Source organism: Nymphaea colorata, chromosome 7 (assembly GCF_008831285.2).
Source record: "Nymphaea colorata isolate Beijing-Zhang1983 chromosome 7, ASM883128v2, whole genome shotgun sequence".
NCBI lineage: Eukaryota > Viridiplantae > Streptophyta > Magnoliopsida > Nymphaeales > Nymphaeaceae > Nymphaea > Nymphaea colorata.
Genome location: NC_045144.1, coordinates 9473385 through 9545473, shown reverse-complemented (window position 1 = coordinate 9545473; position 72089 = coordinate 9473385). Strand labels below are relative to the sequence as shown.

At 40.9% G+C, this 72089-nt stretch overlaps 2 protein-coding genes across 5 annotated transcripts in view; one reads left to right on the top strand and one right to left on the bottom strand.

Annotated features, from left to right (window-relative positions):
• The window catches only part of LOC116258040 (cyclic nucleotide-gated ion channel 2), a 12596-nt gene extending 10731 nt beyond the window's left edge, over positions 1-1865 (bottom strand). Inside the window, exons 1-2 of one of the 2 annotated variants that reach the window (XM_031635110.2) lie at positions 1617-1865; positions 829-1507 (exon numbers count right to left, since the gene is read on the bottom strand). In XM_031635110.2, coding sequence (XP_031490970.1) covers positions 829-1507; positions 1617-1657 — 720 coding nt within the window. In that variant the 5' untranslated portion in view covers positions 1658-1865. The remainder of the gene's footprint in view (positions 1-828; positions 1508-1616) is intronic. The other variant, XM_031635112.2, reaches the window with a different exon arrangement.
• Positions 1866-37435: 35570 nt separating this feature from the next.
• On the top strand, positions 37436-41206 carry LOC116258104 (uncharacterized). 3 transcript variants are annotated; one of them, XM_031635223.2, is made up of 4 exons: positions 37436-37632; positions 37790-37845; positions 38576-38680; positions 39290-41206. In XM_031635223.2, exon 4 carries the CDS (start codon positions 39328-39330, stop codon positions 40915-40917), a length of 1590 nt encoding a protein of 529 aa, XP_031491083.1. In that variant the 5' UTR covers positions 37436-37632; positions 37790-37845; positions 38576-38680; positions 39290-39327; the 3' UTR covers positions 40918-41206. The 3 variants fall into 3 exon arrangements, with proteins under 3 accessions (XP_031491083.1, XP_031491084.1, XP_031491085.1); XM_031635224.2 differs by having other exon boundaries at positions 39287-41206; XM_031635225.2 differs by having other exon boundaries at positions 37716-37845.
• Positions 41207-72089: the final 30883 nt, after the last annotated feature.

Sequence of the window (72089 nt, the reverse complement as noted above, 5' to 3'; positions counted from 1 at the left end):
TTACATCCTAAACTTAGTGTTTGGCTACCATTAAGACTAGGTTTGAGGAGAACCCAGTTTTGAGAAAACTTGGTTTCCATTAAAACTAGGTTTGAGGAGAACCCAGTTTTGAGAAAACTTGGTTTCCTAAGAGAGAGTCAAAAGTGTGTCAACCAAACAAGTGAATGGAGTTTTAAAAACTCATTAGAAAACTTAGATTTCATAAAACTATGTATAGATGAATGTGTCATCTAAACGCTCCTGAAGAAAATCGCTGCTGTTGCATGAATGAGAGTTTGTTTGAAGGTACACTAATATACATTAAACAAGATTTATTTTTTAAATTGAAAAAGTAAAATCAAAAGGTTTTACCATCGCTCCGAAGAAGATTTTCCCAGGATCTTACCAAAAAGTAAAATCGTTTACACCGCCACAATTATGGATGAAGGGAGAGAAGAGAAGGGTGGTCTAGAGAGGCCAGTGTCTTGTGAATTGAGGGTGGTAGAAGTGATCAACCCCCCCAACCTGAGATTCAAGCAGAAATCTCCGGCAACGGAGTGCCGTACAATGTCGAAAGCTTCGTTTGCGGTTTGTCGATCCTGGAACTATGTCATTTTATCAAGGAAAAGCGGGGTATTAGCTGATATCCATAACTTATTTTTTTGTTAAAAACTTTGTAACTAATATTTAACGGAAATTGATAATCAGAGTATTAGCCGAGTATAAATAGCATATTTCTTCGTTCAAAGACATTAAAAAACAAAGAGGCAAAAAATTCAACAGCCACAAACAAGGATTCCGGCACTGATCAGGTCGCTTCAATATATGGACGGGGAGAGAGGGAGATACCTGGGGGAGGGGGAGGACGACGAAGAGGTCAAGCCAAAATCCCCTTGCGGAGCGGAGGTAGTGGGAGGCGATAGCCCTTGGGTCCCACACCAGCTTCCCGCAGCCCACCACCATGCTCTCCTTCGACACATACGCCAGCCTGAGCTGCATCCACATGTGGCTCGCCACATGCGTCGCGTCGGCGCAGGTCCGCAGCGCCGTCACCACCGCCGCCAGCCCCCCGTCCAGGTACAGGCACCCCGCATGTCCCCTCCCCACCGAAATTGCGTAGAAGAAGAGCGGGTCCAGCGCCACCGCTGTCGCCCGCAGCAGCAGGAGCGTCCGGTTCCGCCTCTGCACTGCCCGGCTCCGGGGGTCCAGCGGCCGGCCCAGCAGCCGGGCCCAGCCAGCCCTCCGGGGCGAACGATCACTCGGAGGATCATGGCGGGGCTCGTCGGAGGTCGTGATGACGGTGGCCTCTGGACGGTGAACCGGGGCGAGGGAGGAGCCGGCGTTGGCCTCCCATAGGAGGGAGTGGGAGCTGTGGAGGCAGCTGACGGAGTGGAAGGCTGGGGTGCCCTGCTGGGTGCACGCATAGCATTCACCAGTCGCCATGCTGCTGCAGCTGGAGATGGAGATGTCGCCTGCGTCTTCGCCCACGCCGCTGCACTTCAGGCGTTCTTTCCCAAATAATAGGCATCTGCACATAGAAAATCATAGAGAACCATGTCCCGTAACTATCCTCCTAGCCGGAGTTGCAGGAGTTGCAGAAGAGAGAGAGAGAGAGAGAGAGAGAGAGATTGTTTCACCTCCGTGAGAGAAAATGCTGGATTTCCGAAATAAAAGGCATCTGTAACTAGAGTGAGAGAGGGAGATCAGCCCCGTGATATAGAGGTGGGAAGTGGGAAGCGATTGTAACTAGGAGAAGGCTGTGGATGTATGACAAAGAAGAGCGAAAAGATACAATGCGGAAAGAAAAAGGGAGGGAGGAAAAGAGAAGAAGGAAAGAAAGGCATACGTGTAAGCTGGGCGAGAGAAAGGACGGGGGGACGGGGCGTATTGATTTTGGCGTTTCCTGTGGTTTCTAGTTATAAGGACGGCAAGGGTACAATTTCCGTTTGTCTGTCCATCTTTTCGACATGCTACACTTGGCAGACGGCGTGCCTACAGATTGCCGTTCATCTATACGATCAACGGCCGACAAAACTGGGCCTCGTTTTGTGAGTGCATGTGGCTTATAGAAGTGAAGAAAACGAGGGTTTACCAGGACCCGTGGTCTTTGGCTTTGCAGGTGTCATAGGGGTCGATCACCATGCTATACCCCGAGTACAGTATATGAATTAACAAACGAATTTATATATAGCTTATGCCGACATATGGTGGCATGCAGCTTGTACTCGGTAGTGTTCAACTTTTTCCCATCTTCTCAAAGTAAAGAAATACACTTACTTTTTTTTTTTCTGAAGGCAGCTTTATCTAATTTTACGATTCGCAACAACTGACTTTTCGGATGGGTTTTGTGTTCTTTAATATAGCTTCAGTATTATTACTAGAGCTTCGTTTGACTGTCACACATCGTTCATTCATTGTACAGGTAGTAACGCTCATAATATTCTTCGAGTGCAGGAGGGGTGCAAAACCACATGTAGAAATGCTTATAATGTTCATTCTTGTTTGATTTGTCACATGCATGTTCATTCTTATTGCCGATTGTAGTTCAAATTTTATTTGTTTTTTCTCATAATTTATGTACCAAGATGATACTTTACTTCCGAATTTTAAATAGTATTTTTTATATATCTTGAATCCTAGCAGTTGATGTGGTATCCTAAATAATCAATATCCAAAAATCAGGTTTGCATTTTACATATCTGAATTCAAAGCAGATCTACATAATCAATATCTAAAATTCAGTAGTTAGTCACTTATGGGCTTTATATATAGAATAGAAAAGCTCAATAACTATGAGATTTACATAACCAAATTAAAAACTTAGTACAAAATAACTGCATTTAGCAACGTTGAGATTATGGTACAAAATATATTCAGTAACATTGAATTGCAGACTGCAACAAAATGCGACGTTACTAAATGTGCCATACCATTACCGTAATGCCTGCTGCTACACGAAATATACCATTAGTAACATGAAAGAGCACATTGCGCATGACATTTTCAGGCATATTGTATCTTCCATTAGCATGTTGTATCTTCCATTATGTAACATAATTATTCTTTACAAATGTTATTAACACTGACGTTTTCCTCGCATTGCTTAATACCAGTCTAGAACATCAAAAAACATAATAAATATTGTAACATTGGAAAACATTACAAATTTTGGCAGTGACATTGTTTTTGCGCCACAAATGTTTTTCTTTCTTAAAAAAAATATCATCCAAACGAGGGATATGGACTTGGTATACATTATACACCTTTTGTTCATTGATAACATTTACAAATATGCTATATAAGCACATATAGAAAGACATTTTGTACATCGTTTAGAAGTTCACATCGATAAAACAAAATTAAATCAACTAAATTTACAAAGACAATGGTACTATCATGGGTTGACTCCTTTAGTTCGTGCAGCACGATAAGAACCTAATTGCCGTCGGCCTTCAAACCATCGAAAGGGGCGCAAAGATCATTTGAGAAAACAAAGTGCATAAAGAAAACAAAGTGTGAATAAAAAAAGCTCGCAATGTATTCATTTTGGAAAACTTGTACATCATGAGAAAGGTAAGAAAGGAGAATAATCTCAGCTTGCTTATATAAAATGACCGAAGCCACATACAAGGATTCTAATGCTTACCACTCAAAACACAGAATCCTCAAACATGACACTTAAACCGGTAGGAGGGTACTCCCTTACAAGCGAACAAGCATAAGCAAAAACTCAACATAAACAAAGAAAGTACATAGCAAAACAAATGACTGTACAGACTCTAGACATAGGGGAACAAACTCCCTCCTTCAAATCATATGCCGTCCTCGGTGCTAGCTGCTTCATGATAGACTTTGACTTCTAATGGGTAGCGCTGCTTCATACAGAATGCATACTCCCAGGTTGGGTTTTGCTCACATATCCATTTCACTTGGTATTTCTTCAGCTCGCCTACATAGTTTGTTTTGTGCCGAAGAATTTCTTCCATCTATCGGTCCACCACTCGCTTGATCGGTGGGGCTCGATGCATGATCGGGTCTCTTGTGAGACGCTTCTATCGGGGTCATCCTCATCAAAGTAAAAAGGTTTCAGGTTACAAACATGGAACACTAAATGCACCTTAAAGTCTGGCAGCAAGTCTAACTTGTAGGCTAGCTTCTTGATTTTTTTTAACACTGTAAAGGGTCCTTCATGCTTGCAGATTAATGACCTGTGTCGACCACAAATGATACCCGTGCAATCATGATAAAGCTTCACAAGGACTTGATCACCCACTCGAAATTTCATTGGCCTTCGATTCCGATCTGCAAATTTTTTCATCTTTTTAGCGGCCTTATGTAAGAACGTCTTAGCCAACTTCGTTTGTTCCTACCTGTCGTAGACAAACTGGTAGGCAAAAGTAGGCCGTCCCTTTTCTTAGGCTGCAAGGGTATGAGACATTAACGTCTGTTGCCCAGTGGCTATCTCGAACGGACTATGTCTAGAAGACTCGTTCTTTTGTAAATTGTAGCAAAATTGAACTACATCCAACAATTTCACCAAATTCTTTTTATTGGCACTGATATTTGTCGACGGTATTGTTCCAACAAGCTGTTGATCAGTCCAGTTTGGCCATCAGTTTGCAGGTAGAAACTTGTTGAGAATAATAAATCTGAACCTAGCGAACAAAATAGTTCGCGCAAAAACTTTCCTGTGAAGCGGGCGTCACTGTCATGCTCACTTACAATGCTTTTCGGCACACCCCAGTGCTTCACGAATAACTGTGTTGTTTTCTTTGCGGGACATTTCTTGGAGGCTGGGATGAAGGTGACATACTTCAAGAATCTATCCACAACCACAAAGATGTAGCTGAAGCCGTCAACTTTAGGTAAGCTGACGATGAAGTCCATAGAGAGGCATTCCCATGGACGTTCTGGAATAGTCTCCAAGAGGCCAACAGTCTTATGATTTGTTCCCTTATCCTGTTGGCAAATCAAGAAATTTTTTACATATGCCTCAACATCATCGCGCATCTGTGGTCAGTAATAACAATGTTCAGAGACGCCAATGTCTGCTCTTGGCCAGGATGGCCTGAAGACATTCCTTAAGCAACTCTCACCGAAGGTTGCCCCACTTGGGTATGAACACGTGTCCACCCTTTGCTATCAGAAGTCCATCACGCAACCAGAATCGTCACATTTTTTCCTCGTCTTAGCTGCCTCGACCAAGTGCTTGGCCATAGGGTCTTACTTCATGCCTTCTCGAATCCGTCTGAGAAGAGCACTTTCAAGCTGTGCTTCAGATGACACCGTCCGAGTAGCTGCTAGCTCTGCCTTCCGACTTAGCGCGTTGGCTACGATGTTCATCCTCCTTGCCTTGTGCTCCAAGGCAAAAACAAATTTCGCAAGGAATTCCTGCCATTGGGTCTGCTTCGGGATCAACTTCTTTTGGGTTTGGAAGTAGCTTGTGGCTACATTATTCTTCTTCACCACAAACTGAGCTCCCAACAAGTAATGCTTCAATGTGCGAAGACAGTGGATAATGGTCGTTGTTTCTCTTTCATGCACGAAATACTGACGTTCCGAGTCTTTAAGCTTTCTGTTTTCATAGGCCACTGGTGACCTTCCTGCATCAATGTTCTACCAACAGCAAAATTTGAAGCATCCGTGTGGACTTCAAATTTCTTGGTGTAGTCAGGTAACCTGAGCACAGGTTCCTGCATCAGGGCTCTCTTCAATCGATCAAAGGCCTCTTCTTCAAGTTTTTCCCAAACCAAGTTCGGTTCTTCTTCAACAAATCAGTGAGAGGCACAACTATCAAAGAATACCCTTCAATGAATCGCCGATAATAGTTCACCAAACCGAGAAAAGAACGCAACTCCTGTACATTGGCTGGCTATTTCCAGTCTTGAATAGCCCTCACCTTTTCTGTGTCTATCTGCAACTGACCTTTTCCTACAATATGACCGAGAAAACTGATTTTTTGTTGGCCAAATAGGCACTTCTCATGGTTCACATATAGTCCATTTTTTTTCAACACCTTGAACATTGTCCCTAAGTGTCCCACTTGATCATCTATTGAGCTGTTGTACACCACAATATCATCAAAATATACCACCACAAACTTATCTAAGTACAGGTAGAATATCTTGTTCATTAGAGTTGAAAAAGTTGCAGGAGCATTCATCAACCCGAACGACATTACCAAGAATTCAAAGGCACCGTAGCGAGTGACACAAGTTGTCTTCGGCTCGTCACCATCAACAATCTGAACTTGCCAATACCTTGGCCGAAGGTCTAACTTGGAAAAGACCTGAGCTCCACTGAGCTGATCGAAGAGATCCGCAATCAAAGGTAAGAGATATTTATTCTTTACTGTTACCTTGTTTAGTGCCCTATAATCCACACATAGCTTTTTGGAGCCATCATGTTTTGTTTGGAATAATACTGGTGCACAAGAAGAAGCTTTAGAGGGTCTGATTATACCTCTAGTTAGCATCTCATCCAACTGTCGTCGAAGTTCCTTCAATTCTGTAGGGGCCATCCGATAAGGTGCCATCGCTAGGGGTTTGGCACCAAGAATGAGTTCTATGGCATGATCCACCTCACATCGATGTGGCAGCCATCTAAGGAGCTCTGTAGGCATTGTTCATGTGAATTGCTCTAAGATAGATACAAACACTATGTGACCAAATCAGGGGAATCATTAGTCACTTCTCTGATTGCTACCAAGTACATATCTTCGCCGTGCTTTAAGCCTTTCTTCAATTAAAGAGCGGATAACATCGCGGCCTTGCCCTTATCCTTCTTTAATATTATTGCGGGGACCATGCAATGGGACCTCTCATCCATAATACTGATATTGCGCAAGTGCGACATCAGGACCATCTTTGTTGTACTAAGGAGCTTCATGCCTAAAATTATCTAGAAATCATCCATCAAGACCATTGATAAGTTGGCTTTACGTGGCCAACTCTCAATCTTCATGACCACATGTCGGGCTACTCCGTCGATGGGCTTTGCTTCTGAGTTAACCGCATTCATGCATAACTCCCCCTTCTCAAGGGTAAGACCTAATCTCCTCATCTCCTCATTTGAGATGAAGTTGTGCGTGACACCCATGTTTACTATAGCCATTGTAGACTTTCCATTCACCAGAATTTCTAGATACTTGAGTCCATTCAAAGGTGTCGTTGTTACCATCGTTTTTTCCTTCCTTTTTAAAGTATTTACAAGTTAAAGTGTACCCATCTTTGGTTATTCTTCTTCACCTTGTGCCGCATTAGCAGATTGTCTTGAAGTACTTGCTTGGTTTTCTTTTATTAGATGTTTTGGACATTGTCTGGCTAAATGCCTCTCTCTGCAGAACCAACAAGTTAGCACTTTATATTGGTAACTATTGTTCTTATGAAAAAAAGGTTTGTTCTCGACTTCATGCTGGGTCGATGATTCACTTTTATATTCTCGTCGATCATTCCTCTTTCCTCCATGGTCAGGCTTCTTTGAAGGCTTGAAGGTCTTAGTGTAGCTCTTACACTGGGTATCGACTAAGCACTCTGCTATCACATAAGCATCCTCCAAGGTCTCTGGATTACATATTTTCACTTCAGATTGTGCCCACGATTGAAGTCCCAAAATAAACTAGTCAAGTTTATCACGTTCTGACATATCTGGTACATCCAACATGAGCCTTTGATAGGTTCTCACATAGTCACACAAAGATCCTATATGTTTCAATTCACCGACCATTCGATAAGCATGTCGTCTTGCATTTGGGGACATGAAGTAATTCCTCAACTCTCACTTAAAATGATCGAAAGTGTCTATTGTACAGATCCCCTTTTAAATGTCAAGTTGTTTCCTTTTCCACCATGTAACAACATCTCCCTTGAGTAACATGGCGGCGGTCTTGACCTGAAAAGTCATCTCCCACAACACCCTGAAGGTCCAAGTAATATTCCACTTGGAACAAAAAGTTGTCAATCACTTGACTATCACAATTTCCATTATATTTTGCTGACCTTTGAACGTCGACTCTTGATGATCGATTGTCACCTCCACCTACATAAACTTGTCGTTGTAGCGTGCGGTTCATCGCCTGAAGTTTATTAACTTCAACTTGTAATGCGGTCACTGTGTCAGTAAGTGATCGATTCATGGCCATAAGGTTGGCCATCTGTTCCCGCATAGTCTTCATTTTGTCCCTCATTTCCTCGAAAGACTCAACTGCATTGCCTAACGCTTCTTTTTGAGTAGCTACATCGGCAACCGGCTTGTTCACAACTTCGGCTAGGTCTTCCTGGACCCTGGGATGTGCCCATCTCGTCAGATAGGGCCACTCCCTTGCCCTGGTGCTTCACAGATTGTATTGAGTCGCCAGGACATCCTCTTTGATCAACGATCGCCAGCATGTTGTTCTACACTGACTCTCCAGCCGCTTTCTCAGATTGAGCCGAATGTGGCTCTGATACCAACTGTCACGGGCTGACTCTTTCAGTCCGTGCAGCACGACAAAAACCTAATTGTCGTCAGCCTTCAAACCATCAAAAGGGGTGCAAATATTGTTTGAATAAACAAAGTGCATAAAGAAATTAGAGTGTGAATAAAAAAAGCTTGCAATGTATTCGTCTTGGAAAACTTATACATCACGAGAGAGTAAGAAAGGAGAATAATCTCAACTTGCTTACATAGGATGGCCGAAGGCACATACAATGATTCCAATGCCGACCACCCAAAACACAGAATCCTCAAACATAACACTTAGATCGGTGGGAGGGTACTCCCTTACAAGCGAACAAGCATAAACAAAGATTCAACATAAGCAAAGGAAGTACATAGCAAAGTAAAGGACTGTACAAACTCTAGACACAGGAAAATAAATACACTCCTGTATATTATTGATGCCAAAGCCTACTCCTTGAGTTGAGGCTCTCTTCCTATGGTATATCAGTTTTGGATTCACAAGATTGGGGTTGGGTCGAGGCACCCTTCCTGTTGCATATCAGTTGTGGATTAACAAGGTTGGGGTCCAAAACCCAATCCTCCTAAGCTATACAGGCAAAAAAAGGTTTCCTCTGCCTCAAGAGCAACAGATTTCAAGTTTTAGAAAATTAAATAGATGTAGCCATGACAATGTAATGTAGAAATTCATAAGGAGCACGCCAGAATGCTTGCAATAGACTCAAATAATCATTTGGAACTCAAAAATATAAAACAATAAGGACAATCGATTGTAGGAAAAAATTGAATGATTGAGAAAGCCCATGCCCCATAAACATTTTCATAAACATTAATCTTGCTTCAAATAATTTTACCTTTCCTGTCAGTTGCTTCCACAGTACATCATCGCAGTCATCATAAGGCTCATGCTCTATAACCTTAAGTAAGCCCAAAAGAAGAGGGTAAATGCTCTACCACCACATGATGAAAGCAAAAAGATGGAAAGAAAAGTGTGTAAAAGTATGTTTGTTATGGAGAGAGAAAGAGAGAGAGAGCAAAAGGAAAAACAAAAATTGCATATAGCGCTACCAATAGTTGCTTCCGTGTTTACCATGTGGTCTTTCCATTTGTATTTCTCGTCACTTAAAAAGAACGCACTAGGTCAAGTTAGTTCACCACTAAATCTAGATTTTGCAAATATTGAAATTCGAGTGCATGCAAGGTACTTATTTCGTTTATTATTAGCAAAAGGATTTCTAGTTACCTACTGCGACCTTCGACAAATGAATAACGGGCATGTAAATCTTGACGATGAAGGAAAGACTGTCAAATGCCAAATCTGGTGCAACTATTCCTAAATGCAAGGAACAAATCATATCTGGTGTAATTGGTGCCTATAATAAAAATTATAAAGAGACACTCTCTACTCACAACATAATTTGAGCGAGAGAAATTTTCTTCATCACTTTCTCGTTCTTCTTAAAATGTGTTTCCATAATAAAGATATATTATGAACCCATTCCATCCTGTCATCTGCCTTGGGCTTTTGAAAACCATGCGCAGGGAGAGGGAGAATGGCTGTATTCTAACTAGAGAAAGAAAGATATGTCATTTTCATGCCTGATCCAACGATATTAGGCTGTGTCTATATCATGTACGTGCATATGAGTTGCAGGTCCACAACCCGCCCCTCTCCCCCAAAGCAACGAGTTCCAGTACCGTGCAGAAATGTGAATGCACACTCACCCCTCAAAATAAGTGTCGTCAGTATCGCTTGCAGTTATATGGTCACCAGGTGGTGCATAAATATGCACGGAAGGAAAAAAAAAAAAAGGAGGGGGGTGGGGTGGTGAGTGTGGTCATTAGCCACCCATGTGCAGGTAACAGGTTTTGACACTTACATAGAGGTTGAAAAAGTAAACCTTGTTCTCTTATATAAAGACGTTTGGAAAAGTAAACATTGCTATGTTATATTTGAACATCTAAGATATTCATGCTTAATCGATAAATGAAAAGTAGCATGATACGAGCCGATTCAGGAATTAGATACAGTACTGACATAGACAGCACTGCAGCAATCACATATATGTATATTACCCGTTTAAGATGTATTCCCAACACCTAGATGCATTTTATGAAAGTGCTAAAAAAAATGTATCTTTAGAGGTTGTTTGGGAGAAAGGACATTTAGTGAGTACTCCATGAATCTGTTCAAAGATTGAGACAAATTCATAAACACTATAGCTAATGTTATATAAATGCAATACAATCTTTTTGGAACTCATGAGACTTACAAGCGTCTATGTTGCCAAATAACAAACAATGGAGTACTCAACTCAATCAAGGATACCACTCCAACTTCCCCCTCCCTTTCTTTGGTGTTTGGTCGCAGCCAAAGAGCTGCACAAAAAGCGAGGGCAACAAACTGGTGGTGCTGCCTCTCTACAAGTACCTTTCTTTCATGTGGGTGGCATGCTTAGGGTCAAATATTAGCCATGTGGACTCCAATGTCCCGCCCTCCCAACTTCCGTTTGGTTCCTACACATGTCCTCCCTCACAGCCAGTCTTCTTCACTTCCACATCTCTTTTTCTGCTCAGACATGCCAAATATATGTGCGGAAGTCTTGTGACAGCGATACTAAGATTCCACATAGCGTGGTCCTGGTTCTATAGCACCATGTACATCATCACATGTGGGTCCTCCGTGTGAGGTTGACCATACATGGGCTGTGTCATGGAACGTCGTCGTCTTTCGCCGGCTTACCCTGGGGAGGTGATATTGCCGAGCTGCTCGACTATTAAACTCTAACAGTCCCATTCTTATGTAAGCTCTGCCTTTGCGTGTATAAATTAAAGACTGTTGTTTGCTTTGTGTGAAGGGCGAGTGCCACCATCGTTTGCCTCTCTGCAGCTTGGGATTCCTCTACGAATAGTGTATACATAGTAATGTTACTCTTCATGCGCTGTCTTCGTATGACCTTAAACTAACTCCTGTCCATAGCTGCACATTATTTCGCTGAGATGGATACTGTAAACAAAATAATCCAGCAGAAGTTCTTTCTTATGAACTGAGCTTTCAATCATATTTGTTGAATTAAAAATAGTCCTTTCGCATTTATAGGAAACTGTAGGTAGATCAAGTTTTATTTGTATGAAAACTAATTCTGAATTCATGAACTATCCATAATTTATCCATCTATTCGATTGGATTGGGGCGATTCACAAGTATGGCATTTTAAGTGTATGCAAACTAAGGATGTGAAGATAGAGAATAGAGGATGCAAGAAATGTGCTCATGGAGACATTGGTGATATAATCTCTCTCTCTCCTGTCTAGGTTGTTGGTTAAAGCAAGTTATATTGGAGAGGTAGTTGTGTGTACAGGCCTGCGGTGATGCTGCCACGTGATATTCAAAGTTTTGGGATTGGATAATGGAATGATGCATAAGTGGGGCCCAAAAATCATGTTCAAATATTGTCCTCAATCAAAAGAATAATGTATTGAGATAGCATAAATGTCTTTTTAGTATGCAGACACAATAAAAAAGAACTTATCATTTTGGCCTAAATGGCCTTTTAATGTACATATGTACAGAAAATATACTTTTCTATCTTACCATCCATATTAAAAAACGTAACTGCTTCACCCTCTTCAATGCGCAGGAAAATAATACCGAATGTTGTACATTAGGAAAATCTAAATTGTCCTCCATTACCCAAAAATACATGTTCTGTGTGCCTATGCATAGGAAACACGCCATATTCAAAAAAATGAGAGAAAAATGTTTAAAATGAGTGAGTTGTTAAACACGAAAAAAATGTGTTTTCCTATAAGAACATCAAATAAATAAAATGCATCTTATTTGGGTTTTATTCCCATGTTGTGGTTTTTATGTTTTTCCTTTCTTTCATTTTTTCACTTATTATATTTTTGAATACCGGATTTTTGCTTTCACACTTTTCATATTTTATTTTTAGTTTTCTAGTTTTTTTAAAAATTTATCTAGATATTTTTGAAAAAAAAAACAACTTAACCGTATGAAACTGAAAAAAGTCGCCATTTTATACCCAAACAATCTCATGTGTCTCAGGTGAAAGGGTGCTAAAAAAATAGTGTCATATTAGGGATCGCTCTTTATTGAACTCAATCGGACACCAAATCGTCATTCACCATTGCAAAACGACATGTTTCGAACAACAACTTAAGGTATAAGAGCTGGACCATTTGATCGAAATTTGAGCGTACAATTAGAGTCCGTCATCTATTGGCTTGAGCAGTGCTCAACTAAAACATGATCAATCATACAATCGCACTTCATCGGCTTCAATCGAACACACAATCACTCCTAAACTTTTTTTGGAACATGCAATCATAAGGTTTTGTTGTGTGAGACTATGCATGATCAACAATAAGGAAAACAACCGACAAGCGTTTGCACAACAAAACCTTATGGTTGCATGTTCTGAGAAAATGTTAGAGGCGATTGTATGTTTGATTGAAGCTGATAAAGTATGATTGTATGATCCATCGTGCTTACGTGTGCGCGCTCTTCAAGCCAGCTGATGGATGAACTCCAATTGCATGCTCAAATGTCAATCAAATGGTGAAAGGTCTTATATCTTGAAATGTCAGTCAAAACTTGTTGTTTAACAAAGGCAAACCACAATCTTGTGCCCGATTGAAACTGAAAAGGAGCGATTTCAAATATGACACTGTTTTTTGGCGTCTTTCCCTTTAGGGACGCACCATACTAAAGGGCACACGTTGTTCCTAGACCAAATTTTTGTCTAATAATGACATGGAATACAACCAGTTAGTGTGAGAAACATGCTCGTTGTTATGTTATAGATGAAACCTGTAACAACCCGACCCACTCCTGGGCTTGGGCCCCTAGTTTGGTGGATCCCAACCCACCTCCTAGCAATTTCGGTTCCAGCCTCAAAAAGGTTAGGAACTAGGACAATCATCCAATTAATGACCCCCTTTATAAGCCCTTGAAGATCTCTCACAATCTTCAATATGAGACTAAACTTTTTGGGGTGTTACAATCCACCCTCCTTAAGGTACATGCATCTGTGCATGGACCCTAGGTCCGAGTGTTGAAACTGTTATGATATCACTATAACAACCAAACCCACTCCTGGGCTCAGTGATCCCAACCCGCTCCCTAGCAATTTCGGCTTCAACGTAAAAAAGGTTAGGAAGCAGGACAATCATCTCATTAATGACCTCCTTTATATGCCCTTGAAGATCTCTCACAATTTTCAATATGGGACTAAATTTTTTAGGGTGTTACAAAACCAGTCAATGGCCGATGGTGAGCACCAATAAAATTATAACAGTGTACATGTAGGTCGAGCAGTTAACCTTACTTGCGCTCATGAGTAGAAAAGTGTAAAGGACAGCAACCGACAAGCAATTGTGCACAACTTTGAATAGCAAAACCTTACAGTTGAATGTTCTGAGAAAATGTTAGGGGTGATTGCATGTTTGATTGAGGCCAATGACGTGCGATTGTATGATTGTTTGTACTTTGGTGTGCGCACTCTTTAAACTGACAGATGGAGGGACTCCAATTGCCCCTCAAATGCTGATCAAATGGTGGAAGGTCTTATACCTTGTGTTGTTGTTTAGCAAAGGCAAAGCATGATTTTGTGTCAGATTGAAGCCGATGAAGAGTGATGTCAAGTCCAACACTATTTTCCAACATTCTTCCCTCTGGGGATGTATCGTACTAAAGGGCATACAATGTTTGTAGACAACTTTGTTTTCCAACAGTGACATGGAAGACAACTAATTAGTGTGGAAAATATCTTCATTGTTATGTTGCAGATGAAACCAGTCAATAGCTCATGCTAAGCACCATATAAAACTCAAATGGTGTACTAAAACTCGAGCAGATGACCTTGTGCTCATGAGCAGGAAACTGTTAAAGAAAGCAACCGAGAAGTGATCGCTTACAGCTTCCCACTACAAAACCTTGTGGTTGCATGTTTCGAAAAAATGCTTTTGGTGATTTGTTTATTCGATTGAGGCCGATGAAGTGTAATTGTATGATCAATCATACTTTCATGTGCGCAATCCTCAGCCAGCAAACGGAGGGACTCCAATTGTGCAATCATGCACAACATAGCAAAATAAAACATTATGGTTGCATATTTCAAGAAAATTTTAGAGGCGATTGTATGTTTGATTGAGGCCGATGAAGTGCGATTATATGATCAATTGTGCTTTCGTATGCATGCTCCTCAAGCTAACAGATGGGATGGACTTCAATTGCACGTTCGAATGTTGATCAAAGGGTGGAAGGTCTTATACCTTGAGATGTCAGTTGAAACACGTCGTTCAGCAAAGGGAAAAACACAAATTCGTGTCCAATTATAACAAATAAGAGTGATCTCAAGTTTGATAGTATTTTTCAGTGTCCTTCCCTTTGTGGACACACCATACTAAAGGATAGACAATGTTTGTAGACCAGGTTCTTGTCCAACAGTGACATGAAGTACTGATGGTTAATGTGGGGAACATCATTGTTGTTATGCTATAGGCGAAATCAGTAAGTGGCTCATCGTGGGTGCCATATTTGAGTCTGATGAAGAGCGATTGTATGATCAATTGTACTTTCATGTATGCACTCCCCAGCCGACAAATGGAGGGGCTCCAATTGTGCAATCACACACATCTTTGCACAACAAAACATTATGGTTATATGTTTCATGAAAATGTTGAGAGTGATCGTATGTCCGATTGTGATTGATGAAGTGCGAACGTATGATCAATCAAACTTTCATATGCGCACTCCTTAAGTTGGCAGGTGGAGGGACTTCAATTGTGTGCTCAAATGTCAATCAAATGGTAGAAGGTTTTATATCTTGAGCTGCCAGTTGAAGCATTTTTTTACTAAAGGCAAAACATGATTTTGTGTCCAATTGAAGCTGATGAAGAGCGATCTCAAGTCAGACACTATTTTTCGGCATACTTCCCTTTGGAGTTGAACCATACTAAAGGGCAGGTAGTGTGAGTTCTTGTCTAACCCTGACATGGAATGCAACCTACTAATCTAAGAAACATCCTCGTTGTTATGTTGTAGATGAAACCAGTCAATGGATCATCATGAGTGCCATGTAGAATTCGAACGGTATATATGAAACTTGAGCATATGACATTACTTGTGCTCATAAGAAAGAAAGCGTGAAGGAAAGCAATCAACAAGCGACTGTAGACAGTTTCAGTTGCATGTTTCGAGAAATTGTTAGGGGTGATTGTGTGTTTGATTGAGGCCAATGAAGTGCGATTATATGTTTGATCATGCTTTTGTGTGCGCGCTCCTTAGCCAGCAGATGAAAGGACTGCAATTGTGTGATCGTGCACAGCTTTGCATAGCAAAACATTATGATTGCATGTTTCAAGAAAATGTTAGGGGCGATTTTGATTAGGCTTATGAAATGTGATTGTATAATCAATCGTGCTTTTGTGTGTGCACTCGAATGTTGATCAAATGGTGGAAGGTTTTATATCTCAAGTTGTCGGTTGAAACTCGTTGTTTAGAAAAGCCGAAACATGATTTTCTATCTAATTGAAGCTAATGAAGAGCAATCTCAAGTCTAACATTATTTTTTGGTGCCTTTTCCTCTTTGGACGCACCATGGTAAAGGGCAGACGGTGTTTGTAGGCAGGGTTCTTGTCTAACAGTGATATGGAATACAATCGGTTAGTGTGGAAAACCTTCTCATTGTTACGCTAATGATGAAACCAGTCAATGGCTCCATATATAACTCAAACGGTGTACATGAAAGTCGAGCAGGTGGCCTTACTTGCACTCATTAGTAGGAAAGTGTGAAAGAAAGTAGCTGACAAGCGATCACACACAACTTCACCTAACAAAAACTTTACGGTTGTTTGTCCGAGACAATGTTAGGGTTGATTGTATGTTCAATTGACACTGATGAAGTGCGATTGTATGATCGATCATGTTATGTGCAGACTCAGCAGATGGATAGAATCCAATTTTGTGGTCATGCATACAACAAAATCTTATGGCTGTAGATCTCAAGAAAATGTTAGAGGTGATTGCATGTCTGATTGAGGCTGATGAAGCGCGATTGTATGACCAATCATGTTTTTATGTACACCGCTTTCAAATTGCCAGATAGAGGGGCTTCAATTGTGTGCACGAACATTGATGAAATGGTGGAAACTTGTCATTGTTGGTCGAAACTTGTCGTTTAGCAAAAGTGAACTACGATTTCATGTCCGGTTGAAGCATATGAAGAGCGGTATCAAGTCTGACACTATTTTCTAGCATCGTTTCCTCTAGGGATGCACCATACTGAAGGGCAGACTGTGTTCATAAACCAGGTTCTTGTCCAATAGTGACATGAAATACAGATGGTTAGTGTGGGAACATCTTTGTTATTATGCTGTAAATGAAATTTGTCAATGGTTCATTGCCAGTGCCATATAGAACTCAAATGGTATACATAAAATTCGAGCAGGTGGCCTTACTTGTGGTGTTTGAGTAAGAAATAAGGAAAGCAACCGACAAGTGATCGTGCACAACTTTGAACAGCCATATCTTAAGCTTGCATGTTTAAGGAAAATGTTAAGGGAAATTGTATGTTCGATTGAGGTCGATGTTTGCACTCCGCAGGCCGGCAAATGAAGGAACTCCAATCATGCGATCGCGCACAGCTTTAGATAGCAAAATTTTATGTTGCATGTCTTAGAATAATGTTAGGGGTGATTGCATGTCCAATTGAGGCAAATTAAGTGCGATTGTGTGACTGATCGTGCTTTTGTGTGCATGCTTTTCAAGCCGATGGAGGTGCTCCAATTATGTTTTTGAATGTTGATCAAATGATTGCAGGTTTTATACTTAAAGATGTTGGTCGAAACACGTCATTTAGCAAGGACAAAGCACGTCATTTAGGAAGGACGAAGCACGATGTCGTGTTTGATTGAAGCTGATGAAGAGTGATCTCAAGTAAGATATTGTTTTCTGGCACCCTTCTCACCCTTCTTATGCGACCCACCAAACTACTTTTTCAGACATAAAAACGACGAGTTTTTTCCGAGTCTAATACGACAAGATTGTTTTTTCACAAAAAAAAATCTCGTTAAATTTTAAAAAGTTAAAAAAATTAAAAATAAATTGTGAAAACAAAAATCTGGCAATGAAAATATATATAAAAAAATGAAAACAAAAATCTGGTAATGAAAGAATATCAAAAATGTGAAAATACGTGAAAAATGCCAGAAAAATTGAAAAAAACATGAAAATAACGTGAAAAAACATAAAAAAAACACAAAGAAGGAGGAATAAAACCTAAATGAAATGCGTTTTGTAATTTTGACAGCTTCATAAAAACATATTTTTTCGTGTTTAATGGCTGACTTGTTTTTGACAAATTTTTCACGTGTTTTTAAATAAAGCACATTTTTTATCACAGTGGGTGGCTGGCTACTCAAGGGTGCAATATAAAACTCAATCTGTGTGCTTAAAGCTCGAGCATGTGGCCTTACTTGAAGTCATTCTATTTTACTAGTGCATGGATGCACAAAACATGTACTTTCGGGTAATGATGTGGCAGTTGCATCTTTTATGTTGTAAGTTGATTTAGCGGCTGATTCGATTTCATTTGCAATGGATTAAAGACTTTGGACAGTAATGTCTTTTAAGTTATAAACTGATTGAAAAAATAGTGGGGCAGTAAAGCTTTTTAAGAGATAAGTCAATTCATTGGCTACCAATCTTAATTCCATTATACAATCCCAAAACATTATGTCAGCATGTGGCAGTATGACAGCCCATGCACAAAAAATTCGTGCAGAGGCCTATGCATATAACTAACTTTAGTTACATTGGATAGCAATTTATGCTAGGACGGGTACATGGCACTTTGTAGATTAACAACATTTTACCAAAAGCACCATGCTATGCTTTTAGTGAAATAACAAAACAGTACTCCACTTCCGAAACATTTCACTTAACTGCCTATGTTCTATGGGCATGCCTCATGATTCCTTCAAAAGTTCAACGTGCTTTTTTAAGAATGCTTTCACAACTTTAAAAAATGAAATGAACTTCCCTGCAGCACTTTTCAAAATATACCTCTCCAAGAGGATCTTGAAGTTCTGTTATTATGATTCTTATAGCTAACTACCATTGGACGCATGCCAAGTTATCCTCTGCGTTAACTTCTCTAGTATATTATATAATATTGCATGTTTATGTAAATAATTATCAACTATAGTTAATTCTATTTCTTGAGAGGACGATTGAATTCAAATGTTCAAGTAGTCTTTAAAATTGAGCACACAATTTGAGACCAATCATTAAACAAATTTGTACATGAAACAAAATAGTAGACTAAGGGCATGCATAGATGGTGTAGAAGACAATTTGTACATGAAATCCATTTGTACATCCTTCCACAAATTAAAACTAATATGCCCTTCACATGGTGACGTGGTGACTTGTGAATGGTTGAAATCAAAGGCTCATCATGCTCTATAATGACGTTCGTAGGGAAGGCAACAACAAAGCCTCAACAGTTTTGTCTTCACAATAAGACAATTCTTTACGCCAGTGAACAACTCTGGTGCTACTTTAGCACCACTACTACTGTCAGAGGTCTGATCGACACTAGCCTTTTGAATGGCAAAAGAGCACTCGCGCCATTGATAATGGTAGCTCTGGCGCTTTCCTAGCACCAGATGTACGATGCTAATTGGCATCCCGTTAACGCCACTATTCATTTTCAGCCGAAGATCATTTAGTGATGCTCTGTCTGTTGATGCCAGAATCACATGAATTGCTTCTTACTTAAACACCAGTAATTAAAGAATGATAATAACAATAGTAATAAAGTCTAGAATCTACGTATTTTTACATGTCTGACAACATTACTAAGCTTAAAGAATAGTTATCATTTGGAATCGATAGCTTAGAATCTACATAAAAAATCTATTGGGCACAAGAACCATTTTGTAGATACGAGGACACATCCAAATTCACGTGGTTCATACCATAAACAAGGGAAAAAATTAATTAAAAGCAAGTAGTCTGTACTTACCATATGGAAGACAACTGGTCCATGTATAAAAATGGGCCTGTAACATCACAAATTTGAGATAGACAATCACAACTATCTGGAACAGTAATAATGCTTCTAAATAATGGCTGGATCATAGCATTTCTCAATTTTTTTGGTTGTAATAGGCAATAAATTTAGCATAAATTTTCTTTAAAATTCAAACCACCTCTTGAAAAGAGTCAATAATACTGAAACTGTGTAAATAGCCGCCACTCTCCCACCCTTTCAAGCACAAACGTGCATACGTGGATGTACATGTCAATCATGTTCCCCATAGGAAAATCTAGTAGTGCCTCGGAAGGGGCTCAAGTACTATTAACCTTTGTAGAATTGTAAGACAAACATGTTGAACATGGTTTTGCATTCCCTAACATATTAAAATTCCCTAACATACTAAAAGAACTTGGAAAATGCCAAGTGAGAAAATGAACGGGTGCTCCTTTCTTAGCATGGTAATTTATGCGGTTTGCTTATGTACTTAGGGGACTTCTTGTCCCCAAATTTTGCTATATATTTCCATTTTATCGACTTTCTTAGCATGGTAATTGACATTGTAAGACAGCCAAATTATGAAAGCTAACGTTATATCTGCATAGAACATGCTAATAATGTGATGTGCAAGAAGACTAAAAAGGCTGCCAAATCTCTAGATAGAATCTTTTCTTAGTCCAAAAATAGGACAAGATAGTGTTTGTTCTTGCCCAGGACAAGACATAACTACTCACTGCAAGGAATCTGGTAACATTGATTTGGGAGAGTTAAATATCAGCAATTAAACGTTCCAATGATGAAATTAAATGAAGTATGCCTCAAGGATATCAGGCATGTGGGTGCCAGGAACGAGCGTGCTGGCAGACCTGCAAGGATATTTGGATGGGTCAGAAGTGGAGCTCAGCTGATAGAAGAAACCTGTTATACTGGGAAGTAACAGGCATCATTTGGGGGGATTGGCACTGGGATAAGAATAATCCTATTAGCATCCATATTTCCACAAGTATAATTAAACACACGAAAGGCGTGGCAGGAGTAGTCAAAATGAAAGCAGGCAGCTACTTTTATGGACAGGAGGCTGCCGGGCAACATCTTAATTCAGTCCAACGACGTGCTTTGGAGGAAGTAAATGTGCAGCAGCAACCAAGAATCTCATCTTCCCGAGGCTGCAGAAATGCAGTTCTGGAAAGGTAGAATATTGGTGGACTGCAGGTCACCTGCAGCTGAAGGGTCACACATCATATCTGTTTTTGCGAGATATTTAGTGAACAAGGAATGGAGGATTCGAAGGGGAAACTGGACCCCATTTGAAGTCATTTTGTAGGAGGCTTCCTAGATTGGAACTCTGTGTCTCTCATGTTAAGGCTTTATGAAGCCCCAGTTTTTTGCTGTATATACCGCTCATTTTTGGTTAATAAATGGTAGGGGGCCTACCCCCAGGAGGCCTTTTCCTGAAATGAGGTATGCATCACATATGTTAGAAAAAATTTTAAAACAGTCTATAATATCTTACACAAGTTGGCTCATAGATACTTGAGATGCAGTACTCAATTAACATATCAGCATAGTAGCAAATACGTTGGATTAGCATTAGAACTTCAACCTTAGATGTCTATTCATAAAGCTTCACGTTATCCCATGTTTCATCTTCTTGCTAGCTCATCATTGTGATTTTCAAGCAGATCAGAAAATTAGTGAAGTAAGTTTGACCTTTACTAGAAAAAAGGCCGGACTTTTTAGAACAAATGACTCTAATACTTGAACAGAACACGTGAAATACTTGAATAGCCTGTTACCGGAAAAATACTCAGAGCAGGATTTTTCAGAACAAATGATTATAATGCTTAGACAAATGTAAAAAATCTGATAAGATATTCAGAAAATTTCAAAACCTCAAATAGCAGAATTTCTATTAGAGTTCATTGTTCCATTAATCATTACCTAGTCCTATAGTCATCAGAATGATCAAGCAGCATGGTGAAAGATAAACCCTACATGGTAGTAAGATTGCTCTTAGAGATATAACCCTGTTTTTCCTTTTTCCTTCATGAAAGTGGGTCAGCATCTTAATAACATAACATAATCTGGATTCTTCTACACAGATCATCTAGTTATCAGTGTAGAAAGGGGATGTGAGAAATGATATTCTGAAACATGGAATTGGAGGATCAACTAGAGCAAAGGCATGAAGGTTTAGACAAGAAGATGAAGACGATTAAGAGATATAACATTCATGCTTCTTTGCAAAGCCTAACGTAAATGGGCAGAACTGCGAAAATTAGTGAAATTTACCTCTTCAGGCATTCAATCAAGAGTCCTCGTTAACTGAATTACTCTCCAAAGCACATTCATATCAAGGTATAAGTGTTAAGGAAAGAGGGGAAACAATCAGAAAATATTTTTCAGTTGAGAGAAATTTGGAGAGATCAACGCCATCGCAAGATTCTCTCGATAAAGATCAAGTTGCCATCTCATATTGATTCTCTTGTTATCCTTATCCCCTGTTCTTCCCTGCCTATATAAAGGCGTGATTGTGTTTCAACAACATGTAACAAAGTGTAGAGAAGTATAATGAAGCTTGTCCCTCTTTCCTCGTGGATATAGGCAGTAAAGCCAAACCACGTAATCTTGTTCTTGCTCTTTGTCCCTCTAAACTCTCGTTGCTCTGTTTTTAGTCCATCTTGATGATTCTTAACATGGTATCAGAGCACCAGGGTCAAGAGGCCACCTCCTCACTGTAAACATAACATCTTCTGCTGGTCGTCAATCTTCTTGCCCTTTAGCGCCACATCTTGTATCGACGACAGCAACGTCTTGGAGCTGCTTCTCCAGCAAATTCAAGGGCTTGAGTTCATACCCGCTGAGGAAGGTGACCCAATGAACAGAATCGTTGAGAACGATTCCTGGTGACATGAGAAGCTCCGCTGCACATCCACCCATTGTTGATGCCGCTCTGTGCGCCATGGGCCTGAAGCAGCATCCTCACCGTGATAGAACGGAACGTCTGGTGGCATCTCTCTATGGCTGGCTGTTTTCCTCTTCCCTTGGCTACGTCTGTAACTAGCGACGGGAGAGAGATCTTGTGATAAGAGCAGGTGCGAGTACTATTCATTTTTCTATTCTTTAAACTATGGCAACAACGCACCAAGAAGGGAGCATTTGCAATTTTAAGAGTGGATCATCTGATCAAGGCAATAACACTCTTAAGATTACCTCACAACCTCTCACAGGCCCGAACTATCTAAGTTGGGCAAAGGCGGCCAGATTGTTTCTGAGCAGTCGTTCAAAGTTGGGATACATCAATGGTGACATCAAGCCACCTGAAAAGAACGATCCAAAATATCGTGAGTGGGAGAGTGAGAATGACATGGTTATGTCATGGCTCATTAATTCCATGGATTCATCTATTGCTAATCTTCTTCTCTATGTGGAAACGGCAAAGGACATTTGGGACAACTTGAAAGAAATGTTTGGTGAGCAGAACAATCTTGCTCGCGTTTATGAAATTCAAAATGAGATCGCACAACTTACTATGGGAGATAAAGCCATTACTCTCTACCTCAGTCAAATACGCAGCCTATATGATGAATTACTTCAGTATCGCCCAGCCACTTCTGATCCAGAAGTATATAAAAAAAGATTTGATGAAGACAACATTTTTAAGGTTTTGGCAGGCCTCGAGAGAGAATATGAAACTCTACGCAGCCAGGTACTTAATTCCAACCCTCTGCCATCTTTTAATAGTGTGTGTCAAATGATACAACGTGAAGTGGCTTGAAGGAAAGTCATGAATGTCCCTCCAAAACTTGACACCACTGACAGCAACAGTGACAAGACGGTATGTTATTCAAAAGGCAAAAACAGACAAAGCGACTTCAAATCAGGTGCTGAGAGCTTTAGTGGCCAAAGGAGTCGATCCCATCTAAAATGCACCCACTGCAAGAAAACAGGGCATACCCGGGAACGCTGCTGGGAGCTGGTTGGACGTCCTAGCAGAGAAAAATCTTCAAGGCCACCGGAACTTGCGAACTTTGTGACTAAAGACGATCTGGAGGATTTTTTTCAGAAATTTGCAAAGACTACTAATCTCATTACATCTCAACCCGTCGAGAACTCGAATGAAGGTAAGAACTATGCCTTAATGACAACTTCTAAATGTTCATCTTGGATGATTGATTCTGGAGCCACCGATCATGTAACCGGTGACTCAACAAACTTAGATGAGATTGATAAAGGGCAAAAGCAACGTATTTTTACTGCTGATGGGAGTCCGATTAGTGTTGATGGCATTGGCAAAACTAGTTTCTTTGACAAAGGAATCAAGTCTACTGTCTTATATGTTCCAAAAATAACTACAAACTTGATATCTGTTAGCAAATTAACCAAATCTCATGATTGCTTGGTTATTTTCTCGTCAAAGGAGGTGATCTTTCAGGAACAGGCTACGAAGAAAGTGATTGGTAGAGGTCGAGAACATGGTGGTCTCTATGTCATGGATTCATGCGACGTCAGTCTTCTCACTAGCAGGAAAAATTTGAATGAGTCAAACTACAAGAAGTGGCATGCCTGGCTTGGACACATATCAGATAACAATTTGCAACGGTTTGTTCCTAACCTTGTCACCGAAAATTGGGCTTGTGATGCGTGTGAATTTGCAAAATCTACAAGGTTACCATTCCAGACTTCTAGTGAAATGTGCTCTAATTTTTTTGATCTTGTCTTCTCTGATGTTTGGGGACCTGCTCCTGAAGTCTCCTATTTAGGATTCAAATATTATGTTTCCTTCATTGATGATAAATCTAGAATGACATGGATATACTTTCTTCAGAATAAAAGTGAAGTTCCTAAGGTTTTTGAAGAATACTATAGCATGATTTTAACTCAGTATGGCAGGAAAATAAAAAAAGTTCGGTCAGACAATGGTGGGGAGTATGTCAATGACACTCTAAAGTCGTTCCTGGCAAAGAAAGGCATTGAGCCTCAGTATACTTGCTCAGAAAAGCCTCAGCAAAATGGCGTCGCTGAAAGAAAAAACCGACAATTACTTAATATTGCCCGTGCAGTTATGATGGATATGAATGTTCCTGCTTATTTTTGGACTGATGCTATTGCCACTGCATGTTACCTGTCTAATAGAATTCCAAATTCTAGTATAAACTTCGAAATCCCGATTCAGCTTCTTCTTGGTAGAAAGTGCTCTGTTCAACATCTGAAAGTGTTTGGTTGCAAATGTTATGTTCATATTCAAGACCATCTTAGAAATAAATTTGAGAAAAAGGCTGTTAAGTGCATTTTTTTGGGGTATTCTAGCAAAAAGAGAGGGTATAAGTGCTATGATCCTATGACTGGAAAACTTTTTGTCTCTCGTGATGTTAAATTTTTTGAGTAGGAACCATTCTTTGAGTCACCAAATCAGGGGGAGAGAACCAATAATAGCTCCATGAACTCATCAATTTTTACCACTGAACCTATTCAACCCATCATAGATCCTTTCCTGGAACCAAAATTACCTACCACTCATGACACTACATCCAGTTCACCTATTGAAACTCCTCAACCTATCACTGACCCTGCCATCCTTGAAGAACCTATCACTTTACCCCAAGAGATACCCTTAGAAGACCAACATGTGCGTCGATCATCCTGCATTACAAGACCACCTATAAAACTTAGTGATTATTACACCTACCTCTCTACAGACCGGATCCATTCCATTGACCAATACCTAACCCTTGAACATCTCTCACCAACCTATAGGAACTATGTCCTCAATACTTATCTCCACACCGAACCAAACAACTTCGAAGAAGCTATCAAACATGTTCAGTGGAAGGAAGCTATGAAAGAAGAACTGAATGCTTTAGAGAAAAATCAGACTTGGGATTTGATGCCTCTTCCAAAAGGAAAGAAATTAATTGGCTGCAAGTGGATATACAAAGTCAAATACAAAAGTGATGGAACCATTGAACGGTTCAAGGCGCGACTCGTCGCAAAGGGGTTCACTCAAACTGAAGGTATTGACTACTCGGAAACATTTGCTCCAGTTGCTAAAATGAATACTGTCAGAACCTTGTTGTCAATTGCAGCAAATAAAAACTGGAATTTGATGCAACTGGATGTAAAAAATGTCTTCCTCAATGGAGAACTTACTGAAGAAGTGTACATGAAAATTCCTCCTGGTGTAAGTAGTAAGAGTGGGTATGCATGCAAACTGAAAAAGGCTCTTTATGGTCTGAAGCAATCTCCTCGAGCATGGTTTGCTCGCCTTAGTGATGCTCTTGTTCAATGTGGTTTTAAACGAAGTTCGGCAGATTACACCATGTTTACTCGTATTCATGAATCTAAAACTACTATCCTTCTGGTATATGTTGATGACATTATTTTGACAGGAGATGATGATCTTTTTATGCTTCGCGTAAAGACATTTCTTAACAAGCAGTTTGAGATCAAGGAACTTGGAGTCTTGCGATATTTCTTAGGTATTGAAGTGGCACACTCGGATAAAGGTATTTTCATGTGCCAGAGAAAATATACTCTAGATCTGCTTAAAGAGACAGGTAACATTGGAGCAAAAGCCGCCGACACACCACTTGAAATGAATTGCAAATTGAAAACTAATGAGGGTGATCTTGTAGAGAATGTCCAAAGTTTTCAAAAACTCGTTGGAAAACTCATTTATCTTACTGTCACCAGACCAGATATCATGTATGCTGTCAGTCTTATAAGCCAATTCATGCACAAGCCCAGGTCTTCACACGTTGATGCTGCTCATAGAATCCTTCGGTATCTTAAAGGCACTCCCGGGAAAGGCGTTTTAATGAAGCGGGATCAGACATTAGATGTCATTAGATATTGTGATGCTGATTGGGCAGGTGACCCAAATGATAGGAGATCAACTTCTGGATACTGCACCCTCGTTGGAGGTAATCTCGTCACATGGAAGAGTAAAAAACAATCCGTAGTTGCCAGGTCTAGTGCAGAAGCCGAATACAGAGCCATGGCAGCATGCACATGTGAACTGATATGGATTAAAGCATTACTAAAGGATATGAATATTGAAACCAATGGACCCATGAACTTGATGTGCGACAACATGACTGCTATCTATATTGGAGCTAATCTGGTGTTTCATGAACGTACCAAGCATATAGAAGTTGATTGTCATTTCATAAGGGAGAAGATCCAAGATAACACCATTCAAACTCTTCATGTCAAAAGCGACAAACAACTGGCCGACATATTTACGAAAAGTTTGGCAAAGGAAAAATACCAAACTATAATTCACAAGTTGGGACAGATAGATATCTGTGCACCAACTTGAGGGGGAGATTGTTAAGGAAAGAGGGGAAACAATCAGAAAATATTTTTCAGTTGAGAGAAATTTGGAGAGATCAACGCCATCGCAAGATTCTCTCGATAAAGATCAAGTTGCCATCTCATATTGATTCTCTTGTTAGGATGAGATACCATCTCGAGAATCTCTCTCGATGGCTCTCATCTATCCTTATCCCCTGTTCTTCCCTGCCTATATAAAGGCGTGATTGTGTTTCAACAACATGTAACAAAGTGTAGAGAAGTATAATGAAGCTTGTCCCTCTTTCCTCGTGGATGTAGCAAGTAAAGCCAAACCACGTAATCGTGTTCTTGCTCTTTGTCCCTCTAAACTCTCTTGCTCTGTTTTTAGTCCATCTTGATGATTCTTAACAATAAGAAGGTACACTACAAGAAATGTCACTTACTGTAGCGCATGACAAGCACGTGTCACAGATTTGAGAGGGCTGCGTTACACAATGTTTTCGCCACACTGTCTCTCCCTTTCCCGTGGATTCCCCCTTTTTTCCCGCGATTTCACTGTTCAGGCGTGTGATTTTTCTCTCTTCCAGGCGACTTCAGGAGATCATCGACCATGGCGTTTCTCATCTGCTGACCTCTTCCACACTTGATTTCAGCATCTCAATGGACGATATTGCTCTTCGTTTTACGGTATGGCGTTTCTCTTTTGGTAACCTCCTCCAACTTTTCTCCGTTTTCTTTTCTGTTTCTACCATGGCTGACCACGGAGACCCTAAACCTCATCGCCATCGCCCTGCTCTAGCAGGGCCATTGCCATTGCCGTAACCAGCTTCTCCACGGCCGTGTTGCAAGGCCTCTGTTTGCCCCATTAGCGGCCCAACCTACGACCTGCTACCGTCACCCGTTCTACCCCAAGCCCTTGCTCCATCCGCCATCGCTCTTCGTCCCCTGTTTGTGCTCAACCTATTGTCCACCGCCTTCCCCACTATCAAGCTTGCGTTTAAATTTCTTTTTGATAGCAAATGTCTGTTTCAGATGTTGAAGATGCATATTCACTGAAAACAAGTGAAAGAAGTACGCGGTGATCATCTACTGCTGCTTAGTTGCAAACAGAGAGAGGCACAACTCTTGATTCTCCTCTACTGTGCTCTTGAAAACAATATGTTCGTGTAAGCTCTCTCTCTTTCTCTTTCTATCGCTCTCATTCTTGCTTGAAGCAGAGACCTCTCTTTCTTGTTATATATGGATGCGATCATTCTGCTCAAGAGAGAACTTGTCGGAATGTCATCAAACACTCACTAAAAGCACTAATGGCAACTGAAAGCAGGCGGGGCCAGTTGTATCCGGTGTTTTCAGAGACACGAAAACTATGAAGTTAGGCAGGCGGGGCTAGTCTCCAAGACCCCAGTCAACAACGTTAGATAAAATATATTGCAGGACAGTAGGTAACTATTAGAAAAGAGCCAAAAGCTGCAGCAACAGTAAGAGATTATTTTATTTGGAGATTATTCCTGTCACTGCATCTACAACATAAGATTATGATGTCTCTCAATCTTCATCAGGTGTAGAGGAGGAAGAGCTACAACTGAAAAGTAACTGTCTATGCTTAACTAGTTAATATACTTGCTTACGATTCCTATCTTTTTCTTTCTTTTCTTGTTTTACTCAGCTGCTTGCTTTTCTTACTCCATGTTGGTACGACAGTTTGAGATCGAACTTCAAGAAACGCACCAAATATTGCTAGTCTCTCTAAGCAGCAGCAGATGATTGGCATGCTCAGAGTTGCTACTGAGTTTCCCATGCCACCACATTCTCCTTAGTGCTTTCTAAAACTCAAAAGGTTCACAAGGTAAGAGAATTTATACTCTTTCACGCCATGCTTGTTCAAATACCCAATTTTGATTATAGTTGTACCAAAAAAAAAAAAATTATGATTAGATTTTTTCTGAATTTAGCTTTTTGAAATATCTGTGTGGATTTAGAGCATCATGGGATTGAGCAACAGACCTTAGTTTTTGGAGATCAATTAGTGTTTTGGTAGACAGCATGAGGCGCAGTGGAAATTCAAGTGCATGACTAGGCCCACATGCCGGACTTCTGCTTATTTAAGGCATGCAATATCTCATTGTCAAGTGAGATGTGCCAGTGATATATGTAAACAATTTCAAAACCCTAGATTTAAGGACATATGATGGATTAATTGAAGACAATTTATAACTCATATAATTAGAATAGCTACCTCGATAAAAAGTAGATTTTGAAAATGTGACTGCAGCAGTCACTCAATAAGCATGCAGCAGAATGAGGCACTAAGGCCGAGTAAAAAGACAATCTTCATTCAAATGAATTGAGAAAGGCTGTTCACAACAGCTCAGTTTGTACAAGGAATAGTTTAGGTGTTTATACAAGAGAAGAGAGGGAAGGGTGGACTGAACTAGCCGTTCGGCTAGTTCCAACGGCTCATAAAAGAGCCATTGGGACTAGCCAACGGCTAGGTCAAAAAGTAAAAAAAAAATAAAAAAATAAAAACCTAAAAAAGGCAATGGATGTAAAAGAAACTTTCCTAAATGGTGATTTGAATGAAGTGGTTTATATGGAACAACCTCAAGGTTTCTCTAAAGGAGAGTCAGACAGATTGGTTTGCAAATTAAATAAATCAATACATGGGCTTAATCTGGCTTCCTGGCAATGGTACATCAAGTTTGCAAAAGTCATCTTGACTTTTGATTTTATTGAGAACATCGTTGATTGATGTGTGTACTTTAAGATAAGTGGGAGTAAGTTCATAATTCTGGTACTATATGTAGATGATATGCTATTTACAACCAACAATAAAGATATGCTAACAGAGATTAAAGATTTTTTTTATTCTCGTTTTGAAATGAAAGACATAAGTAAAGCTGCTTATGTTTTTGGTATTGAGATTCATCGATAAAGAAATAGAGGTACATTAGGCATCTCTCAAACAACTTATATTGATAAGATCCTCAAAAGATATGGGATGGAGAATTGTTCTCCTACTACAGCACTTATAGAGAAAGGAGATACATTGAGCTTGAAAGATTGTCCATATATTGAAGATGAAAAAATATAAATGCATACAATATCATATGCATCAGCAGTTGGCAGCTTGCCGTATACGCATACCTGTACACAACCTGGCATATCATATGCAGTTGGGTTCCTTTGTATATTTCAGTTGAATTTAGGGATTGTTCATTAGAAGACTGCCAAGAAGATCATGTGGTGCTTGTAGGGAACAAAAGATTACTCGTTAACATATAGAAAGATAGATGACCTAGAGGTTGTTAGCTATTTAGATGCAGATCTGGATGGATGTCCTGATAGTAGAAAATTTACTACTGGATTTTTCCTACTAGCAAGTAGTATATCTCTTGGAGGGGTGGGAAGCAGTTCATTACTGCTGCCCACACCATGGAAGCAGAATCCATTGCTCTTTTCGCGACCACGTCACGGCTATTTGGTTGCGGAACTTCATATCAGGACTGAGGGTGGTTCAATCTATTGGAAAGCCACTCAAATTATTTTGTGACAATGAAACCATTGTGTCTTTCTCCAACAACAACAAAAATACTACATCATGTAAGCATATCGAATTGAAGTATTTTATTGTCAAGGACAAGACAGATAATCATTTAGTTTGTGTTGATAACATTGGAACTAAAACTATAGTTGTTGATCCTTTTACTAAAGGTTTGGCCCTAGGGTTGTATTCTGAACATGTTAAGATGATGGGTCTTGTGAATTCCTTGTAATTAAATACACACTCATATTTATGTGATCACATTTTCTAATACAGCTGGTACTCTTTTGTTCAAGTATACTCATTATGTTAAGAGTATTGCGTAACAAATTATGGACTGAAAGTATAGACTTAAGGCTAGTCTATTGATGCTATATCAGTTGCCCATCACTTGAGTCAAGTGGGTGAATGTTGGAGAACGTGTGCTGAAGGGTTCAATGGTTGTGACCCTTCATTCGATCACCTCTTCACCATACACCTTTCACTTCACACCCTTTCAAGGTGACTCTTGGTTTCCTATTTATACGGCATGATGAGAGCGGCTTATAGTAGTTGTAAAACTTTTTGAGGATCGGTCCCTACTCACCATCGGCATTTTTGTGTCTCTGCTCATTGACAGTGGTTGTGATGAGAGCGGCTTATAGTAGTGAATAGTTGTATAACTTTTTGAGGATCGGTCCCTACTCACCATCGGCATTTTTGTGTCTTTGCTCATTGACGGTGGTCGTGGCTGAGAAGATTATCTCTCTTCATTCTTCTCATTGTGCATCATGGCAGAACCAGTAAGTGCCTTATTTGTTTATTTCTATGCATGAACTCGTGCATGGTAAGTCTTGCATTACTCTAAAAAGTCCAACACAGGATCCCCTGCGTTGGTCCTTGAATGTCCACATGCCTCGCCTTTACAAAGGTATCTTTTTTACAACTAATTCACATTTTAGAGTTAGCTTTAATTCAGTAACATGCTTTGCTTGCCAGGATAGCTTTATCCCATTCTCCAATTGGTAGAAGACCTACTCCACCTTCGTTTGTGGGTCTACAGAGTTGCTTCCATGAAATCAAATGTTGCTTCGTCTGTCTCAAAGTGGTCTCTGCCCAAAGGGATCTATTCATGCTTCTTTCAATAGCTTTAATAACGTTTCTGGACCGAGCTTGGCAGAAAATATTGACATTGCAGAGCTTGTTGATATTAATTAGTATTAGATCCAACTAGATCTGTTAAACAGATTAGTAAATCGTAGAGTCAGGGATGGGCTGGATTCTATGGATGGACTGTACAAATACATAACGTACAGTCAGATGAACAAGTACATTTAAGATCACCTTTTTAACATTTCTACATTCACGATGGAAGGACTTAACTGCGTTGGTTAAGTTCCTTTTATCGCAATGAACATCTACTTGTATCTGCTTCATCTAAGCGAATCACGGACATAAGAAATCATGTGTTGTAACTTAACTACTACCATATGATAAAACTATGTTTTAGAAGTTTTATTTATCTAGCTTTAGCCACCTCTATTTAAATCTTTAACCAAATTATTAACTTGTTCTAATACATTTGGGACAGTGATACAGGTTGAATTTCTCGACAACATGATGCAAGAATGTGCTGACCTTGAGGTGTGACGGTACAAAAATGGTTCTTGACCTTTCCTGTGCGATAGGAACAATTGGGCTCAGTACTATGGCCAATTTATTGAGCTATGTACACTTTGATAATACGATGTTCAACATGATAACTAAGCTACTAGCTGCATATGATGTTAATTGTTGTATGTCTATTGATGTTATTATGGCTTCGGCTATAGGTCATTTAATAGCAGACTTTTTATTGAAGCTTCCAAGAAAAAGAGGAACTGGCGATGTTCCCAAAGCATTACATGACAAAGTTCCCGCCGGACACATATGGTTGTCAAAGCACTTCAGGCCAACGCTAAAAACACATAGCGGTCATTACTTTGTGACCTTAGTGGCGATAAGACCGCTGTGTAACATTAGGCCAATGGGATATCATCCCAATTACAACGATGGTGGCTCAGTGCGCCTATTCCCAGCGGTCCTTTTACTATAATTTTCTTCATTGCTTGCCCTATCGCATTTTTATAGGTTTTACTGGCAAAATAAAAAAGAAATAAAAATGTAATTAAATTGGCCAACATAAGCAACATATCAGTGGAGCACATCTTGAAAGAACTGTTTTGGGGCGCTTCTTGTATATGTCACTTTCCCGTCGACACAATTTGTTACTTATAGATGATTATTACACCGGCCAAGTGAGAGCAACTGTTTGGTGCTTTGTGTTGATTCTTGATGTGGAATTAGCTTTCATTGCACATCAGCTAGTACACTGGTTTCATTTTCGGTAAAGGAAGGTTGACGCCCATGCAACTCGAACCAGAAACCTCTTACCAGCCACTAACCCGTGTGAGGTTTGTCAAACCCTTACAGAGTGAAAGTGACATATTTCAGTCTCTTTTCACTCATGACTTGTGGCCCTCCATATAACTCCAAAGAAACTATACAATATGTGTTATCGCTAACCACATTCAATCAGTATTGTTCGTCTTCTGTATATATATATGTATTAGGAAGTGAATCATATTCTTGACTTGGCCGGGCCTACGTGAAAGTCTATAAAACATAGTAGGTACCACATAAAATGCACTTTTAACTTGTTTTGTTCTACCTTTGAACACGATTACAGCATAGTGATTATCTACCTTTTCCCCTAAAGCCCCAAAGGAGTTGTTTGGTAGAAGGGGCAAGTTGTGATTTTCTCATGAATCTGCCTCAAAAGTTGGGGTAGGTTCATGAGACATTAGTTATAGTATTTTATGAATATACTCAATTTTTTGGGACAGATTCATGAAACACTCGAAGATTGTCGTTGCTACCAAACAACCCTTAAAACACTCAACTTCGAATTCTTTCATTTCTAACTCAGTGATCATTTGAAAATATTCATTGTCGGATAGGTTTTGTAATTACAAACTCACATAGATTAAAAGCAGTCACTCTCCGTTTCAGAGCGTCAACTTCCTATGCTACAACAAAGAGGGACACTAATGTGCAAGTAAAAGTATAAAGGGGGCTACAAAAGGAAAGGTCAATGATAAAAGGGGCATAATTTTGAGGAACTAAAAGCAAATCTGATATCTTGTGAGAATGTGGGAATGGTGGAAGCTTCAACTCTGATGTTGAGAGGTAAAAATGAAATATACATAATTTAATTCATTTAGAGGAAAGGATAATCCGTAAACACTATAATCTCCAGGCATTTAATATCAAGAGCGACTTGGTTAAATTTTCAGACGTCTGCATCTAGTTAATTGATTGGTAGAAGTATCAACTGTCATCTTTGTGTGAAAAAGATAAAGGAATCTTATTATAATTTTTTAGTCAGTATTTATGGTCTGATAGGTATATCAACATGATTATTACACTTATGCCGTTGCGAATGACAAGCCAGTTCAAATATCCTTGTTGTAAAGATGTTACCTTGCACGTCATTCTTTTTCTTTTCCAATTTAAGCCATGCTTATGGTGTGCTTCCGATTATATAGTGGATAATTTCAGTAACCGAGGACAAATATGGAACCAACATACCTACTGAAATTTAAGAAATCTCCTTTTTCTTTTTTCAAAAAATCTCTTTGTTTTCTATGAAATACTGCACGACCTTATTGAGCGTAGAACAATTTGGAAAACTATGGACTGTCGCTTTCTAGGCTTTCACAAAACTCACATATATGTCCGCGGAAACCAAATAACTAGAGTTGACTCTTAAGAAATCAGCCATGTGCACCGTGTTTATACGATTACTTTTGTGAAAAGGTAAATAAAATTTACTGTAAAATTTTACAGAGTGGATAATTTTGTGAAGAATAGATAGAATTTTGGTGGATTTGGGTCGGCATATTTCAGAACTTTTTCTTTTTCACATTTATTTCATCCTCTACGTATGGCTTTCTTTTTTACGAGCATCTCTCTAGTAAAAAGAATTTGAACTATGCGAGTTGTTAACTCTTTTCTCGTCAAAAAAAACTCTCAAAAGAAGTTATTAGAAGGTAGATACATATGAACTGATTTTCTTTGTGGGGTAAGGGGTGGGAAAATTAAGAGGGAAGGACGTATACCAGCTGGCAGGACTGCATTCAAGTCAAGTCAGAAACAGCTTTCGCCCGCTAACTAGATTTGCCAATAATGAAAATGACAAAATTCCCCACCAGACCTAACTCATTGGCCAACCAATATTTTTATGCTGCTTATTTTATTTTATTATATTAATAAGAAAAGGTTTTTTTTTAATTTTATTTTATTATATTAATAAGAAAAAGTTTTTTTTTCTTTCTTGTTGCCACACGATGGGCCAATTAGAGGGCGAAGTGGAACCCGTCGTTCTGCTCGCATGTTCTTTCCATGCTTAATTTGAGAACATGTGGTGGATTCCAAAAAGGCTTGAGATACTCCATTATTAGTTAAAAGGATATACCAACGAACAAATTATAATATATATAAGAAACATTAAAATAGATCTCCATGGTGATATAAAACTGAACACGTGGTTTTTTTAATACATATAGCTTTTACAATATGATGCCAAAGTCATCATGCTTTAAAAAATATATGTCTACGGCACCGGAAAATAAATATGCAAAAATAATATATATATATATATATATATATATATATATATATATATATATATATATATACTCCTGTTCGAACTTTCGGTACTTTCTTAGTAAATTGTGTTTTCAAAGTACCGTCTACATCAAAAAATTGCGAACTGATAAATTTGTTATGATGCCAATGTAATACGGACGCATATATACGTCTATATCGACCAGGAAATAGACTCTAAACTTTACAAGACGCACTGATCAAATTTCTCAGCCATGCATGTGTTTTTCTAACTGTAGCATGTAATCTCCATGACTCAAAACCTAAAAAGTGAATATGTGTTTTACAATGCGTAAATCTTATTTTTTAAATTAATATTTGAACGTGAATGATTTTGCATTTTGTGATTTATATATATTATCTTATACATGCATATATCCAAAGCATGCACTCATTTTTATCCATAGATTTAGCATGAGCGCCCGTCTTTATGATTAGTTTTATAAAAAAAAATGTAAACTCACCATAAAAATATTTAACCGGAGTGCATATTGCATTCGAAGTGCAAGGTAGGATCTCGATGATCTTTAGAAGGTGAACCATATTTAAATGCATTATGTTACATATCTAATTTTAAATGTGAATTTGAAAAAAAAAAACACTTGACTTTAAAAAATGATTCTTTTCCAATTGACAGCTTGGAAGTACGGGTGGGCACCGGTCCGGATATTTGAGTTGAGCCCCGAGCCGGCTTCTTGGCTGAGCTGACCCAATGCTTAGTCCTAAATTATCATTTAGACTAGGTGATGGGCAGCCCTCCTATGAGGACCTAAGCGGCATTTACGACGCAGAAAGAACGGAAAAAAGGGGTAACAAAAAAGACACAGAAAAGTTTGCGTTAAAAGGTTATAATGGAAAACCAGAAAAATTTTACTTAACTCGTATGGCCTAAGTGCGGATTCGATCTTTGGGCGCTTATAATCTGGGCTAAGACCGGCATCCTAGTGGATGATTGGCCAGTCAAAGATGAGGATGAAACCTGTATTCTGAGTGGTGTGAGATGCATTCAAGAATACAAGTTTGCTGCTGCAGGAATTAGTGTGCAGGGTCGATTCCAATTTGTTTCTGGTTTACAAATGTTGAACACATGGGGAAAGATTTGGAGCAGATTTTAAATAGAGTCAAGGTCTCTGCGATTGTTTCCAACCATTGTAAATGGCCCAGCCACGGTGGCTAGGTGCTTGTCAGGTGTGGCCACAGTGTAGGCAATTGCCCATGCAAAGCTAAAAAAAAAAATACTTCTTTTTATATTTGACACTTTACAGCATTTTTTCTTTATTTATATATTGATGCTCTTTAAAAATTTAAAATTTGTTACTAGTGTCCAGCTAAGAATTTCAACTCTGCCCCTATGTATTAGGGAAGTAGAGTATGCTATTGCCTGCCTCAGCAACTTCGCCCCATTCGTTTGGTAGCTGACCTTATGGATTGTTGATTGGAATAATACGATGGAGGCATAACCTCCGGCAGGATGGATTTAGACTACTGTTTCGGTTTCATTTATACAGCCAACCAATACTAGGAGAGAGAGAGTGCATATGTGTGTTGTTTTGGGCCCACTTTTCTTCTTTTGGAAGAAGATAATCTTTCTTGGATTCTCACTTTTTTGGGAGGGAGTTCTTCCTTTTTAACACCACCTCAAAGGGCCCACCGGGAGCACTTCCGTTTCCACCGTGGAATTGCACAAAACATCTACCGACATGCAGCAAGTTTTGTCGTATGTCGTTATTTGCCTTCTACATTCCGCTTACCATGGTGAAATGACATAACCCTAACATGCATCACCACTTGAACCTAGACCGTTGCACTTGTTACCACCACCCACTGCATATGGATGGGAGGTCATCGTGCCTATGGAGCAGTTTCATAATCTTAACTAAGATGTAACCAACTCCTATTAGTTCCGGTGTGGCCCAACAAGAGAGTTTTTTATTTATCACTTATCAGGTACTCATTCATAATTTCCAAAATTTCGGACGCCATTTTGTAAATCAACAAAACAATGAACATGTTTTCCATGAGAAAAAAAAAAAATATATATATATATATATATGTATATATATATATATATATATATATATATATAGAGAGAGAGAGAGAGAGAGAGAGAGAGAGAGAGGAGAAGAGAGAGAATTACGAGGGTAGTAATTTCAAAATTCTGACCTCGATATAATTAGTTAATTACGTCTGCCAGCGTCATTCCATTCAACAAGCCGAGAAGAATTCCATTCCGAGAAAAACAAAAACGCATGGTGGGGTCATGAGTCCTATAATTATCAAAGCTGTCTGTCACAATTTTGTCTTTGGCTATGCAAGGTCTTTCTCTCTCTCAGCTAAGGGCGACAATCTACGTAAAGAAGCATAATTATAGTAAATGAATGGGATTTCAATATTATTTAACAAATAAACATAGAAAAAGGAAGTTATTCTTAGTAAACTTCTCGCGGCACGGCCACCTATTGTTCCTCCAACTAACGCGGCGGTGGCGCCACAGCGCAGCCGATCAACCAAAGAGTTGGAATTACCTTTGTGAGCCTTCCGCTGACGTTCTTGACGTCGCCCCTTCGAGAAAGAAAATCCAGAATCCGGTTTTTCCATCTGCGAATTCTCTGATAGATTTCTGCCAAGGTATGGTCTCCCGCAGCTGTTCTTGGTCGTTGTTGGCCAGACACTTCTATCTGCGTTGTCTTATTTCTTCCATTATTTTGCAGTCGGTTGCGATCGTGGGATGATAATGGGTCATGGGTTTCTTTAACCTTGATGTGTACCTATCTGTTTCTTGCAGATTTGTTCAAGGAAAAGTCTGAACTTGGTGCGACATTTTTGGAAGGTGGATAGAGGGTAAGCAGAAGGATTTGTGAGTTTTGTGTCAGTCGATTTAGAATTGATTGGAGTTTTTGATCTGGTTGGAGTTTCCTTCATTTGATTCATTGGTTGTATGGTTGTTTTTGTTTCAGTAGGCTTTGGTACTTTTAATTCCATCGTCCTGTTATCCTTCCGATCTTCAATCCTTGATATGGATTTTCTCGTTCTGATTTTTTCCTTTATGTTGTTGGTTAATGTCTACGAGAAAGATGGAACTCATACCCAACTTCTGTTTTCTTTTTATGATTTTTGCAGTATTTTATTTCTTGATTTGCGGGCGGTGCTCTCCGTATTTCACTGTCATCGTGAAAGCTATTGGTTCCAAAAGAGATTCATTTTTCTAGATTGAAATTCTTTTTTTTTTTTTGTGATTCATGAATGGAAGATCCTTTATAAGGTTAATCGTTGGCAAGATAATATATTCCTTCCGAAGGGCAACCAGCAAAGTCTTTATCTTAGAAATTTGTTGGCCTTCTTGTTGCGTGTTTAATGGAGAAAAGATACGGGATAAAAAGGAAAGATGAAATCATTTGCCGTGATTGCCTGATGGTTTTTTATCAGTGAACGGTTTGATCCTTGATAAGTACATTTCTGGTTGCCATTTCCGTTTTCTCAGCACGTTGCAATTTTTAAGAGGCTGAAAAGATTCGTGCATTAAATGTCCATGGAATTTACTTATCTGACATCTATCGTTACTCTTTGGCAGATCGTTGCGAGGTGCTTCTTCTCCTTTCTTCCTTCGCTTGGAAGTCCCGTAGAAAAAGACATATCACACATACAGGGGATTGGAAGAAGAAATTTCGAACAGAAGGCACGCAAGCTTTTCGTTAATTTCTTTTGTGATCTTCATCGTACTTCCATCCTTTTTACAAGAGTCCTATTGTTTTCTCATCCATTTGACTGCTATTCTGATTGAAATTCCTCAGTTTTATTTTCTGTTAATTCTCTGGGGCTCACTGGACTATTAAAATGCGGACTGGAGTTTTCAACTTTGTTACGATATTCGAGCCTGGAACTTCTTGTTTCTTTTGTTGTTTATAGACTTGCTGTCTGTTGAAACAGCAAGAACCTTGCAGCTCTCATGCATGGCAGACATTTGCTAGTACCGTATCGGCAATGACCTGTAATTTTATCGTTAAAAGCAGCCTTAGGCAATTCGGACAACAGAATGATCTCAGGGCTATCAGGAGTTTCTTAGTTTACTCTGTTTATGAGCAATTTTAAGATTTTCTGCTCATGGAGACTTACATAACTATTGATGAATGACCACTTATCTATTGATAGTACCCACTCCCCAGATCATTTCGAGATTTTCTTTTCATGAGGAGTTTCATAGCTCTTAATGATAAAAGGACTACTTATCTATTGATAGTAACCCATCCTCAGATTATTTTTAACATATAAATTTTGTTTACAGCAGGAGTGTACGTTGCAGTGAAGTTTGGTCTGCTGCAGACTATGGCAGACATGCCGAACATGGAAAAGAGCACTGAGTCATTGTCTTCTGAGGGTGAGGAAACAAATGGAGGCAACTTGATAAGAGATTCAACAGGACAATCGATTATAAATCCTGCATCTTCCCCTGCTATTAGTGAAGAAAAGGTCCTGCCTCATTATCTAAGAGCATCAACAGGCTCCTGTCATGATTTATGCAAATATGGGAGAAAGCATGCTTTGGAATCAAAAGGAAAGCATCCTGTCTATCTTTCGGTTCTGAAAAATGACAGCACAAGAACAAAAGGGGACAGGATGTGGAACTCCAATGAAAAACAGAGGCCACTTGCTAAGCTTCTGACTCAACCAGCGTCACCGGACGCCAAGTTGTCTTCAGTTAAGGGGTCCCGTAACCAAAAGAATTTGATGAAAATGTCTGCTTCACATGATCTTCGTGGAGTTTCAATGGGTGATCCATATAATAAGATGAGGAGTTTAGTAGAAACTGTAGGGAACGAACCAGGTAAACAATTTAGTTCCCTGTCATTATTGGTCTCTCCTAGGCATGGAAATGCAAACTTGAGACAGAAAGTCAGCAGTAGAACACATGCAACTTCAAAACCTAAAGAGAAGGCTGCATCACTTGAAACACCGGCTTCCAAGCCTGGACCTGTGCCAAAGCCTCGACCCTCAAATCTGTTACGAGATCGAAGAAGAGAGGCAATCAGGGAAACAATATTTAAGGACATTGGAATATCAGAGATAAAAGAAACCAGAGAAGTAGATTTATCAACACGTTCTTTGTCCCCACCCTCTCAGGACCGTGGGCTTGCAGCCTTGACACCAACAAAGTACAGGTCTAAGAGAACTTCAGCAGTATCACAACCACTCAAATTTGAATCCTCTTCGAAGTCGCTGTTGGCTTCAAAAAATAAACCGATGGTAACAAAAGTTCCAACTTGGAACTCATGGGGAAACTCTGAGAAAAGATCTGAAAGGGCTAAGGCACCAAAGGATACGGCACCAACCAAGGGAAAAAAAGAAGTTAAGCCCTCAGGTTCTTTATCTTTAAACTCTCATCCTCCAAGACTTGTACGCTTGGGATCAAAGAAATATAGAAGCACAAAAAATGGCCAGCATGATCATGGTGAAATTGGAAGCAGAAAGAATGTAGGACTTTCAGATCGGAATAAAGGGCGACTAAGAAGCAGTAGTATTTCCACCCTAGAAACGAAGGAAAACACACCAGAAAAATTGAAATTTAGGAGAGGAAGGGTGCTTAATGCACAGGCAGAGAACAGTGGGTCCATGTGGCTTAGGTTCAAGCAGGGAAGAGCCATTGAGAATCAAGATAGCAAGGTTGAAGGTGGGAGAAGGAGCTTTAGGAGAAAAACAAAAGCGCAGACCAACGGTTCAGACAGTCCTGCCACTCCAGCTGTGGTGTTGAGACATCAAGATGTCCAAGTCAAGAAGGACACCCAAGATTTTAATCAAGTAATTGAAGAGACTGCAAATAAGCTTGTTGAAACCAGAAAAAGTAAGGTGAAAGCTCTTGTTGGTGCCTTTGAAAGCATCATCTCTCTCCAAGACTCGAAGCCTGCTATTGGTTGTTAAGATAAACATCTTACGTTCTTTTCTGGTTATATAATGCCATCTACATGAAAACATCGGTGAATTTAATTGCACTGAGGTCATGTAGAGGGTTATTATGGGTGAAGTATGTTTCCTATAGGAAATGCACCGAGTTATTGTAAAGGGTTATTAAGGGTAAAGTATGTTTCCTGTAGGAATTTGAAGCACTCTTGATTTTGCAAGATTGCTTGGCTTGTAAACTTCAGTTGTTTGGGGTGACATGCATATTATATGTGAATTGCTTCCACCTTATGTGGTGCTTGCAGCTTTATTTATGGGAAAGAAAACGAATCCCACTTGCTGTATCTCGCGTTTCTAACTAATTCGTTGCACAAATGACCTAATTTTTCGTCTCTTGTTCTGCTACCACCTTGCAGCGTGGATGCTTGTGTTATAATGGTGGTTGACAATTTAAATGGACACTAAGCATGCTTTCATTGTATCTCGTGTTACCTTTCTGTACCTACTGAATAGGCGGCAATGGGTTTCTTCTTTTCATGAAAATTCGCCTAGCCACGTTCTCTTAACCAATTTTACAGTTGATCGGTCCCAATTAAATATAAGTGCCATTAGAAAGAAAGTTGAAAGAAAAATATGGTGGCTTCTGGAATATTTCGCCAAGTGACACGGAGAGGTGTTCTTGGCTTATAGGAAATAATCAACAGAAAGTTTTCCTACATTCTCGAAGATCATCGGAAAGATATTTCACTCATTTCCCTAATGAAACAAAATTGCATGCTTACTTTGCGGTATTTTGGGTGGGAAAAGTAAAGTTGTTGCTCGGCTATCGTTGCCTTATTGTGCCTCGGCATGACCATCAACACCATTTTGCTTTGCCAATCGGCCTCCGATCACCACCTTTGTTCAGACTTCAGAATAAGCTTCGGCTGCTGTCGACACCATTCGTTGCTCTAAATCCAAACTCAAGCCGCCTCCGACCACCACGCTTGTATGCTCTAATTGTTGATTGTTTAAGGGCAGCGTTGTCCTATGAGCTTCACGCCTTCATCCGTCCTCTGGGCATCAGTGGAGGCGTATAGTTACAGGTTGGTGAGTGATTTCACAGGAAGGTGCTGAAGCTTAATTCAGAAACTGAATTTCGCTTGAACCAGTATCACTCTTGGTAAATTAGATGAAGTGACTCTGCATTTTGGCTGCGATAATGTAGTTTCATGGATTTCGTCGATGCGTTAGCACGAATACTAGCCATGCGCGGCAATTGTTTGTTGAATTGTCTAACAGAAACTAAGTAACTTGGATCCCATGAATTCTGGATGGAAGGATGTGTGAAACAATATGGTGCTCCACGTTCCCCGTTGGCAAGATGGATGGTCAATCTGTCATTTCCCCAAAGGAGTGGATCGCGGAAACATCTTAAGGTCGGTAATTATCTTAGCATTATTAAGAGAGTTGGGTTTCTTTTCCTTTTCTTTCTTCCGGCCCCGGTCTTTTTGGCTCGAGTACAAGTTCTGCTGCCAAGAAAGATCCTTTTGGAGTGAGTTGTTTGCTTTCTGGAAGCGTATTGTGCAAAGTTGAGGACAGTGTTCAGGTGGTCACTGGTCGTAGCGAATTTTTTAGTTTTTCCACAAAGTCAAACACAAAAGTAGTGCTGCAATAGTTCCAAGAAAAAGTGTCTTCAAGCTTTCGATACGTTGGGAAAAGGGGGGAAAGTGTGAAAAGCTTTTCCATGAAAAGGTAATTCAACAAAAGTTCTATACGGAAAATCTTTCATCAAAGTCACTTGTAGCAATGACAAGGTGTTGCATTTAAGGGGTAATATCCAGTGCAGATTTTTAGTATGCATGCTGAGAGGTCAGTCTGGAATTCTTACTCCTATCGTTTTGAATTTTGCCATCTTGCACAGACATAGTTTAGTCAGTTCTAGCATGTTCAAGTTGCTTCCAAACCATGGACGACCACTTCTTTCTTTCATCTTTATTCTTTCAACACTTAAATGGTGAGGGGATGTTCTACTTCAGTAAGTAAAATCCCTTTCCCCTCTCAAAGAGAACTCCTTATTCAACGTCCGCAACCTTCTTTCTTTCATTTTTATTCTTTTTAACACTTAAAAAGGAGTGGGGATGTTCGACGTCAATAAGTAATCCCTTTGCCCTTTAAAAGAGAAGTCCTTAATCAACGTCTGCAACCTTTGTACCTTCCATCTTCTCCAACAAGATCTTTACCCTTGGGAAGAACATTTCAAACTAATGTTTGCTACCATCAATGGGGATGATCTCTTTGACGCCACGTTCTTCTGCCTCCCCAACAAAGAATCACTCCTGTTGACCCCTCCCACCCCCCCCCCCTCCTCTCTTTCAAGTCCTCTTCCAAAGCAATATATATATATATATATATATATATATATATAAGTTGGGGAAGAGAGAGAGAGAGACTTTAAGTGTGAAGGTGGAACATTGAGGAATGCATGAAACACTTTTGACATTCGAAGTATCCGGAAATAAATTTGCAAACACAAATGTTGTCAAATCGTGTTTTCAAAGGTTTTTTTTTGTTAACTTTTTATTTTTTTGTTGTTGGAAAAAGGAGTAGAAACCGAATGCTTGCTTTAGAAATGTAGATGATGGCTTACAAATGCCCTATAAAGAAGTATGTCTCTGCCATGAACGTGTAAATAAAATAACTCCTTCCACAAACAAGACCCTTATTGCCTAAGGGTAAAACAGAAAATAATGGCGTAACATTGTAATCACCGCAATTTTTTCAAGTCTATAGTTTTTTTAGCAATTTAAAATAATTTTCAAGAATTTCTGGCCACAAATGCCTTCCCTTAATTCTGATAATTTTTTTCGATGATTTGATTGTCGACTCCATTTGAGACTCATTTGGATCTAATTTCAGACTTTAGACTCAAAGTCATCCTTAATCCAAACCAATTTTATAGTTCATATCCAAATTCAAATTTGGATCTATTCCAACAACTCATACAGAGACCTAAAATTGGACCTTAGTTCCAGAACTGGATCCAAATACAAGCTCCATATAAAAGCCCTAAATCCAGATCCAGATCAAATTCAAGCTTTTAGATCCAAAACAGATACCTATGTCCATATCTGGATCCAAATTTTATCTTTAGATCCAAAACTGTGCCTTAGTTCCAGATCTAGATCCAATTCCAAGCACCAGATGAAAAATTGAACCTCAGATCTTGGATCCAAATCCGAGCTTGAGATCCAAAATCATATTCTAGATTGATAATCCATGCTTTATTTCAGCATCATGATATCTCTAACTCATTGTTATATTGAAAACTCAGATTATTAATCTATGGTTGCTTGTGCAGAAAGTTGGATTCCAGAGCTTGAGATGCAAATGTTGAAGGAAGCGGCAAGTACTTAGCAGTACGTTTGCTAGGTAGTTAGTTCTTTTAGCTTTTTGAGTAATGAATTTTTGTAGATTGCAACAACCAAACTACTTTTCCAATTCTTCTATGCCTCTCATGTTTTGTCTTCTTAGTCTTAGTCATGAGATGTGTAACATGGACGAGTTTCCACGTCGGCCAGTTACAACCTACAACAAATACCGATGCTCGCCAATCTATTCATGAGTGATTTGCACATGCACTATGTTCATGTGTGTTTAGCACCACAAACAGGGCAAGTTGGAATCTAGAGACGTCAAAATATTGCTTAATAATGCTAAGAAAATGGATTCCACTTTCTTATGATATTGTTGGGTAAAACTTCGGTCGATAGGTAACCCCTTTGAGAGGATCTGAGTATGCCTGTTCAAACCTATAAAATGGGACAAATAAATCTTGAATGTAGCTTGACAGGAGTATGTGCTGAGAACTTAGACTGAGATGAGTTATCTCTGTGAATAGACAACAAAAGGACTTGAAGTTGGCTTGGAAATGCTTACAGCACTAGTTGAAGTTGAATAGAAATGGAGGAAATAGCTGGAATGTCAAGTTGCACTGTCATAACGATCAAGCGCTTTCATTTGGATGAGTTTTTATTTCTAGCTTGGTCGTCTTGGAAAAAGGATCTGGCCAACTATGCAGTCTTTTGTCAAGACTGCAGAGCAAGCTGCATAGATAATCAATACACATAGAGCCTATTGTCAGTATACATACTCATTAGTTGTTTTATGAACAGTTGTGGAGTGGATTAAGCATTGTTTAGACTTCATTCAGATAACTTTTTGGTCGATATAGCTAAGTGCCAATACTTTGATTAAAAACAAGCTGAACTAGATTCTCATTCCATCTTTGCAGATATTATGTTCAATAACCTAGATGTTTTTGCTATACTCATACCTAATATACAGATGGGTGTGGGCGAATGTCTCAGTTAGTAGGTAGAATGGTGTACGGTGCTGCAGTATTGCTTACTGGTTCATGGAATGTTTAAGATGGTTTCCTCATGCATATGCACATTCTTTCCATTTTCCTTTTCTTTTGAAGCAGCAATGGTCTCACTCACCTAGTTGTAAGGAATGGTCTAATAGCAATCAGACCTTCCTTGCAGAAGTAGTAATTTACTCTCTCGATGTTATTCCTGTTTAATCAATGCCTTGGCAAATAGTTACGTGGAATTCCTGTTATATGCATCTTCATCCTAAATACAAAAACGTTTATGCCCCATGTATTAATGTGGGTCTCCAAAATTTAACATCATTTTTTCCTGGTTTTCTGTAGCTGGGAGCATGGGACAACTTTGATCATTATACATGGATTTTCTTACTCTTCATGAGTTTCCTGTTTGCAACTGTTAATTTGTTGTTTTTCAAAATTGGGCTAATCCTGTTAAAAACTTGTTTCTTGTTATTTTTTTGGCAATGGATGGGACAAATTCAAGGCTGATGTTGTTGGCAATGGAACATTGGACTATGTGGAATTTGTCACTGCCACAGTCCACTTGCAGATGATAGAAAATGACGAGCACTTTTGAAGAGCCTTTTTGTTTTCTGACAAGGATGAAAGTGGCTATATTGAAATGATGAGCTGTGGGAAGCTCCGACGGACGAATCAGGAGAAAATGGGAACGGATTGGAGAATGGCTTCTTGCCACTATTCAAGGGAGAGATTGAAGAGCCTAAGCATTAATCTAATGAAGGATGGCTCCCTGAAAGTTGACGATTTCAAGGGTTGATAAAGCAGGCATGCATCTAGTTCTTTGCATAATCTCATGTGAAACTCAGAATGGAGTTTGTTTAGGATGCTGTGAGGTTTGACGCCTGGATCAGCATCTGCCATTGACACCAAGTTCGAGTACCAAATCAATTGTTTGTTCCACGTGATGCAACACATTTGCACTTGCAATCTGTATGAAAAGGTGGTCTTCATACAGAAAGATGAAGAAAGTTGCATTCTTTGATGAATTTGAAGTTTTATGTTTGCTCACTTGTTTGTTTCTTTAAAAAATGCGTCATATATATATATATATACACACACACACACACACACACACCTTCTAAAACAAAATAGATTTGCAGAGGGTTCTTTTGTTGACAAGAAAAGCGCTATTATTCAATTACACATTTCATCAAACAAGTTATGCACATGGTCAATACAGAAATCCCATTTCCAAATCATCATGTTTATACACATTTCATCAAACAAGTTATGCAGATGATGAATAGTCAACATGTCTATGCACATTTCATAGAACAAGTTATGCAGATGATCAATAGTCAACATGTCTATGCACATTTCATCGAACAAGTTACGCAGATGATCAATAGTCAACATGTTTATGCACATTTCATCGAACAAGTTATGCAGATGATCAATAGTCAACATGTTTATGCACATTTCATCGAACAAGCTATGCAGATGATCAATAGTCAACATGTTTATGCACATTTCATCGAACAAGTTATGCAGATGATCAATAGTCAACATGTTTATGCACATTTCATCGAACAAGTTATGCACACGATCAATAGCAGAGCAGAAATCCCATATCAAAATCAACATGTTTATGCACATGATCAATAGCAAAGCAGAATTCCTAAATCAAAATCAACACATTTATACAACAGAGAGAGAGAGAGAGAGAGAGAGAGAGAGAGAGAGAGAGAGAATCGCCAACCTGTGCATATTCGCAAGCTCCACCACAGGCCTGCACGCCTATTCGTCTAGATAGAGATAGTTTTCAGCCTTCAGGATCTCCCCCAAAGCCCCAACTGTGTTGATTCGTGTCAATTACTTGGATTTTTGATGGAAAATGGAAGGTTATCCTAACCACGTACCATTTACCCACCAAATTTCCTTCCCGTGGCTTCATGTTCGTGATGCAGCAAATGGAAGATAATTGCTCGCCTCTTTTGCTAATGATGCATAAACAATATTCATGGACCTTCCAAAGCTGTTTGATGACTTCAAAAAAGTTTAACACTGACGATTGGTAGCATCCGAAAGTGTGAGCGCAGGTATTCACTGATGGGGCTGAAGTCTCACCATTCATGGTGTGAAGCAATGACGATTCATGGGTAGCATCAGCTGTAACATGCACCCACTGACGCTGTGAGGTCTCTATGTGCAATTTCCTCCAATGATTTCTCAACTTCATCTGAGAAATCAAGAGCGTTATTGACGTTGTGATGCACTTTATCAGAAAAAACGTAATTTTATGATCGTGCTGCACGGATGATACATTGGTTTTATGATCATGCTGCAGTCATTTTCCCGCTAATCGACCCTTGTGAGAAGTTCCCTACTAATAAAAAGGGAAAAAACAAGACATCAACCGTATCTAGTCCTGTTGGGCCTCGACCATCTTGAGTCAGAGCTTTACATTGGGCCAAGTGTCTCGTCAATCTTTCCCCATATCATTTCCACCGATAATCCCCCACTCTCAGAATTGTGTCGCTCACTATGGAGTTTCTATTAATAATCAAGTTATGATCTTTCTTTCACCATACATGAAGGACAATTATGCTAAGCATACTACAGACATTTCAATTAATATGTTAGGATCTAAGATCTAAGCATGAAATATAATAGTTAAATACCATGCAAAGATAAATATTAAAAAGCATATCCAGTTCGCTCACAATTGAAAAATCCAGAGCCATGTGTGTTCTCGAGTTTGTGAGTTTAAGTGAACTAAGCATCATTAGGTCAAACTAACTTTATCACAAAACTATGTTGATACAATGAAAGTTGGGGGTCAGGCTAGGTACATCAGACTTGGCTGGCCTACCTTGGAAACATGCTTAGATTAACTTAATTATTGTTTAGACCCTAATCTTTTACTTGGACTAAAATGCACTTGTGAGTTTATGAAATTTGATCATGTCCCTATACTTTTCAAAGTTTCAATTTTATCCTTGATAATTTAAAAAATTGAAGGTGAATTTGCTACTTTACCCTTGTTTTATCACTTGACATCCCACCCTCTTGATAAATTCCTTGTAATTTGAAATATATAGGTTGGTTATCAAACCTATACAACACATGCTCCTTGCTCTACTTTTGAGTATCTAGACTTTTATAGGCGAGTAACATAATTCTAAAGAAATAATTATAAACACATTTAAGAATTTCATTCAAAAATAGAGGTAGTACATATAATGCCCATAAGAATCCAATTGAAGACTTGCCTTTTCATAGGCTCCACCATGCACATTTGAGACATAAAATATCGTTTTGAAAGTGTTTTAACATTAATTTCTCTTGAAAATGGTACATTGATCAGTCCATGTGAAAATTTGCTATAAAATGGAAATGTAAATTTAATTATAATATCTTCAAATTAAGTATTCACATTAATTGTTGTTGGGCGTGACTGTGATGAACACACTACAAGAAATAACCTCTGCAATCGCTCGTGGTAGGCATATATCTTCTTTATATATCTTGCAGTGACATTGTGTGAATTACCAAATTTAGCGTGAGAAAACTATTCTTTATACAATTAATGCATGATGACTGAAAAAAGAGGTAAAAAACAAACTTGATGGAGATAATTAGATTGTTGTTTTAGATGAAAAATTATATACGGGCAAAGTGATGCATACCGCAGCCTACCTAATTAATGTTTTGGTTGTCTACAAGGCCATTTTAGGTGTCTCTGCAAATTTTTAAGGAGCCAAGGGTCAAAGTAAGATGATAATACAATGTCTTATTTATTTCCTTTTGTTCGTAATGTGCTTTGCCATAAGCTGTGAGGTCCTACGACAAGTACCATGAATGCTGAAGCAATTTCAACCAAAAAAAAAAAGAAAAAAAAGAAGAAGAACAGGCCTTTAAAGTCCAGGAAAATTTATAAAGCAAAAAATTCTTTTAGGAAACCACTTTATCTGTAATCTACACACTATAGTTACATCTGCTTCAGTGAAGCTGTAAGTAGCTGGTCATACTTATGCTATATATAGTGAGGCTCAGATACCAACGATTTGAGAAGAGGGTGCAGAGGTCAGCAGACGGATTAGTAGGGCGAGAAACAAACAAGCAGCTGAAGCCTGAAGGCAACCTGCGGTATCCGAATGTCAATTTAACCTACCAGCCAAAATGACAAATATACCACTACAAAAACATGAGGTTTATTGACGGTATGAAAATCACCCGTCAATTAAAAGAAAGTTTTAACCGATGAAGTTCAGTCAGTGAATAACATTCTCAGCTATGGTGCTGGCAGGTCATTAGAAAACTTCTATATTCATTGACTTTTCGAAAAACATTCATGAGTAAAGACCTCATATTTACTGATTGCAGGTTGTCTCGTCAGTTATTTGTGTTGAAACTCAACTTTTACAGATGGTTAGGGCAATCAGTTAAAAATTTTTAGGAGTATCGCTGACAAACTTGGTTTAGTATGTAATGATCGGAGAATCACTGACAATATTCCTTCTTCGGTCGATGCTAATTGTCAATTTTGGCTGACACGGCTTTTGTGCCGTCAGTAAAAAATTGTCACGGTTTCTCATCACGTCAATCAAGGTTAACACTTATTGTCGTACGCTGATGTAATTTTCCTTTTGTCGTCCTTTCTGCTTTTTCCCCTTCGGTACGGAAATGACGCTACCCAACGGTGATGCCAACCGGCCACGATCACAACCCACCTATCGCAGCCACTATCGACGACGCGTGTACCCTCCTTTCAGCGGAAAGTAACGATTTGCTTTTGGGAACACAAATCAAAACCCTCACAACCCATGAACCACTGCACAAAGCACTCGCAACGCAAAGCAGAGGGACACTTTACTAGAAGTTATAAGACCAAAAACCCGTCCGCTCTAAGACCGAATTCTGATCTTTTATATAGGTTTGATCAAAGCTCCCTAGGCCAAATTAGGTTTGTAGATATAATTGGTTCAATTGATTAGAACTGTGGCAATAATTTTGTGTTAATTATTATGAACGTGAACAGGTTGTGGTACCAAAGTTTGGTCCCAATAGAGGGGCAATTGGGCAGATTAATTGGTTTCCCTGATAACAGTATCTGAATTACATAAAACACTAGCCTGTGATGCTTCCTTCACAACCTTGGTCGAACCAAATGGAACTATGCTGCGAAGTATTCACATAGAGAAGAAATGACAAGTCAGACTGAACCTTGCTCATGTCCGTTGGATCCGTTAGCCAACCAAGGACCTCTTTAGCTTAAGACTTTGAACTCTTGTTTTAATGAAAATTATTGGCAAATATTATTTGATACAACATGAAAAATAGGAACTTGGATTCTGAATCAAGTCCTCACAATCTCTGGTCATGATCAGATGTGCTAGTTGTGGAACCCATAATATATATATATATATATATATATGTTGGTAGATGCCAGGCCAGTACAAGGATAAAATCGGACCCCTCAAAATATATCGTTTGTAAAAAACCTTTTTGTGACAACCTTAAAGTGTATATATCGTTTGTAAAGCCCAAACTGGTTCAGTTGCATAAAAGTTTGTACAATTTGAGCATGGACATGGGAAGATAAGTTAAGATTCTTTTATTTTTCCATTCATAAGGAATAAAGAAGTCTAGATATAAAGTTGCAACTCGAACTTCTCTAGCAGCCAATAATTTCCAAATCGTTATCTAACATGCAATCTTTTCCCTTTTCTCTACTGTGCAAGTCAAACATCTTTGTTCCAGCTCATCTCATTATTATAAAAAAAGGTTTTTTAATGCAAGTTTTCCCTCTATAGCTTTGTTCACTCCCTGCCCAGTTTGTCCTCCTGACCGTTTGCAATAGAAAAAAAACCGTGCACGAATAGGCCTGGGCATCGGGCTGGGTGGCCGGCCCGGGCCCAGCCCAATCCCACCCGATCCTGCCCGTCGGGCCGCTCAGCCCGGCCCGGCCCGGGCCGATGGGCCGCTCAGCCCGACCTGGACCCGGCCCGGGCCGGGTCGCTCTCCTGGCCCCTTTTCCCCGCCCTCCCGTCGCCTATGTCACCTGTGTGCGGGGTGCGGGTGCCGGTGCCGGTGCGGCACATCTCAAAAAAATTAGGTGCGGCGGTGCGGTGAAGATATTTTATTAATATTAATAATAATAATATTATTATTATTAATTTTTTGTAGAAATTAAATAACACAATTAAAATTATACATTTTATGGTAGTAGAAAAAAATCAAAAAAGAAATGTTTGAAAAAAAGGCAAACAGATTGTTTTATGAAAGCCACCATTCTTTAGTCCTGTATCGTTTTTTTTTTAAAGAGAAAAGAGAACATATAATATATCTATAGATGTATCTAACTTAGATGTAATGGCCGACGGGTGAGAATGGTGGATTTGATTTTATGGATTTTGGATCTGGTTTTTTCCCGAAATCAGATTTAGATCCAAACCATACACTTGGTTTGGATTTGGTTTCGACTCGAAAATAGATCCAACCCCCGGGTGCGGTTTGGGTACGAGCTCATCAGCGGGTGCTGATTGGGTGCGCACCTGGAGCGCACCCGCACCCGAACCCGCACCCGCAACGCGTTCGTGCGGGTGCGAGCTCAAATCAAACGCACCCAGGTGACTCTGTATCAAAATAACTATACACAACACTTTCTTCTTTGCCTCAAGTATGCAACAATGCTGCTGTCACGTTCAGAATCAGAACGTCATTTCATCTCACTGTGGGTCCTTCGGTATAATATACTGTCTTCTTGAGGCTACTCTAGGATGAGGACCTATGTCACCTGTGTGCGGGGTGCGGGTGCCGGTGTGGCACATCTCAAAAAAATTAGGTGCGGTGAAGATATTTTATTAATATTAATAATAATAATATTATTATTATTAATTTTTTATAGAAATTAAATAACACAATTAAAATTATACATTTTATGGTAGTGGAAAAAAATCAAAAAAGAAATGTTTGAAAAAAAGGCAAACAGATTGTTTTATGAAAGCCACCATTCTTTAGTCCTGTATCGTTTTTTTTGAAAGAGAAAAGAGAACATATAATATATCTATAGATGTATCTAACTTAGATGTAATGGCCGACGGGTGAGAATGGTGGATTTGATTTTATGGATTTTGGATCTGGTTTTTTTCTGAAATCAGATTTAGATCCAAACCATACACTTGGTTTGGATTTGGTTTCGACTCGAAACTAGATCCAACCCCCGGGTGCGGTTTGGGTGCGAGCTCATCAGCGGGTGCTGATTGGGTGCGCACCTGGAGCGCACCCGAACCCACACCCGCACCCGCAACGCGTCCGTGCGGGTGCGAGCTCAAATCAAACGCACCCAGGTGACTCTGCCCGTCGTGCTCCCATGGAGGAGGAGGGGGAGGGAGACGAAGGAGGGAGAGGGAGAGGGGGAGGGGGAGTGGAGAGGGAGAGCGGGAGTCGTGCTGGGCCGGCCTATCGGGCCCGGGTCCGACCCGGGCCAGGTTTTTCCCAGCCCGGACCTGGGTCCGATCGGGCCGGCCCGGGCCAGCCCGACGGCGGCCAGGCCCGTTGCCCAGGCTTATGCACGAAGCAACAAAATATGGGTTTTGTTGAAAAATGGATTTTAGGAGAAAAGGAGTTGAAAATAGCTTGGCTTTCCATATATTGATTTGAAAATGGTGGGATCTTTGGAAATTTGTTTTTCCAAATGATTTTTGATTCTAGGGGTTTTAGATTTTGCCTAAACACTTATTTTGGATTTATGGGCTTCTTTTGAAACCCAACTAGATGTCATTGTTAAAAATTATCTTGATATTTCTGAAAATTTCAGAAATGAGATAAGTTTGAAATGAGCCCATTGGATTGATTTGTTCTATTTTAAAATGGATCATGCTCATGGCTTGAGTAAATCCAATCCTTTCGTTTTGTGTGATTGTGAGATTCAATTCATTGTACATTCAAGAGACATGCTTCATTAGTCTCTCTCTCTTTGCATTCATTCATACCATTACATAGATGAAAGGATGACATTTTTGCCCAAACCATGGTAATATTCTTTCAATATTGCACGAATGGGATCTTTTTAAATAAAATTTTGAAAACATCATTTTCTGATTTTTGAAGGCTAAAATAGGTTTTAACGATCATGGAAATGCATGCACATATGCATTAACATGTCTATTATCTTCATATTGACCCAGCTGGACATCATTCCCAGCTTTTAAAAGTAGAAGAAATCCCAGCCCAAACCCATGAGCCATTGCAATTTCTATTTGTCATTCTCATGAAAAGGCATACATAGAATATCCATTATTTTCAGCAAGGCAATGTTTAGAAGCATATCATGTAGAGATTAGAATGATCAAAATCATGCATGATAGTTGTTGTTTTGGAGCAGCAAAAGAGAGGTGTTGGCTTGGCAAAGACCTCAAACCATAAGACTGGTTAGGATCTTTTCACCATGGTGACCAATCACCAACATTTGGTAAGCTGAAATCAAGTTGCTGTTTTAATTGAAAAACAGAAGTGCAACCCATTGATTTAGGTGTTAGGATGTTAAAAACCAAGGATATTTGAACCCTAGTTCTTAACATGGTAGGAAGAGGCATCGACCTCTCCAAGGCTGCTGCAAAGCAGGCCATGGTGGAGTCATTCTGCCTCTGTTAGATGGCTGCTAAATGAAGCTTGATTCTCCTTTTTTTTGGAAAAATTATACATGCATGGAAATATAACTCATTTTCATGAAAGTTAGAGAGGTTACTGGTCAGATTTGCTGAAAATCTTGAGGTGAAGTTCAGCTTGGATTGCTGTCCAAAACCAGGCAGACCAGGGGTGCCGGTTTGGACAGAGGCAACTTGAGAGAGAGAGCTGATTTTGCTGAGACGCCTTGAGGAGGTGGTGGGCAAGGCTGAAACGCTTGGGATGGGGGAGCAACTTAGGCTGAGTCGCCTGGAGTAGAAACGCATAGGCTGGACCTCTCTGGGCTATGATGCCTTGAATGGGAGCTCTTGAAAGAGATTTCTACTGTCTAGCCTTCCCAAGGGGTTGCTAAGGGTGGTTTAGATAGGCACCAAGCCATAATGACTCGGTGCTAGACAAATTTTTTGGAAGCCAATAAATCGTAGAACCTTCTTCCTTGCCAATGAACTCTCTCGCTTTGACTTCTTTGTCTAGCTTGGGAATCATGCATGCATGGAGGGGATGACTGTTTATGTCAGCCATAGAAATTTGGCCCTTGCCAGATAGTTAGGATTCAATTGAGAAAGAAAAAGGTGGAACACCATTAATGGATGGTTTCCCTTCCAATTGAACCAGAATTTTTTGGCCCAGCCAGGAGGGTTTTTTTTGGGGGGGGGGGGGGGGGGAGGTGGGTGGGTGGACTAACCCATCTTTTCAAACTAAAAAAAATACTTGTTCAAATTCCTTGAATTTGAAACTAGTGAGGGGAGAGTAAGTCTTTTTTGGACTTTTTCTCTTGTATTTTCAGAAATTCTAGATGAGGATGAAGAAAATGTATTCTTCGAATGCCTTCTTGGTTTTTCATTATTTTGAAAAACTGATTGGTTAATTTAGAAAATTTTTGAATGGAGTGTGCTTGTTTGAGCTACCTTTTATTTGATTGGTCTAGATCATGGCTGATCTAGTCTCGAGCGCTTTGACATGGTGCGTTGAGGTTGAAAGAGTATTTCAACTCGCTTGAATTTGGAGTAGATTAACTCAATCGTGCTGAGTTAAATCTGGACTATGATTCTTGTAAATGATTTTCATAAATAGTTTTTAGAAAAATTGAGGAAATCATCTCTCTCGGCGATTCATTCCTAGATTTTTCCAGAGAAAGAAAGAGAGATGGAGAAAGTCATGCCAACTTAATGTTTTCTCTTCATGTTGGAATAAGATTTTAATCCTCATTAACAAGAATCTTAATCTTGATTAAAAATTTAAGTTTTAGATCTTGATTTGCGTTGATCTTAAACTTAATCTTAGAATTTTGTCTAAAGACGACAAAACTCTTAATTTTTGAAATTTGTTAAATTTTTGCAGGTGGTTCATAGACTTGGATCTTGAATTGGATTAGATGGACATTGACTTGGTTCGAGAATTTTCTTGAAAATTTTCAAAAACACCATTGAAAAAATTATGAGAAACTTTGAGTTATAGAGTGGTGCCCCTCTTTGTTGTTGAACAAGTTAGAAACTTTGCTTAGTGGCAAAGAGGTGCTGATACGGTCAGACCATCAATGATGCCAAGAGAGGCTGCAGAAGAGGCCGAGAGCAGTCACCATGGGCGGGACCAGCCCGCCCTACAAGGCACTGTGGCCGACCGAGGCTATGAAGACCCAAGTGTGGGTCAAGAGGGAGGAGTGGGTGGCGCAGACCAAGACCAAATCACCACTAGTGAGGTTATTGTCGAACTTAGAGTTGATGCAGAGGGAGGAGAGGGAGGAATTGCAACGGCTCTAAGGGAGGTTCAAGGACAAGGAGGGGACCCAGGCGCGGCACTTGAATACCAAGGCGGTGGGTTTAACTCGGTCTAGATCGAGTCCACCTAGGGGTCGGGTCGAGCCAAGACACTTAGGGCCAGCTTAGGGCAACGCCTAGGCAAACGGGCTCCAAATCCATGCCCAGACTAACGCGGGGAGGAGGAGGATCCGGTTAGGAATTGAGACAATAGGTCTCGAACTTTTCTTTTACGCATTTTGTTTAAGCTATTGCTTTTGCGCTATTTCGTTTTGCATTTGGATTTCAGCTTTGGTCCGGATCGAGTGTTTAGATCCGTGTTTAGTTCATACTATAAATACTTTGTACACATTTGATTTCACATGCAAGAATTAAGAATTGAGTTCAATTGTTCCTTGTCTCTCTCTCTCCTCACGGCTCTCTCCTCTCCCCTTGCGCACTCTCTTTCCCCCGCGCCTCTTGTCTTCTTCTTCCTCGTGTGTCACATTTGGGGAAATCGACCTCTAATGGCGAATTCTTCCAAGGCATTCTCAAAACCAGCGGGCTTTTCTTCTCTCTTTGCCTAATTCTCTTCTCTCTACTCATCCACTCGCCCAAGGATTGACGGCTTGAAGACCTCCTTGTGCTCCGGCGTGAAGAAATCTCCACGTTCCACAGTATTCCCCAACTACATTCCAGCGATTGAGGCGCAGCCACCACTTCACCACCGTGAGGGCTAGAGGCCACATCGTTCCCGGGAAGGCTCATCTTCTTCTAGGCAACTAAGAGGGAGAAGCATACGACTCTAGGCTTCAAATTTGAAAGGTTAGTGTGCTTAACTAAGAGTTGAATTTGTGTAGCGACGTTGCATCGATTTGAGAAGAGATTCCGCCAATAAGGAGCTTTTGATTCTCTCAGTCCCAGCCGAGAAATCATTAGATTTCTTAGGAGGAAGCTCTCCCTAAATCGGTCCTTACGAGTCACAAGGGAGACTCTTAGTCGATAATGCGAATCTTGAGAATTGAAAGTCCTTTCGTCGGTTACTTTAGTTCAAAAGCTCAAGTTTTAGTCTCGGTTTTTAGCTTGTAATCTTGCCAGAAAAATCAAAAAAGAAAAGTGAAAAAGAAAAAGAAAGAAAGGAGGCGAAGAAAAGAAAAAGAAAGAAATCAATTCACCAAAAGAATGAGTTGAGAAAACGGCAAGCTAGGCAAGTTCGGATTATTCTAAGGACCGGCCGGAATTTGTGAATTCCGGCCACCGCTGCTACTATTCCGGCACCCAATTGGCATCTTCCGGCATTCACTTGGGGCATCCGGCCAAGGCACTCACATGATCTCGAGCTGCCCTAGAGAATCTCCAAAGATCTCGACTTCATTTGGGAATAACGTGTGGAATGGGGAGGATCTCCTAGGTGTTCACCCCTAGCCGCCGGTGCATTTGGAGCTTCCAGTCATCTCTCCTACATTCGAGGTAAGTGGATCTGCCTTTTGGGCCTTACTCCATCTCCACCATACACCTAGCCCACGTGGCAAGCATCGGGAGGGTTAGAGATCCATTGAGATTGAGCCAATGGATCTTCTTCCACATTTGTTGGGCTCGCCCTCCTTGTGGAATCAAGTGGGATTCTAGATCCCAAGGTTTTAGGGTAGTGACCAACATTTTAGGCTTTTGAAACCCTCCACTCCGCCACTTGTCCCTAGCCCATTCTCGTGTGACCCACCTCAGCCTAGTCGCCCACATTTGTTGGTGACACCTCAGCCTCCCTTCCTAAACTCGAGGAAGGTATCCTCCATGTACTATACACCTCAGCCAAGCTTTTAGGAGTCCAATTCCTAGTTGGATTCCCTTCCTAGATCATCGCCCCATTCCCCTTACTCGTCCTTAACCAGCCGCCACTCGCATTTGGCTGTCAACCCCATCCATTTCCATTTTTCCCTAGCCAAGACGCCTATAGACCTACCCTACCTACATTTTAGGAGTTAACTTTTGACCCTCGAGCCCACATTTGTTTGAACCCATACTTGGACCCTTGAACCTAGTCCACCTAACCTACCTCGTGCCCTATTTACAGCCCAATCTGAACTTAGTCATTAGTGGACCCACCTAGCCCGAGCCTAGCCTAGGTTGCCCGAGCCCACCTTGGTCCACCCCTAGGCGGCCACAGCCATAGCACCCAAGGCAGCCCGTGAGCCCCTTCACAGCCTTGGTCATCTCGTGGTCAGTGGATCTCAGGCCGCAACTCACACTAACGCTGCCGGCCCTTGTGCTCATCGTCAGCCCATCGTGCGACCAGGCGGGTCACGTCCGTCATTCAGCTCCCTACCGCGCTCGGCCAGGAGGGCTGAGCCTGCGACTTCAGCAGCGGCCAGGAGGGCCAACGTCTCCCGCATCATCGGCGTTTGCCTTAGCCTCCCGCAGTCAGACGTTCAGAGTCCAGCACCAGCTCCCGTGGACGTAACCTGCCTGCTGCCGGACACACCAACGGCCTGTGCTCGTCACCCGTGGCTTGTTCCTGTCTGCCACCGCGTGACGCCCATGGCGATTGTTGCCGACGCCAACCTGTGACCAGCAGCCAGTTTCTGCCGCCCAACTCCGCCTATGGTTCACTGCCACTTGCGGCCAGCTTGACCCTGTCTTCGGCCCGCAACCAGCGAGTTTTCTTCTTTGCGGTGGGCGACTTCTTCCACATTCTAGCCACCTCGGGGCCGCGACTTCCTCAGCCCATCCGACGATTGGACCTGGAGTTCTTTGCCCTGTAGCTGCGATACCCGAGGGTGGAATCTCCCCTCGAGGTCTTTGGTTTTCGTACGCCAATCTAGCCTTGGCCGGTACCTTCTAAACCCCTATAGACTCGTGGGTGGTAGTATTTGCTTTCGTTATTTGCTTTCAACCCGGCTACGACCATTGTTGTGCGTAGAGGTACCTCGGAGGCTCCAAGCCGAAGACACGCCCTCTAGCCAACTTAGCCTCCTACGGGTGGGTGTGGTTTGTTCGATTATGTTTGGTTTGATGGTTTGCTTGAGTGAGTTGTGAGAGATTTTTCATTGTATCTCTTGCGATTTGTACTGGCCTCACACCTCTTAGTATTTTGTAGTAGGATTGTCTTTTGGGTTGGGATTAACCTCACTTGTAATCTTAAACCTATCTTGATTTTAAGTCGGGGTTCCTGTTCGACTGGGTAGTGTCTTTGTTCTTGTTTGTCTTAGGTTTAGCTTCAGGCTGTGTCAAGGGTGATCTTGGGGGTTGGCACGACCGTCGGCATGGAGTTTGGTCGACGTTGGGTTAGATCCTACCAATTTGGTATCAGAGTCTCCTTTGAGCAGCCAGTAGCAGTTTCGTACATTCTTAGAGGAGTTCACAATCTCAGCATCAACAAACAGCAAATTGCTGAACAATTTAGACTTGGGTTTTCTTATTCAAGTGTGTGACAGATTTCAGATTCCTAGAAGTGGACAGAATTGGATTTCTTGTTTTCGGTTTGGAGCTAGTAGATAGTTGGATTTCAGTTTTGGTTTTGGAGTTTGAAGTCAGCTGTTCACACCGACTGATACCAAATCTACCAATTTGGTATCAGAACCGCCTTGGACGCAGTCAGAGGAGTTCGATACACTTTTGGAGGAGATATCTACTTTCAGTTTCATCAAGAGGGCAGATTTATAACAGATTTGAGCTTCGGTTTTCTTGATTGAGCAGTTTCAGTTTTTGGTTTTCTAGACTTCCCGTGCTATAGTCAGTTTTCAGCAGTTTTTCCTTTCAGTTTTTGAGTAGTTTGTCCCTGCCCGCCTCAACAATGGGCAAGAAGAAGCAAAACCTCGTAATAGACTCCCCTGAGATTGAGGAGGAGGACACGTCTGCCCCCGAGGAGCAACCCTCGGCAGAGCTCGAGGCCCATGCAATCGAGAGAATGGTCCATATTGAAAACGAGGTTCTCAGGATAAGACATGAGATGACTGACTACAAGAAACAACTCTCCAAACTCAACGAATTGGAGGAGATTAAAGAGATGATAAGGGTCATGTCCACCAGTCAAGAGGCTAGCAGGAGAAGTAATTCGGGACCCCCACCTCCCAACAATGACAAAGGGAAAGGCATATTAAACGGACCCCCGAATGGAGACCCAAACCCTTCATACTACGGGACGGGACCAAATAGGCCACCTCCAGCAGGACGTAACGACCGTAATGGGCAACACTACTCTTCTCCCGAATTGGAGAATCGTGACCCATTCAGACCTCAAGGTAGTCAGCATCGGCCCAGGTTCGGTGGACCCACATATGATCAGGGAGGACATAGTCGTAGATGGGGAGACAGGGTCGACCACAACCAACCCATGTGGGAACCTTACAGGGATCGCCAAGCAGCGCCTAGGAATCAACCTCGCATTCCATTTGTTGGTATAGATTTCCCAAGGTTTAATGGTAAGGAAGCAAGAGATTGGATTTTTCAAGTGGAAGAGTATTTCACTTGCTAGTGCATCCCAGAAGAGGAATGGCTTCAGACCTCCATCCTCCATTTTGATGGTGAAGCAAGAAGGTGGTACAGGTGGCTCAAACACAATGAGCCAGCCACAAATTGGGAAGACTTCAAAGAAGCCCTGCTAATCAGATTTGGTGAGTCAACCTATGTGGACTACGACATTGAACTGCACAATTTGAAACAAACCTCAACAGTTCAAGAATACCAAAGTAGGTTTGAGAACCTAGCAAGCATGGTAGAGTGGACGCCAAAGTCTCTGATTGCTGCATTCATAGGGGGATTAAAGGAGGAAATACAGATTGATATGCGGGCAGAAAAGAACACCGAACTCGTAAAATGTTTTGCCAAGGCGCGGTCTATTGAGGAACGACAACAACGTAAACAGGCACTCCATCGTCCATGGAGAAACCAATTGGCCATTCGGCCTAGGGATGCCCATCAACAAAAGTACCTCCCGCCCCCTCGTAAGGAAGAGCCAAGGCCCATGTACAAGGGCAGAGCACCTCCCTCCTTAACTCGTGAAGAGAGGGAAGAACTAATTAAGAACAAGCAATGATTCTGGTGCAAGGAGAAATGAGATCCGACGCATAAGTGTAAACACATCCGGGTTTATGCAGTGGTTGAGGACAGCAGTGAAGAAGAGGAAGAGGAGGATCAGCCTCCTACGATAGAAGAGATACACGACCCCGAACCCACTAAAGAAACCGAACCTGAGAGCCCAGCAGATACCGTCTGTCACTTGTTGGCCGATCCAAACCGGCCCATTGCTATGAGAGTACCAGGACTGATAGGGGACCGACATGTGCTTGTGCTTCTTGATTCAGGAGCCTCCCACAATTTCGTGGGGGATCACGTGGCAGAGGATCTTGACTGCATATAACGGAAGAGCATCCAACTCTCAGGGTGCTTGTGGCTAATGGAGCAAGCCTCACTTGCAACCGCAAGTGCACCAATGTAGAGCTCACATTACAGAAGGTTTCCTTTCGTGTGGATTTATTAGTTGTGCCCTTGTCAAGCATTGACGTAGTGTTGGGAGTTCAATGGCTAGAGACGCTTGGGGTGATCTCATGGGACTTCGCCAAGATGACCATGAGGTTTCCTAACGAGGGGCATGTTACCCTAAAAGCGGTCAACTCAAGTGTGGAACCAAGGACCACACTTAGAGCGCTTGATATTCAGCAACCCGCGATGTTGCTAGTCTCTATGGCCAAGGATGTGGATCCAGAGCCAAAGTCAGAAAAAGAGGTACCAAGTCAGATTCAGTCAGTGTTGGAAGAGTTTGGGGATATTTTTGCGGAGCCCACAGGATTGCCACCAAAGAGATCTTATGACCATCGCATAGTTCTAACTAATGGGGCAGAGCCGGTGAATGTGCGACCATACCGTTATGGATATGCACAAAAAGCGGAGATCGAGAGATTGGTCAAAGAAATGAAAGAGAGTGGAATTATTAGACCAAGCGCAAGTCCATTTTCATCACCTGTCCTTCTTGTCAAAAAGAAAGACAATACCTGGCGATTCTGTGTGGACTATCGCGCTTTGAACGAAGCTACAATCAAGGACCGACACCCCATCCCTGTCATTGATGAGCTGTTAGATGAATTGACATGAGCCACCATTTATTCAAAGCTAGATCTTCGAGCAGGATATCATCAGATACGAATGGAAGAGGGGGATGTGTCGAAGACAGCATTCCGAACTCATGATGGTCACTACGAGTTCTTGGTAATGCCCTTTGGTTTGACCAACGCTCCAGCTACGTTTCAAAGATGTATGAACGACGTATTTCGACAGTACCTTCATGACTTTGTTCTGGTCTTTTTCGATGATATCTTGTCCTACAGCCAGTGTTTAGAGCAACATGTGGGCCATCTTCGCACGGTGTTGCAAGTTTTGAGAGACAATACCCTGTTCGCCAAAATGTCCAAATGCAGTTTTCAACAGTCATCCATTGGGTATCTAGGACACATTGTGTCCAAGGAATGAGTCAAGGCCGACCCTGAGAAGCTTCAAGCAATGGACCAGTGGCCTTGGCCAAAAGACCCACGAGGGATGAGAGGTTTTCTAGGCTTCACTGGCTACTACCGTCGATTCATTCAAGGGTACGGGTTGATAGCATCTCCCTTAACGCACATGTTAAAGAAGGGGGAATTCAAGTGGACAGACAAGGCAAAAGAAGCCTTTACTAAGTTGAAGGCAGCAATGATGAGCGCGCCTGTACTTGCCTTGCCAGTTTTCATAAAATATTTCGTAGTGGAAACAGATGCTAGCGATGTTGGGGTTGGCCCTATGTTGAGTCAGGATGGCCACCCTATAGCCTTCATGTCTAAGGCCCTGACCAGCTGGGCCCGCCCGTTGTCTACCTATGAAAAAGAATTGTTGGCCATAGTATTAGCCATTGATAAGTGGAGGCCCTATCTCATTGGGCGAAAGTTCATTGTCAGAACCGACCATAGCAGTCTGCGCTATATGATCAAACAGCGAGTCTCAACCCCTATTCAACAGAGGTAGTTGGCCAAGTTACTTGGCTACGATTTTACTATAGAGTACAAAAAGGGGACCGAGAACTCCACAGTAGAGTCTTTGTCGCGCATACCCGAGCATTTCATGAACTTGTCGGTTCTAGAGTCAGACATTTGGGAATATCTCATGCATGATCAGGATAGGGATCTGAATTTGAGATTGCTAAAGCAATCCCTTAGGCAGAACCCAGATTTGAAACCCCATTACAAAATGCAGGGAGATGTTCTGTACAGAAAGAGGAAAGTAGTAGTGCCCAAGAGCTCAACTTTGAAACAAGAACTATTAAAGCACTTTCATGATTCGAGTGCTGCTGGGCACGAAGGAGTAGCAAGGACCATGACACGCATAAAGTCTTAGTTTTGGTGGGAAGGCCTTAAGGCAGACATACCAGGATATGTCAAATCGTGTACCATCTGCGAACGAGAGAAGTACGAGGCAACCAAGCCTCCAGGTCACATGAACCCTATGCCCATTCCCGACAGACCTTGGAAGGATGTTTCAATGGATTTTATTGACGCTATGCCCCGGGCAGAGGGGAAGGAAGCAGTTCTGGTGGTGGTAGACCGCCTAACTAAGTATAGCCATTTCATGGCCCTACCCAAGAACTACCATGGGCCAATGGTTGCAAAAGTCGACCAGGATTATGTGGGAAAACTGCACGGCATGCCCCAAACCATTGTGTGTGATCGAGACTCTATTTTTCTCAGCGCTTTTTGGAGAGAATATATGAATATGGCAGAAACGGTCATAAAATTTGAGTACGGCACACCACCCACAAACGGATGGGCAGAGTGAGGTAGTAAATAGAACCTTGGAGACATACTTGAGGTGCTATGCTGGCGAAAGGCCTAACACATGGGTCAAACATCTATCATGGGCTGAGTGGTCCTATAACACTAGCCATCATTCAAGAACCGGCATGACGCCTCATGAGGCATTATATGGATACCCGTCAACTTCAATCCCGTGCTACGAAGTTGATATAGCCAGGGAGGACGAAGTGGATTGTGCTCTGCGCAATCGAGATGAAATCCTGGCTACCTTGCAAAAGAACATTGAAAGAACCCAGAATGAAGAAAGCTCACGATAAAGGGCGTAAAGAGATGGAATTTGAAGTCGGCAATATGGTCTGGTTAAAAAGACTGCCAATGAGGCAGAAGTCATTGTTAGGGCAGCCCTATTCAAAACTTTTGCCCAGGTACTACGGGCCATTTAAGGTTCTGCAGAAAGTGGGAAAAGATGCTTATAGAATTGCGCTACCTTCCACGGCACTAGTACACCCGGTTTTCCATGTGTCCCGGCTTAAGCCTCACCATGGACCCGTCCCTAAACAAGACGAGCCATTACCCGATGTTAGGCCGAGGCCGTACAGAATTTTGAGGCACAGATGGGTTACTAGGGAAGGTCGGGCCAGGCACGAGGTACTCATTGAATGGGAAGGTATTGATGGTGGTATGTCTTGGGAGTTGTTTGATCGTATTAAGACCCAGTTTCCTACTACAAGAGCTTGGGGTCAAGCTCATTCTAAGGAGGGTGGATCTGATACGGTCAGACCATCAATGATGCCGAGAGAGGCCGCGGAAAAGGCCGAGAGCAGTCATCATGGGCGGGACCAGCCCGCCCTACAAGTCACTGTGGCCGACCGAGGCCATGAAGACCCAAGTGTGGGTCAAGAGGGAGGAGTGGGTGGCGCAGACCAAGACCAAATCACCACTAGTGAGCTTATTGTTGAACTTAGAGTTGATGCAGAGGGAAGAGAGGGAGGAATTGCAACGGCTCTAAAGGAGGTTCAAGGACAAGGAGGGGACCTAGGCGCGGCACTTGAATACCAAGGCGGTGGGTTTAACCTGATCTAGATCGAGTCCACCTAGGTGTCGGGTCGAGCCTAGACACCAACGCTTAGGCAAATGGGGTCCAAATCCATTACCGGACTAATGCGGGGAGGAGGAGGATCCGGTTAGGAATTGAGACAATAGGTCTCGAACTTTTCTTTTATGCATTTTGTTTGCGCTATTTCGTTTTGCATTTGGATTTCAGCTTTGGTCCGGATCGAGTGTTTAGATCCGTGTTTAGTTCAGACTATAAATACTTTGTACACATTTGATTTCGCATGCAAGAATTAAGAATTGAGTTCAATTGTTCCTTGTCTCTCTCTCTCCTCACGGCTCTCTCCTCTCCCCTTGCGCACTCTCTTTCCCCCGCACCTCTTGTCTTCTTCTTCCTCGTGTGTCACATTTAGGGAAATCGACCTCTAATGGCGAATTCTTCCAAGGCATTCTCAAAACCAGCGGGCTTTTCTTCTCTCTTTGCCTAATTCTCTTCTCTCTACTCATCCACTCGCCCAAGGATTGACGGCTTGAAGACCTCCTCGTGCTCTGGCGTGAAGAAATCTCCACGTTCCACAGTATTCCCCAACTACATTCCAGCGATTGAGGCGCAGCCACCACTTCACCACCGTGATTGCTAGAGGCCACATCGTTCCCGGGAAGGCTCATCTTCTTCTAGGCAACTAGGAGGGAGAAGCATACGACTCTAGGCTTCAAATTTGAAAGGTTAGTGTGCTTAACTAAGAGTTGAATTTGTGTAGCGACGTTGCATCGATTTGAGAAGAGATCCCACCAATAAGGAGCTTTTGATTCTCTCAGTCCCAGCCGAGAAATCATTAGATTTCTTAGGGGGAAGCTCTCCCTAAATCGGTCCTTACGAGTCACAAGGGAGACTCTTAGTCGATAATGCAAATCTTGAGAATTGAAAGTCCTTTCGTCGGTTACTTTAGTTCAAAAGCTCAAGTTTTAGTCTCGGTTTTTAGCTTGTAATCTTGCCGGAAAAATCAGAAAAGAAAAGTGAAAAAGAAAAAGAAAGAAAGGTGGCAAAGAAAAGAAAAAGAAAGAAATGAATTCGCCAAAAGAATGAGTTGAGAAAACGGCAAGCTAGGCAAGTTCGGATTATTCTAAGGACCGGCCGGAATTGGTAAATTCTGGCCACCGCTGCTACTATTCCAGCACCCAATTGGCATCTTCTGGCATTCACTTGGGGCATCCGGCCAAGGCACTCACATGATCTCGAGCTGCCCTAGAGAATCTCCAAAGATCTCGACTTCATTTGGGAATAACGTGTGGAATGGGGAGGATCTCCTAGGTGTTCACCCATAGCCGCCGGTGCATTTGGAGCTTCCAGTCATCTCTCCTACATTCGAGTTAAGTGGATCTGCCTTTTGGGCCTTACGCCATCTCCACCATACACCTAGCCCACGTGGCAAGCATCGGGAGGGTTAGAGATCCATTGAGATTGAGTCAATGGATCTTCTTCCACATTTGTTGGGCTCGCCCTCCTTGTGGAATCGAGTGGGATTCTAGATCCTAAGGTTTTAGGCTAGTGACCAACATTTTAGGCTTTTGAAACCCTCCACTCCACCACTTGTCCCTAGCCCATTCTCGTGTGACCCACCTCAGCCTAGTCGCCCACATTTGTTGGTGACACCTCAGCCTCCCTTCCTAAACTCGAGGAAGGTATCCTCCACGTACCATACACCTCAGCCAAGCTTTTAGGAGTCCAATTCCTAGTTGGATTCCCTTCCTAGATCATCGCCCCATTCCCCTTACTCGTCCTTAACCGGCCGCCACTCGCATTTGGCTGTCAACCCCATCCATTTCCATTTTTCCCTAGCCAAGACGCCCATAGACCTACCCTACCTACATTTTAGGAGTTAACTTTTGACCCTCGAGCCCACATTTGTTTGAACCCATACTTGGACCCTTGAACCTAGTCCACCTAACCTACCTCGTGTCCTATTTACAGCCCAATCTGAACTTAGTCATTAGTGGACCCACCTAGCCCGAGCCTAGCCTAGGTTGCCCGAGCCCACCTTGGTCCACCCCTAGGCGGCCACAGCCATAGCACCCAAGGCAGCCCGTGAGCCCCTTCACAGCCTTGGTCATCTCGTGGTCAGTGGATCTCAGGCCGCAACTCACACTAACGCTGCCGGCCCTTGTGCTCGTCGTCAGCCCAACGCGCGACCAGGCGGGTCGCGTCCGTCGTTCAGCTCCCTACCACGCTCGGCCAGGAGGGCCGAGCCTTTGACTTTAGGTGCGGCCAGGAGGGCCAACGTCTCCCGCATCATCGGCGTTCGCCTTAGCCTCCCACAGTCAGACGTTCAGAGTCCAGCACCAGCTCCCGTGGACGTAACCTGCTTGCTGCCGGTCACTCCGACGGCCTGTGCTCGTCACCCGTGGCTTGTTCCTGTCTGCCACCGCGTGACGCCCATGGCGATTGCTGCCGGCGCCAACCTGTGACCAGCAGCCAGTTTCTGCCGCCCAAGTCTGCCTACAGTTGCCTGCCACCTGCGGCCAGCTTGACCCTGTCTTCGGCCTGCAACCAGCAAGTTTTCCTCTTTGCAGTGGGCGACTCCTTCCACATTCTAGCCAGCTCGGGGCCGCGACTTCCTCTGCCCATCCGACGATTGGACCTGGAGTTCTCTACCCTGTAGCTGCGATACTCGAGGGTGGAATTTCCCCTCGAGGTCTTTGGTTTTTGTACGCCAATCTAGCCTTGGCCGGTACCTTCCAAACCCCCTATAGACTCGTGGGTGGTAGTATTTGCTTTCAGCCCAGCTACGGCCATTGTTGTGCGTAGAGGTACCTCGGAGGCTCCAAGCCGAAGACACGCCCTCTAGCCAACTTAGCCTCCTACGGGTGGGTGTGGTTTGTTCGATTAGGTTTGGTTTGATGGTTTGCTTGAGTGAGTTGTGAGAGATTTTTCATTGTATCGCTTGCGATTTGTACTGGCCTCACACCTCTTAGTATTTTGTAGTAGGATTGTCTTTTGGGTTGGGATTAACCTCACTTGTAATCTTAAACCTATCTGGATTTTAAGTCGGGGTTCTTGTCCGACTGGGTTGTGTCTTTGTTCTTGTTTGTCTTAGGTTTAGCTTTAGGCTGTGTCAAGGGTGATCTTGGGGGTAGACACGACCGTCGGCATGGAGTTTGGTCGACGTCGGGTTAGATCCTACCAGGTGCATAGCAAATTTTTGTAATTTGTTTTGATAGTTTGCCTCTTGGGCATTGAGCATTGCTTTCTTTTGTGAAAAAAAAATTATGAGGCAGGAGTTCGCTTGCATAATTTCTTCCTTCATGTCATAAGAAACGTTGTAGAGGAATTGATATTGATTAGAGAAATTTTGTAATCACAAAAGGTTTTTGCATTTGTTACCTGGAGGACTCAGTGCTTTGTGCCTTTTATCCCTTGGCAAGTGTTTTTTTTTTTGCCTTTACCTTTTCTTGGCTTGACGTTTTGAATTTTTTATTCTTTTTTCTTTTGGGCCACCGTTCACTTTTGAGAGAAATACCTTACTACCCCAAAACCTACTATGAAGTTCCATTGCTTCGATGTTTTTGTGTAGTTTGCTTTGTGCAACGCCATGCCTGTTGAGCTTTCTATTGAACCCTTATAGCTAGTTTTGAGTTGATAGTTCCCAAAGCAGTTGGCCTTAGGGTATCAGGTATAAAACATCCCTTAGACTTACTTGCTCGAGTATAGAAGGCTTTAGTAGGCCTGACGTAAATAAAATGTTCATGGATTGCCTTTAAGATTCATGTTGTAAGCACACGTCGTATGCCCATCCACTAATGTAGGGCTTTGAGCCAGAGGAACTTCTATGCTCACCTCGAGCTCATCGCTCGACTCATTTTGTTTGATAGCTTTGACTTGCCAAGGTTTGTCGGGTTACAAAGACTTTTCTACCATGGCCTCTCGTGCTAGATCTTCGCTATTTGCTTTATTTGTCATTATCAATATCAGTTTCTAAACATTGATCCCTCAATTTCATTAGAATTTATTGTACATTGCAAACCAATGCCCATTGTATTAGCTTGGTCACAGTCTGATCGTGAACTCACTCTTGGAATTTTGGAAAGTGTTTTGTAGGATTTTTTGAGTGAATTTCATTTAGGAATTTTATTTGGAGAGAACGTGTTGTTCAAATATTGTTGATTTTGAATTATGGTTACATTCATGTATAAACAATTTTGAGGTGTATGATTGGATTGAGGATTTCCACCCTATCAGTATCAATTAGCCAATATGAATTGTGGAGAAAGGCCTCTTTGATGACATATGGTCATTCTCAATTGGGAGTTCATTTGCCTTTAGGCCTGTCCCTAAAAAGAGCTATAGATCGGAGGACTGGGTCATTCACTTTAAAATTTCTTTCGATGAAAGTTTTAGCATAGTATCGAGCTGCTTTCGCGGTAGGCTTCAGCATGTTCAATAACTTGTAGTCTTCTTTGATCAAGGAGATCAAGCTATGTCAATCTCTTTCATTTGCATGTGTAATGGGAGCACGATTAGGGCAACAAATTTCATTGCTGATTTTTGAATGTGTAAGGGGAGCATGATCTCTGTCCTATATACTAATTCAGCTGTGTGGCATTTGTGGACATATGAATTTTGGTTCGGTATGCCCCAAAGTGCATTGTGTATTTTCTTGTGCCAATCTCAACCTGTTTCAACAGTCCTTTTTAAGACATGGATCAAAATTTTGTTGATTGCTTTCGCATGTATGTTACCTTGGAGGTAATATGAGTCAAAAAAATGACATTGTGCATTGTGTATTCTCTCAAGTTTGAAATGACTGCCATTGTCTAAAACAATGTCATGAGGAATGCCAAATCTATATATGAGGTTTTTGTGGATGAAGGACACAACATGTCCTTCAACTGTTTTTAGGGTGATTTTTTCCACTCATTTGGTGAAATAGTCAGTGGCTGCAAGAAAATACTTGTGATCATTTGATGATGGAGGATTGATTGTGCCAACCAAGTCGAACTCTTACATTAAGACAAGCTAACTAAATGGAGGTAAGGTACTGGAACATGTATTGAGGGTGCATATTATTGACATTTGATACATTTCTTTATAAATTGGTGGCAACCTTTTTGCATAGTGGACCAATAGTATCCAACCATGACTATTTGTTTGACTAGGGTTTGATATCCTACATTGCCTCTACAAATTCGTTCATGTGTCTCTTGGATAATTTCCAATGCCTTGTGATTATCGAGACATTAGGCGTACTCTGCATTGAGTCCTTTTCTGCAGAGAACTCCTGCAAGAACAAAAATCTTGTAGACTTGTATCTTAATGTCTTTTGTTCTTTGAAGGACATTTTTGGCGGAAAATTTCTGTAGTAAATACAGTGTTTGATGTTTTGATACCAAAGTATTTTCCTACTTTCTGTTTGGAACACCAATTATGGTATGATGTATGTGAGTTGTTCTAACTTACCAACCTCAAAAGATCTAAATGATTCTTTAGGTTTAAAGGTGACGGTGTAGCATGACCTAGCTAAACCATCAGTGATTGGGTTTAATTCTTGTTTGACATGTGATAGTTGATATTCCTTGATTTTCTCTATGAGGGATGTTGCTAGTTTTTGTTGCTAGTTTTTGATGAAGAACCAGTTTTTGATCCTTGATTTGCCAGTCACTATTGACCTGACTGACAACTAGGAGCGAGTCTGTAAAGACATGAACTCTTCATACTCTAAATCTGAGGAGCCTCTTCAGCCCTTAAATCAATGCCATTTTGTCTGTATAAGGAAAATTTAATTTGAGAGGGTATGGAATCATCTCGTTTTCTGGAGTAACAAAAAGCATTCCTATGTCAGCTCCTATAATGCTTTCAGAGCCATTCGAAGAACATGTTCCATAGAGGATCTTGTTCAATCATTACGATTTGTTCATATGGGAAGTCATCGTTTGTTTGGATTTCTTCTAATAGGAGAAACTTTGTCAATTGTTCTACAATGGCTTTCTCCTTAACTAATTTTTGTGATACATACTCCAGATCGTACTGCATTAATAGGACTTGTTATTTGGCTATCATCCCATTTAAGGATAATCGTTTGAGGATATACTTGAGTGGGTTGAGTTTTGATAGAATTTTTACTTGATAGGATAGGAGGTAGTGCCTTAATTTTTGACACATCTAGACCAATGCTAGGCTTGTCTTTTCATGTGATAGTAATATTTTTGTATTGTACAAATGTTTTACTGGCAAAGTAGATCGTATGTTCTATTTTACATCCATCTTTGTATTGTGCTAAAAAACCACCACAAGCTGAGTGATTTACTATGATGTATGAGTAGTGGTTTGCCCAAAACTAGGGGTTTTAAAATTGGAGGATCAATGAGATGTTTTTTTATCTTGTCAAATGACTATTGACATTTGGGTCCCCATTTAAATTTAACCTCTTTTCTTAGGAGTTGATTAAATAGTTTGCATTTCATGGCTAAATTGGAGATAAACCTCATAATTGATTGTATTCGGCCTTGGAAACTATAGAGTTCTTTTAGATTTGTTGGTGGCAGCATGTCAATGGTTGTCTTTGCTTTAGCTGTGTCCATTTTGATCCCTTTTTTGTTGACCATAAACCTTAGCAGTTTTCTAGGTTCTATCCAAACACACATTTTTGTAGGTTTAATCTGAATTTGTATTGTATGAGTCTTTCAAATACTTGATAAAAGATATTGATGTGATTTTCTTTTGTCTTTGAATTGATTAGAAGATGAGCATCCATAATGTCATGCATTTGATCATGAAATATGGCGGCTATGGCCCCCTGATCGGTTGCCCCGAAATTTTACAGTCGGAAAGGCATCACTGTGTAGCAGAAGGTTATCCATGGAGTTGTGAAAGATATTTTAGGTTGGTCATGAGCAGTCAATTTGATTTGATTATACCCAAAGTACCTATCCATGAAGGAGAATATTGGATGACCTATGTAGCAAGTCAATATTCGGCAGTATATAATTATCCTTAGGAGTAGCTTTATTCATATATTTGAAATCAATGCAGAGATGAATTGTGTCATTGTTCTTAGGAACTACCACAATGTTTGTTAACCATTTGGGATAGTCGATCGTATGAATAAATCTGACTTTCAATAGGTCTTGGAGTCCTTTCTTGTTTTGTCCTTCAAGTCTGGTTGTAATTTCCTTAACTTTTGTTTAATTGGCTTGCATTCTGGTTTTAAGGTCAACCGATGTTTGACTAGTTTGGTGTCAAGGCCAAGCATTTCCTCATAGGTCCATGTGAAAGCCTCTTGAGGAATTTGATCAATTCAGACTTTTCCTCTAGAGATAGATTAGTGCTAATTTAGTATTTTTGGATTGTCTATAGTGTATAATTAATTTCTTCAATCGGATCATGAACTACAGGTGACCTTGTTTTTTCATTTGACTGAGATCTGGATGTTCGATCTCTAAGAACTTTGATCTCATTTTGCTAGTGAAGTTTTTTGCTTTCCTCTAGATGTCATCATAAGTGAAAGAATGAAATCATGAGATGAAAATATACATCTAAATGTGGGGTACCATGACAGGTACCATTGTGGTAGGTAGAGTCCAGTTGGTATGGTTCAAATTCCAGATCGGCCT

Excerpts from the sequence above, each read along its gene's own strand:
- LOC116258104 (XM_031635223.2), top strand. The coding sequence starts at position 39,328 with ATGGCAGACATGCCGAACATGGAAAAGAGCACTGAGTCATTGTCTTCT.